Source organism: Netta rufina, assembly GCF_964035555.1.
Source record: "Netta rufina genome assembly, chromosome: 12".
Taxonomy (NCBI): domain Eukaryota; kingdom Metazoa; phylum Chordata; class Aves; order Anseriformes; family Anatidae; genus Netta; species Netta rufina.
Window position 1 is genome coordinate 5,433,297 of NC_140135.1, and position 71,393 is coordinate 5,504,689.

Consider the following 71,393-nt stretch of genomic DNA (forward strand, 5'->3'; position numbering starts at 1 on the left):
GCTTGCATTTTACTGGGAAGATGGGGAAAAGACATGCTTCAAGGGGGGGATTTCCCCAAAGCTTTCAGTTCCCTGCCTACAGAAGGTGCAGCAGGAGGTCCCTTGGCTGGGGACCATCCTGGTGGTAGCACCAGGCCAAGGCAGGGCCTGCAGCAAGAGACAGGCTCACACTGCAGGATGCCCTTAGGCTCTTCCCCGATGGGACACACTTGGCTATGGTGTCCCTTGAAGGACACGTTGATGTGACATTATCAATCTTAATCTCTGTCCCGTGCTGAGACAGGGCTCTGAGGCCACAGAGCCCTCCATAACACCACACAATGGCAGACCAACCATCTTCCCCTTCCCCCAGGGACATCTCTCCTCACAGAGGTCCCTCGATAGCCTTGTGCTTTTAGCAGAACACGCTTAAGTCTGCTGTTGCCTGTTGTGTCCAGGGTCTTGTGAGCCCATGTGGTGGGAGGTGAGCCCTGCACTCCTCACCTGTGGTGAGGATGTCAAGGGACCATGTTGGCCCTGGGGGACTTGCTCCATGCTGGAATTACCACGGAGCTGAAGGCACTGAAATGGTAGAGGAAAGGGAAGGAAATCAGCCTGTCATTTTTGGGTGGCTGGTCATACTCCCACCACTCTGTACAAGAATATCTCAGGTAGGTTAAAAAAAGGAAGGGTGGCAGGGAGAGCAGCCTGGTCCCCATGCCACTGTCAAACTGAAACAAGGCCTGGGCAGCAAAGTTAAATCACATCTCAGGGAAGGTGAAGATGGAGGGACTCAGACAGGTTTCTGCCACAGGAGGTCTTTGAGAAGTAGGTAGATGGACACCAGGGAGAGGGGCACAAGCCCTGAGCCTGTCTGGGGCCAGGGAGTGGTGTGGAGGTGCCTGTGGAGCACCTCATCCATCCTGGTGGGTCTGCAGTTCTGCCTCATCCCCTTCTTCAGGCTTGTAGCACCACAACCTGCAGAGCCACCCTAGTAACCTGGGTACATCCCCCCCAGCTTTGTTGCCCTTTTGCTTTTTTTTTTTTTTTTTTGACCCTCAAATATAATAAAGATTAAGCATACTAGATTAAGATGTGAACTTTAAGATGTGAACTAACAGCAGAAAATCAGGACATGCAGCTGGCACCACTGATGTCCACAGACTGCAGTGTGTATGCAACACTGGCGCCTTAAGGCCAGCACCTTAGAAGTTACCCATGGATTTGGGGTAGCTCACCTGTGGGATCTAAAAATAAATAACCCCCCACAAAAAATAAAACCAAGGGAAAAAAAAACTTACATGATTGCCAGGAGAAAAAAAAACCATTCTGCCTTCTTCTGCTAGAGAAGCAAGAGAAAAATCAGAGCCCATGTTATTTCCCAGCTAGCCACAAAAAAAAAAAAAAAAAAAAAAAACAAACAAAAAAAAAAAACAGAGCAGTTGTCACCATAACACTTCCAAAATTGGGTTTATAAGAAACCAATTCACAAGAACAAAACAAAAAGCACACCAAGTCCTACTTCAGCAGGGTCTCCTGCCCTTGTAGGAAGGTCTTTTATCCCTGAAGGCCCCACCTCAGCTCAGGTGCTTCAAATCCCATGAATTTTCACCCATTTTGGGTGTTTGTGTATGCCTGATGCCTCAGCTGGGAACACTTCCCCAGCAGAAAGTCACTTGCCATGGAAAAACTAACCATACAATTCCTGCATTAGGAATAAAGTGGGATTTGAGCCCAGTGAAGTTACCGTGATGCACGTAGAGGGACTGTTGCTTCCTCTAGAGGTGCTCTGGAGGAGCAGGAGAGGTGCCACTGCTGGCCTCCCAAAAGCCATCCTGGTATGAGCCTGGATCCCAGAACCACCACCAAAGCTGGTTTTACCCTGAGAAGCTCCAGCTCTGCATTCAGCTCTGTCCAGTTTCCCACAAATGGGGCCTTTGTGGTGCCTTTCCTCGCAGATCAGAGCAGTTTAGGACAAAGAAAGAAAATCCCCACCAAAAAGAAACCTTTAGCTCTGAAACGCATTTTTAGGGCTGTTTTGGGGTTGATGGCTCCTTGTTTTAATAGACTCCCTTTTGGGGACTTGCCTGGGGGATCCTGAAGCAGAAGCCCTCCGGTGTGAATTTGGGTTGGTGCCGCAGCGCGGATCCTGCTCCAGGTCAAACATGGGGCTTGCAGGAGGGGAAGCTGGCAGGCAGCGGGGTGGGATTATCGTTGACACAAGTGCCTTTTCTGGAGATCCCCACTGCATTTCCAAGGAGCTCCTGGGGGTTTGGAGCAGTGGGTGGTGGAAGTCCGGCGGTGAGTGTGCCCAACCCCTGCCAGGGGGAAGGGGCAGAGCATTTCTGGGCACTGGTGTGTGTTTGTGATGCTCGGCCTGCCCTCGCCCAGGCGAAAACCTGGACAAAACCCTGAGCTGTCCACCAGGATTCCTCCTTCCCTGCACCTGAGATTTTATCCCAGGGCAGTTCTTGCATCAGTTTTTACTCTGATCTTGGCCAACCTAAGGGATACCCGCTCTGGCAACCACACGTCTCTGGGGGCAAAAACAAGCATTGCACCTTGGGCAGGGGACAGACCCCAAAAGCACACAGCAGGGCTGCGGGAAGGGCAGAAAAAAGAATCCCTGCTTTGCTGCAAGACATGCTCCTGCTGGTGGGTTTGTCCCAGGATGTATACTGGGGAGCCTTTCTCCTCCTCCTCCCACCCCCAGATGCAGGACTGAAGCCATGGGTTTCCACCACCTTCAGCAGGAGCACGAGCACCTCTGGGAAAGGCTGGCAAAGGGCATTTCTGCCTCCCCAACCCTGCTGGAGAGGCTCAGGGCAGGGTGTCTCCAAGGGGAAGGCACAGTGGCATGTCAGGGACAAGGACAATGTCCTGGTGGCACCTCGTGCCTGGCATCGGGGGGGCTCATCAGCTGGCGGGGATGCCCTGATGCTCCAAAAGGCTCATTTTTTTTTTAATACCGGCAGACATACCACCAGCTTTTCCTTCAATTTACCACTTGATAGAAGCAGCTGACGGGAGACGGGCATCTCTCCCACGGGAGGGTCACACATTGCAGGCCATAACCTGATTTCCATTATTATATAGTTGACATTAAAGAAGAAAGAGTCGTTCACTGTCTAATGGGGTCTTTTAACCACGTGCACTTAGTCAATAGGTGAGTAGATGTTGCTGCTTGTATCTATCTACCGTACACAGTCGCTACGTGTGAACAAGTGTATTTCTCCCCGGTGTTGTGGGTGTCCTGCCTGTCGTGACACTAGGACGGAAAGGTAGGGACGACGCTGGTCGCGGGACGAGCTTTCTTCTGTACAGCGTAGAGAGGAAGCCTGCGGAGAGCCGAAGCACCGCTTGTAACTACATTTGTTAAAACGTCATATGACATAATCCCGAACTGTTGACACTTTATGCATGTGCTAATTAAAAAAAAAAAAAAAAAAAAAAAAAAAGAAAGTAAAATAAAGATTTTAAGAGGTTAAAGTATATTTCATTTCGGCTTCTTGTCAGCTCGCTGAGCCTGTGTGCTGCGGGAGGAGTCATCGGCCCCGTGATGCTCAGATTTTTATTAGAGGCCAGGGGCAGAGGAAGCAGCGCAGAGCTGTGATATCTCTGTAACCCTTATTTTAGAGAAACCAGCTCTCAAAGATCTATTAATTCCCAAGGGTATGTAATCCCTGACTGCCTGGGTAATTAGATGGCAGAGGACGGCCTTCTGCTGGAAAAGCCTCTGTCCCGGAGGCTTTGCTGAAGGCTCCAAAGGGATGCATGACCCGGGGTGCCCTTTGCCCAAAACCCACCCAATCTGCCCCAAATTGCCTGAGCCCAGGTCAGGGAAAGCGTAAACCTGTAGTAGCCTGAGTTCAGCTGAAATGAAGACACAGACACACGCAGTTTGGCACATACCTGGGCCAGGAGCCCAGGTCTTCAAATGTGTTTATTTTAACACCCTCTCCCCCCGTTTTTGGATAGCCTCTTGACAAATCACTTTAACAGTTTTATTTACAGTAAGAAAAATAAATTACTCTTACAGATGAATGTATAATATTATACACAATAGAGATACAGTGCAATAACAGCATTGATTTGCTTTCACTCGCTCATAAAGTGCGTCGTAGGGGCTTGACTTTACCATGACCGAACGGTAACTGCACATTTTCCTTTGAGATCAACTCTCCCAGTCAAGTTAAAACAGTTACATCAAAATAATTTGCTGTCCTGATTGCTCTGAAGCGTCCTCGTTGCTGGGAAAGCAGATGTGATGAGAGGGGAAGGAACAGCAAAGGAACAACCTTGGTTTAGACACAATTGACACCAAGCAGAGTTTACAAAGGTGATTACTTCTGTCCTCAGCCTCTCCAGTGCTTTATCCTACAGCGTTTTTTGGCTGGCCTTAAGATCCTTTTCCTTATGACAGTCGTTTGTAGCCCAAGCCGATGGGTTGGCAAGTGCAGCCGGAGGGACCTGGCTTTGCTAAGACATTGCTGGGCTTGGAGCAGGGGACAACCCCCATTCACAGCCTCCAAAATTCACATCCCCCAAATCCAGGGGCAGAGGAGTGGTGGGCCACCCGTTGTGACGTGGGCTGGCTCTGCTGAACATCTCCTTTATCTCTGCAATGCTCCGTGTTGCAGTTTTCCAGCGGGAGTGGGAAGGCTCAGGTCTGCGGGTGGCCAGGGCAGGGGCAGGGCAGCTCTCAGCGAGTTTGCAAAAAGCAATGGGACTTTTAACAGAAATGGTGCAGATGGCAGAGACGGAGCTGTTAGCAGCAGCACGGCCACCTCGCCCCGAGAAAAGGTCGCGCGTGAATGAGAGGAGTTGCAAGGGGGCACCATGTGCATCGAACAATTACTCCTGACAATCAAAGGTAGCTGCTGATTAGTTGTTGACAAGGAAGCAAGCACTTGATGCTGGTCAGTACACATCAATACAAATGATTATCAAGATCATTTTTAGAGACACCCCCCCCAGATGTGATGCTTCGACAAGAAAGAGGTACTTTGTCCCCCACCAAGAACAGTAATGGTTTCTGGGGCTGTTACACCAGGTTCAACTAAAACGCCTTTTTTTTGATATGAGCAAATTGTGGCTGTCGTATCAGGACCGAAATCCTTAGGGTACCACGTTTCCGTGGTTTTTCTGTGCTGACTGTGCCCCAAAACCATCACCGAAGGGTGCCCGCCTCGTTTCCCACCCCACATGCAGCTTTGCTGGCTTGGGAGGGTTGGTGCTGACGGCCAACAGAAGGGGGCCCCAACATCCAGCAAAGCAGCCCGGTGCCCTCACCGATGCCCAACATCTCCACTCAAACCTTTCTCCAGTGAAAGATGTTCTTTGGGGAAATAAATAAATAAATAAATAAAATAACAACACCGAAAGGAAGGTGCAGTGAAATGGTCAGAGATTTCCACACCCCAGTGCACACCACATTACCTCAGGCCCCTTCACCTTCCTCCTCACCTCACCCTATTTCTTTTTACCCTATTCTTACCTCCTCTCGCCTTACCCTGTTTCCACCAGTGAGCGTAGGATATACAAGAAAACACAACTGTGGGCATGCCAAGGTGTGCCCAGAGCTGATGAGCCTGTGCTGCATCTCACTCAGAAATACAAAATGGGAAACGAATGCTGCCTTCCAGAGCAGCGTGTAGAAAAACACTTCCAAAATGCTCACAATGCTTCAAAAATGGTTTAAACTAACTCTGCGTTGGATGCTCACACCGAGGAGCTGCAGGGACCTGGCTGCAGGTACAGAAACCAGAGGAGAGGAAACGAGCAGAGAACGGTGTGTACATATATCTAGGTTACTCTTTTATATATAACTCTGTATAAATATATATATATTAACTCTTATATGCATACTGATTCGACATTGCACCTCCTGCCCATTGCCCAAGGTGTTTAGAAAGGAAATGAGGGGGGGAAAAAAAAAAGAAAAAAAAAAAAGAAAAAAAAAGGAAAAATAAAAAGGAGAGTGGCCACTTCTGAAAAGTAGAAAACAAGTTCAAGCCCCGTCCATGCTTTGGACGCTCTCAGCTGCTTTTTCACGCACTTGGCTTTGTGGGGCTGGACCCGGACAGACACACGGTGCTGTCGGGTGGCTGTGACCCCCCCACAGCATGGGACAAATCCTGTCCTGCCCCAGCAGATCGGCTGGTGCCCACGGGCAGCTCCGTGCTCTCTGCCCAGCCCTCTATGGGACCTGAGCAAGCCCCAATCCCTTTTGGGATGCGAGCCCCCCATCCCTGTGCAAAGCAGAGTGGAAGCCAGCCCAGGGGGGAGCTGGGCCAAAAATCACTTATTTTTTATTATTTTTTTTTGGGGGGGGTGGGTTCCCTGGGTGCCCCCACCGCCATCAGCCCTGCAGCAGCCCAAAATAGAGGCAGTCCCCTAAAGTGCCTTCAGCCCCACAAGTCCTTTGCAGAATTGCATGGAGGCACCGTGCACCCCCCCCGGCCCCATCCACCCCCCTCCAACTCCCTGTGCTTCTCTGGGGCTGCCCCTTCCCAGCCAGAGCAGCCCCCCCGTTATTGCATAGCAGAGCAACACCTGATTTTGGGGTCCCCCCACCCCACACACAAATGGGGCTCGCCCCCCCCATGCTCCCAAAGCCGTCCCCCACTCGTGGCCCCGGGGGGCGGCAGGACCACCGAGCCCGCTGCCTCCTTACCCAAGACGAGACAAACGCCATCCATCGTACGGAGATCCTCTTTCCTTCTTTTTTTTTTTTTTCTTTTTTTTTTTTTTGGTGTTTTGTGTTTTTAAATAAAAAATAAAATGTGTACGAAAATAACATTTCTAAAGGAAACCATTATCGTTCTTTTCTTTCTCCACTCTCCACCTCCCTCCTCCTTTTTTTTTTTTAATTTTTTTTTCTCTATTTTTTTTTTCCTTCCCCTTTTTTCCTCTTTCCCTTCTGGCCACCTGCCCATGGAGCGAGATGCGCAGGCCGGGGCTGGGGGGACAAGGGCGGGGGGGCTCCTCCCGGTGGGAAACGCGGACGGCGGAGGGGGAAAGGAGGAGGAGGAGGAGGAAGAAGAGGCGAGCGAGGGAGCTCCTCACACGTCGCTGGACGTCCTTGGCCTGGAGGAGAAGGCGGAGGGGATGCAGCCGCAGCAGGCCAGCCAGAGCGACTTCTGGATGTCGGGGTTGCGGAAGGCGTAGATGATGGGGTTGATGAGGGAGTTGCAGGTGGCGGGCAGCGCCAGGGAGTAGGTGTAGACGGCGGGGTAGCTGGAGTCGGCCACCAGCGAGTAGATGGCCAGGGGGATCCAGCACAGGGCGAAGGTGCCGAGGATGAGCGAGAGCGTGGAGAGCCCTTTGCGGGTGGAGGTGGCCTGCGCCGTGGCGATGAACTGGTGCTGCACGGCGATCTGCTGGGCGTGCCGGAAGGCGATCTTGCAGATCTGCAGGTAGAGCTGCAGCATCAGGGCGAAGAGCAGCAGGAAGGCGACGGCCAGCACGGCCGCGTTGTCCTTGGTGACGGGGCGCAGCACGCTGCAGGCGCTGGGCTCCCGCAGGCAGTTCCAGCCCAGCAGCGGCAGCAGCCCCACGCCCAGGCACAGGGCCCACATCAGCAGCACCGTGGCGCAGGTGAAGCCCAGCGTGCGCTCGCTGTGGTAGGTGAGCGCGTTGTACAGCGACAGGTAGCGGTCCACCGTGATGGCCAGCAGGCTGCAGACCGAGGCGGAGAAGGCGGCCAGCAGCAGCCCCGCCGCCCCCAGCTCCGCCGCCTCGCTGGGGGGCCGCAGCAGGTAGCGCACGGCGAAGTTGCCCACCAGCCCCAGCCCGGCCAGCAGGTCGGCCAGCGCCAGGCTGCCGATCAGCACGAAGGTGGGAGCCCGCAGGCTGGGCGTGTAGAACAGCACCGCCAGCACCAGCGCGTTCTCCGCCGCCACCGCCGTGCCCGTGGCGCACAGAGCGATGTCCCAGGGGCTCACCGGGCCCCCCACGCCGCCCCCGGCCGGGGACCCCCCTCCTCCTGCTCCTCCTCCGCCGCCGTCGCCGTCGCCTCCTCCTCCGCCGCCTGCCGGGGTCGCCGTGCCCGGGCCCCCCCCCCGCAGCCGCCGCCGCCGCCGCCGAGGGCCAGGCGCTGGGCACCGAGGCGGTGCCGAGCCCCGGGAGCCGCTGCTGCTGCTGCTGCGGGGGCTGCCACGGCCCCCCCCAGGGCGCCGGGGCCGTGCAGCATCGCTGGGGAGAGAGGGACAGGCGGGCGGTCAGAGAGGGGGGCGCACGGACCGGCTCCGGTGGAGCCCCCCCGCAGCGGAGCCCGGCACCCGGCAGCCTCCCGCAGCCTCCCCGGGGGGGCACCGGGCTTCTTCTCGGCTCCCCCCCCGCCGTCCCCTGCTCCGCATCCCATGCCCATCCCCTCCTCTGCCCCCCCTTCCTGTCCCCATCCCCATCCCCATCCCCATCCCCATCCCCATCCCCATCCCCATCCCCGTCCCCATCCCCGTCCCCATCCCCATCCCCATCCCCATCCCCGTCCCCATCCCCGTCCCCGTCCCTGTCCCCGTCCCTGTCCCCGTCCCCGTCCCTGTCTCTATCCTTGTCTTCATCCCATCCCCATCCCCATCCCTGTCTCCATCCCCATCCCCATCGCTGTCTCCATCCCCGTCCCCGTCCCCGTCCCCATCCCCATGTCCCCCCCCCGAGCCCCTCTGCGGGGTGCCTGTGTGTGCGTGGGGGGGGGTTCAGAACCCCGCCGCTCCCTCCCCAGGGCACGGCCACCTTTTTGTCACCCGTTTTTAGCGCAAAGCCCCCCATCCCCCACCCTTTTCTTTCCTTTTTTTTTTTTTTTTTTTTGGCGAGTAAAAGCCGCTGCTATTAATAGGCCAGCCCTCGCATGGATGCGGCGCCGCTGATGAAAGGAGAAGGCAGCGGCTGGGGACAGCCTGCGTTAACTTTCTCCTTCCCTCCTGCCTTCTCCTCCCTCGCAAGATGCCGCCGCAGGGCGTCCCCCCCCCATGTTCCTGCAGCCCCCACCGCCGGCTCCTGCCCCGCTCGGTGCCCACCGTGCCCCTGTGGAGCCCCCCTGGCCCTGGGGGGCTCTGCCCGCCGCCAGCCCCCCGCCAGCATCGCCCTTTCCCTTCCCATCCCAGCCCGGGGCTGTCGCCTTACCTGGCTCTAAGGCTGGAGGATCAGCTCGTTTGCCCCCGTTTTTATTTTTCCCCCTCCCTCTCCTTCCAGCCCTCGGTGTTGAGCCTCATTCCTCGGCGAGCATCGCTAATAACGTTGGTAGGTAGCTGGCATCGCCTCGCACTTAATATTCCTGCCCCATTGGATCTGCTGATAAATCTCAACTCTGACGTCAAAGTCTTCACTTGCATTCATGATCCAAGCCTGTGAATCAGAGCGGCTGTGAGCGGAATAACAACGAGGCTGGCTCCCCACTCCGCCGCCACGCGCGCGCCCGCCGGCACGAGGGGCCGCGCACACCGCGCACGCACGCCCCTCCCGCGTGCCCCACGCGGCTCCCCAAGGTCGGGGCTCGGTGCAGAGGCCCGCAGGGGTCACAGCCCCCAGGGGAGGCCAGGCCGAGTGGGTTTTTTCCCCACCCGGTGCCCAGGGACGTGGGGATGCCAAGCGGGGAGCGAGGCGGCGTGCCGCAGCTGCTCCCCTTGGGAGCCAAGCAGCTTGGCGAGACGCAGAGCCCGAAGGCAGGGTTATCTCCCAAGGGCTCTGTTGTTCCCAAAGGGAGCTGCATCTTTGGGGTGGGGATGCTGGGCTCTCTCTGACCCCGCTTCTCCCCCTCTGGTGCTGGTTTCATAACCTGACGCTCTCACCCCTCTCTCTCGCGGGCTGGAGCTACGCGGCGCAGCGAGCGCGGTGCCACCACGGGTGCACAGCCGCCGGTGTGCAGGGACACTGTGACACTCTGCTGGGGAGCGGGGGCTTCGGCCACCTCCAGTCGCTGCTGTTAGGAGCAGACAGGCTCCCCGTCAGGCTGAGACCACAGAAGGGGAAACTGGGGAGGCTCCCGGGGGTCCCAAATGGCCTCTGCTCTGAGCAGCGGTCTCCTCGCCCATCCCATGCACACCCAAATGGGGCTCAGCTCACCCCAAACCCCACGGTGCTCAGCTGGGACCTCCCCATCCCTCCAGCCCCTCCAGCACAGCCCCACACAGGCGGCTGGGTGCCAGCCCCACAGCATCCCGCAGCAGCCCCAAACCACCCTAAATCCCCCTGGGGGGCACATCACACCCACAGCCCTACCTGGGGGCACATCCTGGCTTAGGGGTTGTGCTTTTTCCATTAAAATCAGTGGCTGGCATCGAGCAAGGGACAAACCCGTGAGCTAAACCACCCAATTTCTACCCTCCTCCATCTGTAGAGGATGATAACTGCGGGGCCAGTGCCCGGCATTTTCACCGGCACCCCCAGGGACATGACCCCAGCACCCCAAAAAGGGGACACGACCCCACCGCTGCATGCACAGGGACAGGAGCCCACTGCCAGCACATGGGGACGCGGCCCCCACAGCGTGTGTATGGGGACAGGCCATGTCAGCGTGGGGCATTTTTCTAGAAAAAAAGGGCTTTTGCTTAATTTCCCTCACCTCTATGTGATGTATCGGGTGCTGTGCCCGGCTGCCCCATCAGTGACTGCTTCGCCTCGGCCTTGATCCACTCAGCTATAGGAAACTCTGCGAGCCTGCAGGGGAGATAAATTATAAAAATATTAGGGTAAATATTCGTGATAATGGCCAATTAACACCAACCCGATGTGGCACAGTAGATGGGATGGGATGGGATGGGATGGGATGGGATGGGATGGGATGGGATGGGATGGGACGGGACGGGACGGGACGGGATGGGACGGGACAGCAGTGGGGGGTTGCCCCTTCCATCCACCTTTCTGCCACTTCCCTTCATTTTTTTGTTTTTATTTTTTATTTTTTCCCCTCCCCACAAAGGTCAGCTCTCTTGTCGGAGCCAAAGTCACGATCCTGGCCCCTGATCGCGGCGTAGCTGTGTTTGATGAGTCACTTGGTTCACAGGAACAGGCTGGGGTTGCTATAGAGACGGCGCGGCGGGGCGAGGATCCCTTCGTTACCCTAATCACTTCGTGTGACGGAGAAAACCCAGCCACGAGCGATTCCAGGCTGAGCTCCCCTCGCACGTAACTCTCTGGCACAGTTTCACACCCCAAGCCCTCTCCCTGCAGTGCCTCGTGGCACGGGTTTCGGGCAGGAGCATCCCTTCCCCATCCCTCGTGTTTCTGGCAGGAGCATCCCTTCCCCATCCCAAATCCTGCTGGGAGAAACGAGATGCAAGCACGGTGACAGCAGAGCCGAGCCTGCAGCGCTCAAGGTATTGCAGAGAGCTCATTTTGGGGAGCTTTCCATTATTTTGGGGGCTTATTTCTTGACGAGGATGCGTCCCCTTAACCCAGCCCAGCAAAATGCCTACGGGCTGCTCCATTGCAGCTGCTCCCAGAGCCCGACCCTCGCTCCCTTGGGATGGGATCGGGTCCCCGTCTGGCTCATGGGGGTCTGCCCCAGGTCCTTCTTGCAGGGTGCCCCCATCCCTGCACCCCAAGCCCCACGACCCCAGAGGGGACAGCCGGGCCCTCGTCCTCTGCCCTATGGGGAGTAAGAGATGCAACCAAACCATCGCTGAACCCCGGGGCTTAAACCCAGTCTCAAATCCCTGAGGCCGGGACCACCTGCGGCCAAGTGAAAGATGAAAAAAATCCCCATCAGGGCTTTCTCCATCCATTTATTTTATTATTATTTTCTTGCAATACACGGGAGGCAAACGGCTTCCTCAAACAGCCGAGCCCAGCGGCGTCTCCCAGAGGTGCAGCCGAGCGAACCGGGGGATATTTTTATCCACTCTTTTTTTTTTTTTTTTTTTTTTTTTTTTTTCAGAAAACAAAACCCAGCCCAGGAAAAAGCACCCCCCATGATCTGTGAGAAATAAACCCAGCCCAGTCCAGGGGAGCATCCTTGTGTGCTTGTGGGCACCGAGCCAGGGGATGGGAGCACCTGCTCACCACAAATCAACAGAAATTCAGCGGATTTCACCCCAAGGCTCAGGGACTGTTGGGACTGCCTGCCCGGTTAACTGGAAATAGGGCGGTGAATGTGCTGACCAGGGGCAGATGCCACGTGCTGGGAGGATGCAGGTGAGGCAGCCCTGCTGAGCTCACTGGCAAGCCTTTCATCCTTCAAACCTTTCCAGGTGGCTTTTTGGAGACCCCAGAGCTCTCTGCAGGTGCGCTGCCCCCAGCCTGCAGCCTCGGCCCTCGGGGAAGGAAGGAGAGGAGGGTCTGTGGGGCAGGAGAGCGGCTGCTCGGTGCTGCGAGGCTTCAGAAATCCCAGCCACTTGCACAAGCCGGGCTCCCTCCCCGCTCCGCCAGCCCAGCGTGTTATTTTTTTCAGGGCTGGGATATAATTAGCGCCTGTTCTTCAGGAGCTGCCGCTCACCGTCACGCCACGTTTTCTTTTCTTAGGAATATGACTAACTTGCAAGCGATTAAACACGCTCAGGGAAAGAGAGGAGGGGGAAGCGAATTATTATTTTATTTTTTCTCCCTTGGAAGAAAAATAATGATTAAAAAAAAAAACACCTTCAGGAGGCTTTTTGCAGTTGCAGAGAGCAGAATAAACTCGAGGAGCGATGTGTGGCCAGGCATGAGGTGGCTGTGGGTCCTCCCAGCAAGGATGCTCGTGGCCATGGAGGACACCTTCCTGCCTGCCTCTTCCCTTCCCCTTCGGGGCACGACCACCGCTGGCATGGAGGAAGCTCTCATTTGCAGCCCCCCTCGGCTGAGCCCTTTCAACACAGCGGGTTTCTTGAAGCTCATCTCCTCGCCAGCGCTGCTTCGAGGAAGGACACGTCCCCCGGGACCGCAGGCGGCATGGCTCTAATTACCGCCGAGCTGCGGCCTCCGGAGAGCCCGAAACTGGATCCCGCTGCTTCAGATGGGTTATTTCGGAGAGGTTTGGTGCTTTGTTGGAAGGTATTTTTAGTTTGGAAAGAAGGAGATAATGTGGTTTCCAGCCCGCATGGGAGTTCTGCCCTCCCCGAGTCACTGCTGGGTAACCTGCTGGCAGCGCCTGGCTCAGACAGCTGGGAAGGAGAGCCCAGAAACTTGTTCTCCCAAATTCCTTAATGGGCCTCTTCCCACCGGGGGGTGAATGGGAAATGCCAGGAAGAGCAGAGCTCAGCTTTCTGCTGGGTCTTGGGCTCAAAAAATTGAGACACCCCCAAAATTCACAATTAGTTTTGTGCTCGTTCTAGTTCCATCCTCCAGAACCCAGGCGAGTAAGGGTAAAATCCCCATTTGGATCTTTACTTAAATAGGGATAGGGCAACGAAAATATTTCTGCTTTGCACTAACCCATGCAGTGATCCTCACCCCACCCCTTGTCCCCAGCTTTTGGGGGACACCCAGGGACCCGGCACAGCCAGCGGGGGACTCGGCCAGGCGGCCCCTCTCCGAACTGAAGCAGTTGCAGAGAAGTTTGAAGGAATAAACTGGATTCTTTCCAAACTCATGCTCTTTTGCTTGCAGAAATATTGTGACTCAAAATCTGAAAATGAACAGTTTAACATAAAAAAAAAAAAAAGAAAAGGGGGGGTGGAAGCGTTGCCAAGAATAACACATCCCTCTCCACCACCGCGTCCTCGCGCGGTTTGCCGGGAGGTGCTGAGGGTTTGCTGGCGCGAGCGTGGAAGCAGAGGGACCTGGAGGAGCTCTGCAACGGGGCGGGTGTTTTGGCAATGGCGCATTTCAGCCGGAGGTTTTACCTCTGAGATCCCAACCCTCTGCTCCAAACTGCTGATGGGCACGATGTCCGCGCACAGCGGGGCTTCCCTGCCCTTCCCTGCCCTTCCCTGCCCTTCCCCGCCCTTCCCCACCCTTCTCTTCCCATTTTTCCATGTGGAAGGAGGAAATTCAGACAAAACAGAGCGTGAGGACACAGTCCCTGCTTTCCGCTGGCTTGTTGCCTTGTTGCAGTACATGCAGGCTGCTTTCGTGCTGAAGGAAACAAATGCACTAATAGAGTGCTAATTAGGACACTTAATTACAGGCGAAGTTACTCAGCTCCCACTGAAACCTGCCTGCTATCTGCTTTTGTGCCTATGGAGAGGAAATCCAGCCATTTGTTTCCATCGCTGGCCGAGGGCTGCTGGTGGGGAGCAGCCTGAGGCCTGCCCCGGCTGCAGGCTGGAGCCCCTCATCCTCATCCTCATCCTCATCCTCATCCTCATCCTCATCCTCATCCTCATCCTAATCCCTGATAAACCCAGGCCCTACAGCCCTGGCAGCCACCACAACACCCCGCCAGGGCCCCCCGAGTTTCTCAAACGGCAGCACAATCCTTGCCCCCACTTTGCTGGATCCGGGTGTCGCAGGCGATTCCCAGCGTCGTGGCACCGAAAGCATTTTGCCCTCGGTTAATTTGGGCCAGCATATCCAGAGTAATACCTTTGGGGACCCGATATTTTGGGGCCTTCACCATTTTTTATTAGCCTGGCCTTCAGGTCTGGCTCCTCCTCTCGGGGTTCCTGAGCTACCCCTGTCCCCGGCCCTCTGCTTCCCTCAGCACGGCAGCTTATGGGGGTCAACCAGGACACAGGGGGGCCCTGAAGCCCCAGAAGCTGTTGACATCCGAGGCAGGACCCTCCGTAGCCTCCCTGCTGGAGGGCAAGAGGTTTCAAAGCAGCTTCTCCATCCGACAGAGCCTCTGAAGGCAGCAGCGAGCTCCCCAAACCCTTCGCTTTCCTCCCCGTCCCCTCTGACCACAGGAGGCCGGGAGGCAGAAAGGGTGAAACCATCTTCCTTTGCAGAGCGTTGCTTCAGAAGGAAAACACGAGATGGCCCGCGTGTTATCCCACCCGATCCTGCCTCGTTTTTAACCTTTTGTACTCTGGATTATCACCTACGGGCCTCTAATCCCAGCTGGTGGCTGCTTTCAGGCCCGAGCACGGCAGGCTGCCTGAAGGTTAATTAGTGCAACGACAGCAGGGCTTCACATGCCACAAATTAATTGTGTTTCAGGGAATTGCTTCCTTTTGATGAATGCTGAGGACTACAATGGGAAGGTTTTATTTGTCTCAGGGGCCTGTGTTAGTCTATTTTCTTTCTTGCAGCAATCACATGCGATTTGTTTTAAATTTACCCTAAGCTGAGCTGGCACGGTGACTTTAAAAACTCCTGCTGGTCACTGAACACGCTGAGCACAAACACCAGCCCACAAACCAGGCAATGGGCACGGGGTGGGCTTCACCCCCACCCCAGCACGATGCTCTGGAGGAGGCCCTGAGGGTCAGTGCAGGTGCAAGCATCCCTTGGGGAGAAGCGAGACAGAAGCAGCCCCCGAATCCTAGCAGCCATCCTGCCTTGGTGCTGAGCTAAACCCACCTTGCCGGCAGATCTGCTGAGCGGGGTTGGTCAGCCTCAAGGCCAGCTCTGGGAAACGCTCCTTCTGAAGTCACTCGAAGTCAAGCTCACGTTCCCCAGAGTAAAAATCAGCTCTATTTATTTATTACTAACGTGTGGCCCAGCAGGACAAGGACCAGAGAGTATTTCGAGTCTAAAACGTGCTTTCACAGAGCAGCTGTCACTTTGGAACCTCATTTGCCTCTACTGCATTCTGACTTAGTCCCGTGAATTCCTGCACACGGGAGCAGCCCTGAATCGAGTTTTTCCTGTGCAGAAGTGGCTGACACAGAAACAGACCTGTCCCGCGATGAACCTGAAAGGCTCCAAGCCTGTAGGACTATTTTTGCTTTTCAAATGTCTCTGTTCCAGATCAGTCAGATAACATTTGCAACAAAGTCTTACGGAGTCCAACAGCAAGGGGTAAAGGAGGGAGAATGGAAAGAAATCAGAGGGAAAGGTGGTGGTGGAGCTCCTGCAGGGGCTGCAGAACAGACTAGGGAATAGCAGGGACGGGGTGGGTGTCAGGGGAAGAGGCTCTGGGGAGAGGCTCCTTCGTTTACCAGCACACTGCCTGTAATCTACAATGAATTATTCAGTTCTCTTTAGTTTAAGCTGCTCCCGCACAGATTATATGCTCGAAAACACAGCGGTCAGAATCACTCAGCCAGCCAACACAGAGAGAGAAGCTAAGGAGAGTGACTAAGCAATTACTTTTGCTTCTGCCTTGGATTGCAATTCAAGGAAAAACACTTGGGCCATGTGTGTTTGATCATACGTGACCTTTATTGGAGACAGGTGGGGTCATTTATTATACAGAAGTAATATCACACCATTCTCTTCCAACTTAATTCCTTTTAGTTTCCTTATAAATCTGTAGCAAAAGTGCACTTTTAACAGTTTTTAATCTATAGTATATATCTTTCAATATTCTCTCTCAATCAGGTATTTGTAAAAACGTATCACCAGATATACAAAATACATGTCTAGTGTACTACATTAATTTTTGTATTTACTGTTTAGATTATTTTTTAACTCAGTGCTCTTTTTATTTTTTGCAAGACTTTCTGATGACAGGCTTTTGCTAGCGCCACCAGGAGAGGACTCACGGCTTGTAATGGGAACAAGGGGAGAAGACTCGTAGCCAGGAACAGTTTTCACACAACAGGAACAAGATGACAAGGATGCTTGCTGTTATTCAATGTCTCTTAAAATGACAGTACTCTGTATAATAAAAAATAATTTAAAAATGTCCATACTTTTTATTGTCTGGAGAAGAGAAGATGTGCGAAGAGAATGGAACCTGTACTAAGCTGGAATCCGACGGCAATAACTGGTTTGCATTTTGAAGAGAGGTTAATTGCTAACATTATGCTTCTGGTCATGGTAAGGAGAAACAAATACGTACAGCCACCACAAGAAAACATTTGCGGATTGCTGTTTTCCTGAGGACAATATTTTGGTAAAAACTCTTCTATCCTGTACAAGCCATGGAATTGCATAAGTTAAATGTCCTCAGGAACAACAACCACTGATATACACCATGAACGGCCATACTGGAAACAGACACAAAGAGGACAGCTCTGGTGTTATCTAACAAGATGAAGGAAGGAAAATATTAATTTCCACTGGTAGTTTAGAGCCAGCTGCGACAAGCTTTGGCACAGTAACAGGACTTTTCAAAAAGAAAATTACATATGTTTCTCAGAGATTTCTTACAAACTCCCGTAGTCTTTTCTTTCTAGTTATCCTTGAGATTATAATATATACACACGTAACGGATAATTACTTAATTTCAGTCTTCAAAAGACTAACAATTTCCCCTGTTAAGCAAGGCCTATAGAGGTAAGACAATCAGAAGCATTTTTAGGGGGGGTTATGATTCCCAGATCGGTGCAAATGTTACCAACAGACGACGAGGAACACGTAGCAAGGCCATGTCTGAGCTGGTTGGCTGGTTTTCCTTCTTACATAATCATTATTGTGAAGAACAACTGGATTAGTTTGGTAAATAATGCTTCCCTTGGTTAAGCCTTCACAATTAGTGCTGTTTCTGTGTATTAGCATAGATTCAAAATGCTAGTTGCATCAGTTCACTACGTATTGAATGAAATGTTGAACAGATCCTGTTTCAGAAAGAGGGCACTTTCGGTTTATGCAATAGCTCCAAGAAATGCTGTAACTTTAAACTTTCTACAGCAACTGGTTGCCAGACATTCTTCAACACATAACTGCTTTTTTGCTCCCCTTAAATCTGCAGCAATGAGGCTTTGAGTCAAAACTTCTGCTTCAAAGCAAAAATGAACATTTGGCTGAGTGTGGATAGCCCTATACCTTCTGAAGAAGAGACAGAACAGTAAAAATAAAAATGCAGAAAGAAGCAGTGCCGTTAGTGTTATCTAAAACCAAGGTAATGCATAATGGGGAATTTACAATGCTGCAGTCAGAGGTTTTTTTGTAATTTTTTAAAAAAAATTACAGACTTGACATTTCCAGTATGTCTTAGCTTTGTACTGCTTCTCAAGTCTGAGTCACCAAAAATATCCAGCAACCAGCTGCTGTTCATATCCTAAAATATGCCTTCAGCTGACACTGAATATTGAAATCATTCTGCTAAAATACAGAAAAACGACGATAGAAACCAAGGTATAGCCTCAGGCCAACATTAAATGGTAAAAATTCTACAATGCTACTTTTAAAACTCTTCTTCAGTTCATGAACAAATAAGCAGCCAGGTTTCAAGTAGAGGTAACACAGATTTTGGAAGATAGCACGTAAAAAAAGCCCAGAAAGAAAACTGGAGCAAAAGCTCTTCTTGTTACGGCAGTCAGCACTAATCCTCCAAGAAATGGCAGAGAGAAACCTTTATTCGCCCTGCTGGATCTGTCCTGGTCCTACAGCAACAATGAGGAACTGCTTCTGCTGTCACAAATATGTTCCACTTGGACATATCTTGATCCCTTTTTTCTTTTTATACATACATATCTTTTGTCTTAGTCTCTTGACTGGTAGAAGAGGATATATCCAGACTCTGAGTTTTTAGAAATGTCTGATGTTAACCCATAGAACTCTTCAATGGCCTGGGCATCAATTTTCTGAAAATTAACAAGAGGCAGAAATTAGTCTCAGTCAAACACCACTTTAAGAACCCTTTTCACAAACAAAAGTGTTATTTTCCAGCTCTCAGCAGCGATGCTGGAGAGCCACACAGTATTAGTACAATGATACTTAAATATCATTGAAAACAACAAAACACACCAAAATATTTTCTCCACCTGTTAACTTATTCACTATTGCAAATAAGTGAATCAACAGAAAATAATTCCTCTCTGAAGCGGTGCACTCTTAAGCTGGACCGCAAAAAGAGGGAATTAAAATCATCCTTAAAATATTACATGACATTTTTATTTGCCTTTTCATTCAGATCGGAGTTACCTTTCCTGACCATAGGTCTGTAATGTAAATGAAAAAAAAAAAAATCAGTCGATGATTAGCAAAGAAAGATTTTGTATAGTTGGGAGCACATAAGGCCCTTCTTGAGCAGATTTAACATTTCAGGTTCCTGTGACTGTCTTACACACAGAAGTCCTGCAAGCGCCACTGGTTAACTATACCATGAAATCTGTGGATCACACCCAATTGTAATCCCCTGGTCTTATGAGAGCTTTTCTTCCTTCAGATTTGCTGGTACAAAGCCTGCTGGAATGTTATCACAAGATCTGTGCTCTAAGAGAAATAACTTATTTGCCATATTAATAGAATTAAATGGCTTGCTTATGCTTAGAGTCGTGAAATACTTTAAATGTCTGGAGGGCATTTTAAAGGGCTTTTAAAGATGCAAGTTCTACCACGCTGATTCAGCTCCTGAGAACAACTGGCTTCACATCACTGACTTGGATCCTGCAGTCAGTGGAGAACAAGTGCAGAGATTGAAGTGCTGAAATAAAACACTCCCAGTGGCCTGTGCTGCTCAGCACTCCACACTTGTTTTAGGATTTTAAAAAGATGGACTCCGGATTCAAAGATGAGAGGCTGTAGCCTGAACTTGTTGAGGAAGACCAAGGGGAGAGTGGTCTAAAGTAAAATAAAGAAAAAAAAGCTTTTTTTAAAAAAATTATTTTTATTTCCCAAGGACTAGAACTGAGGAAGCAAAGAAGCACATAGAATACGAGTCTCTGGGTCGAACATGTCTGCTTTAATCTCGAAAGGGAGTAGCAGAGATCAAGCTGCGCCTACATTTTCAGAGAAAGGGACCACGCAATGACTGCATCAAGGAGCCTCCTCGGCTACAGAATCCATTTGGCAGCGTGCTAAATTGTTGCTCACCGAACAGACTTCAGCATCACCAGCAAGCACAAAAGCATTGCTTTCTTGAAGTGGCGCTGCCAAACAACCCACAAGCTCAGGCCACCCTTTTCCCAGCCTATCTGAAGACATTTTTCTTGCATTTGGTGCTTTAGTTTCCAGAAGTTACATTGACCACAAGACTAGGCAGCGGAAAAGCCTCTCTTGAATAGTTTTGTTAAACGTTTACTGTTAAAATCTGGGGAAGGGGGAGAGAGATAAAACATATTTTGGCTCTTTCTCTCTCCCCCCCCCCATTTCTGGACTTCACAGAAGCTGAAAGCCTACGCTAACGGCATTTGCCTTTTCACACGGTTCACTAAAATAATGTCTACTTCAAATTGTTAGATACATGCTTTAATAGAAAGATAGCAAAAGAACATTTTCTAGTCCTTGTAATATATTTAGCTGACAACTCAAACATTTTATTTTAAGTGCCAACTACTTTGCCGTGCAATCAAGTCTATTTCCACTACTACTCATTCTGAATGCAACTCAAATGTTTTACATAGATTAATTCATCCTACAGATATTTTTAGTTTTATCATGGCAAAAACAGCTTCCTCTTTAGATTGCACTATCCACAGAAAACAAAGTAGAAATGAAAGCGGATTATATAGACTTTATTCTTCCCATCCTAGCTAGCCGTGTATGTTGTGGACAGCAAAGTTTTACCTGGTTGCAGCTTTATAGCAACAACTGGTTGATAGTTTCACAACTAATTTTAGGATTCTGTAGCTTCACTTGGCTTTTCTTTTTTTTTCCTGTCAACTGAGCTTAAATATCTTTTGATCATTTCTGGTTCCCCAAACCGCATCTTCCTTACTCACCATCCACAGCACTCAACTGAATCCTGCAAGTCTGTGAGCAGATATTTAAGAGAAGACATGCAATCATTCTTGCCCTGTTCTGAATTTGGAGAACTCCCCGAATGGACACTTCTCCCTCTGTTTCAGGTACACATCACTGTGATGCATCACTTAGCTCTCTAACGACAATGTGCCAAACCCGCCAGAGATCATTTACTCAGGTTTCTCAATTAATTTTCCTTGGCAAAGCATCCCATTTGGACTGAGTTACCTCCTGGATTTGATGCGGTTCCTTTTCACATATGCTGTAGTATGTTTGCTTATCATTTATCTCCAATTTAATTGGAAGTTGGCCTCCCAACCAAACCCAAACAGATAAACATGCCTTCACCGTTTATGACATTTAGTGGGTAATAAGAATAAGCTACTTCCTATTGATACTTCAGAGCTATTAATTCATATCAAGCACACAACAAATCTTTTAAACCGCATTAAAGGGCAAAAAAAAACTTTCTCCTGCATTCTCTTTTAGCTGCAATATTTGTATATGGGTACAAAGACCTTGGCCCCATCTTCTGACACCTGCTGACTAATACCCATTTGGCTATGTAGCTGGTTCTCACTCAAAATGTGAAGTCTCTAAAGCTTAAAAGAAAACTGCTTTCATATTCAGAGAGTCTCTGAAGAGTAGGAGGCTCCTGTAGCGAGCCCTAAAAACAGAAACTCCTCCAGAATTCATGTTTTGGAAGATTTGAGGGTTAGGGGCTTCTCTTCTTTTTTGCCACTCAGTTTTTGAGGCCAACCTCTGAAGTGCCATACAGAACAACGTACTTCCTGCAGTGGCACTGTAAGAACAATCACAAGCAGCTTGAAAACAGTACTTGGTTAAGCTCAGAGTAGATAGTTAAATCCCTTTAAGGCAGCAGATGGAGCTGACAAAAGTCGTTTCAGCTTTACTTCGTTTTTTGCAGTGAATAGCCTACAGCCCCAGAAAGGAACTAATTCTCAGGAGCTGATGACTAATTGGGGAGAGCAAGAACAGATGAGCAAAACTGCAGCTACTTCTTCCAGAAGCCTGTAGCAACAGCAAAGCAGTCTGCACTACCCTGTTCTTCTTGATCACTGAATCTCCAGAAATCCAGGTGACTTCTAGAAGGCTGAGGAAAGGGAAAGGGTGGTGCTTCGTACGTAGAGGGAGCTGAGAGTTAAGCTTCACCTTTATCATGCTTTTAGGAGGCAGGAGCAGGACAGTAAGAGCCCTTGAGACAAAACCAGCAATAATGCCCACGCTACACGCTTCAGAGCAGCCCAAGGAGCAACACTTGATTGGAAAGGGTCAAAGACCTCAGGTGGCTTGTATGTAAAACTCTTGTGCAAGTCTTTGTGCCCTCCGTGGGCAGGAAAAAACAAAGCCTCAGTTTCATAGAAAACAACACCTGCAAACAGACAGCCTTCGAGCAGGAAGAGGAATCTTAAAAGTTCCAGATCTGCAGCTGGGGCAGGGGGAGCGCTACAGCTCAGGGCCACACTCCTAATCCTATTCAGGACTCTGAAAACTCACAGAACCGTGATAACCACAAAAAGCAGAAGTTTCAGATGAAAGAGCTTTATTTTTACAGCTTTTAAAATGAACTCTGAAAAAAGGTGAGATTTAAAAAGCCATGATCTAAGTTAGAAAAGCAACTTCAAAAAAAAGACGTATCTATTCAGGAGAGAGGAACTACATTCTAGCTTGTGCCAGCTCCTTGGACTTACTATCCAGTAACAGACAACACACGTTTTAAAGTTCTGTTTGGCACAGCTATAAAAGTGCCAATGATATTTGTGGATTATATAAATTCTGATTTGACCTGAAAGTTAGGATGCAACATAGATGTGACTCATTCAAAACAAATTTAGAATAACATGATAGTTATTTTACATTACTTTTTAAAATGCCAAGTTTATCTCCTGGATGAAATTGACAGTGAATATTTGCATTTAAAAATATTAAATTGAGCATCACTTTCAAAACGAGCTGACACATAATTATGTACTTCTGCCATGACAGAAGAAGAAAACCCACAAAATACAATAATGTGGGAAAGAACTGCTCATAGCCAGAGAAGTTATTCAAATCACCAGGAAGTCACACCTGATACTCAAAGCTGCCTGAAGAATAAAAAAGGGAGAGCTCACACTACATCGTCATCTCAGCACAAACCAGGGGGGTTTTACTGTACCTGTTTAGACACCTAGCATCTAACCCTAACCTTGACTGTGAGATCTCAGAAGCAAAGAGTACACTCTTGTCTTTACAAAAAGCAGTTCTACAATTTGGTATTTGGTTGATACTATGTGAGATATATGGATAAACATACCTGTAAATCTAATATCCAAAATATGTTAAAAAAAAATAAGGAAAATTTGCTTGAAACGACTATTTAAACATTATCACCAGTAGCCCAAACACTTCTGTATATCCTCAGGACCTTAGTACAGTCTCCAAAGATTTTTTTTATTTATTGTATAGCCTTTCTGTACTTGAATTTGTTGGGGAAAAATGTCTACAGAAAAAAAAAGATAAATTCTTAAATGCAGCAATGAAATGCAACTATAAGAAATTAAGTTATCAACAAAAAGGAGCCCAGAAGGTGGTCTAAAATATGAGCACTTCAGATTTTTATCAAGACCACTGCAGTATTGAGCCTGAACAGCTGTACACCACCCTGTATCTTAGCTGCATCTTAGCTGTCAACACAGCCATTGCATTGGTTTGCCCTTCTCCATACATGCATCATCTTTGTAGAAGTGGTTAAGTGATAAAGTTTACTTCTGAAATATTCAGAATTCTTCTGTGCATGGGTTTTACAGAAATTGTTTCACAGGTGCAAGAGCTAATCCGAGACATAAAAAGAAACCTTTCACAAAGCTGGAGTGTGATGCTGCCTACACAGCAGTGTTTTCACTCTGTAAAAGCACACCTACCTCTACAATGTCATCATCAAACAGCAACCAAAAGCCATGGCTCTTCACAATGGTGATATAATGTCCACGATTTGGACCACTGCCAGGGGAAAAAGAGATTGAAGATTTATTACTCCTGTGCTTACAAAGGCAGGGCTGCTGCTCTCCCACATGATTCTAGCTATTACTGGCAGAATTAGATTTCCCAGCTTTTAACGTTGTCTAATACTACCTAATAACACTGTTGACATTCTTGGGCTTTACCAAATTGCTTGAATTAAAATTTCTATCTTTGCTACCTGCCAAATACAATATATTCAAAATACACTATTCCGTAAACATTTTAGGTAATCATTCATATATTTCAAAACTGAAATTAAAAGCCAGTCACTTCAATCACTGTTTTGTCACATAATCATCACTGAGTATTGCAAACACTGTTAAAAATTTGATTAAGCACTTATCTGAAATACTTTATTTGTACTTCCCCTGTATCCTGAATGCTTACCTTGAAGGGAAGGAACAAGAAAGTGACTTAAATCAAAGAGGGAAGGATCTACAGAGTAAAGGCAGGCACTGTCCTGAAAAGTTGCCAGCTTGGGATAGGAAACTGCGTGGGTGGGAAAATATAAACTATTAATCTAACCTCAAGTTCTCAGGGAACAATCCAGGGACACAGTGAAAAAAAAAAAAGAAAAGAAAAAAAAAAAAACATTTTTTTCCCCCATCTTTACTTTCTATTTATGATCTATTTAACCCAAGTAATATTTGGGGCTTTAGCCAAAAGAAATTCTCTAGTCCTTCTAGAATTACTGATATATTTAAACACTATACCTGTCACAGAATGAAACTTCTGCTTATAATGACTCAATTAAAAAATAAAATTAAGGCAAAATATTTAAGGCAAATTCTGAAAACGCAAATATTTAGAAAATGAAGTCCATCCTAAGTCTTTGGTAAGCTTCTAGTGAGAATTAGAACCAGAAGAGTCATCAGGCCCCTAAAAGCCCCATGTAAGGCAACAGGCTTGAGAAGAAAAAGCAAAGCCATTTAATCCATTTAAATGATGTTTTAACAATGTAAAGAAACGGCTATAGATAAATGCAGCTATAGGTATAGCAAATTAATGCCTACAGAAGATGACATAGGATGAGATCTTAAAAGTGGTAAAAGCAGGAATAGTACAATTGTACCACAACAAAAATCACCTAGAATTATATAGTGTTGATACTAAATCTGTACAGCATTGATGTGTTGAATATTGTCTTGCTCCTCACAAAGATATTTCCACCATTTGTGTGTGCTGCAGTACTCATTACTTTAAAACTCGCACTTCTAGAAGGCAATCATATTTATTTACTTCCATAACAGCTTTTTTCCTAAATGTGCTTATTTTTACTCCTTGCTTTTAAAAAGCGAATTAAAAAATACAATAGAAATTTTATAGTGTAAATTAAAAAAACAGCAGTACATAGTTGATGCCACGTGGTGGCACCAGCTTCTAAAAAAACAAACCTTCAATGGTTTAACCAGAAGCAACACAGCATCTATAAACTACCATTATTTTTTAAAGCATTTTCCAATATTTGTACTTATCCCACTTTGGCTTCCCTGGAAACCTGGTGGGTTTTTGTTTGTTGTGTTTGGAAGACTGCTCTTACTCTGCTAAACCTCAAAACAACTTTTCTGATTTGCCAGCATATTTGAGGGCTTGTAAACAAGCAAGCCTTAGACTGTGTAGTCTGAAAACAAAATTTAAAACAGTTAAAAAGTGAAAAAGATCCACAAATCATTTTTTTTTTTTTTAATATATTTGGAAAACTAGCTTGGCATGCTCCCATATTGCCAGCCACTATACTATTACAAAATGGCATATGGATGACAGACTCATTTTAAACTTCAAGGGGATGCATTTAAAGTCCAGAAAGCACAAAGGCGTACCTGCCACAGTGAACAACTACAGCCACAAGGTCATACATTCTGTCAGGATTTGTAGCATCTCCTGAAGTGTTAAAGAGCCGGAGCTCCAAGGGAAAGACTACACGGTAGGAAAGTTTGGTGTATCGATGCAGCTGGTCCATGTATTTGAACCTTTTTAAGTGCAGAGCTAGAATCATGGGCAACTTTTTCACTCTCATTCTGAAACAAAAATGGGTTAAACAAAGAAAGAGGTGTTAGCAGATCACCTAAGAACAAAGCTTTGTCCAAAAATAGTCTTAACATGAAGAAGTCTCTTAAAACACATCTAAAATTTTGAGGAAGGCTTTTTTTAAAGGCTGCCTTTCCCATATGTATTCTAGTGAGAATGGGCATCATTTCCTCTGAAAGATTAACTACACAACTGACATCTGAGTGTAGAACAACAATTTGAGTTGAAAACATCAATTTTTCATCATATCAATGGGAAGAAAGGGATGGAATAAATCTGTCCGGGTGTTGCAGCTGCTACCAAGTACAAGGTGAGAAGATTTTTGCACACAGTATTCATAATGAAAGCAGATGGGTGGCTTTGAGCTGATTAATGCTAACTGGGGAAAACATGAATGTCTGGAAACACCAGATATAAGCACTTCTGGGAGGAATACAAAATTAATCTCATTTCTCTCTGATAAGGCTGCCACAAAGTTACCTGGTCCCCCCACTTTTCCTTGCTCCTTTCCCCACCAAACACAGACCAAAACAGTCTTGCATTTTCTTTTTACTGACTTCACAAGGTGCATTCTCTAACAGCTGCCTGCTTTAGAAGAACTTCTAATAGCCGGAGCATTTTAACCTTACCTTTTCTGTGCTTCCTGTTTACTGCGGCACTGCTCACAATAGTATTTATATTCACTGCATAGAGTTTCAGTATTACTAAACCCTCTGTGGAAATGAAAGCGAGAAAAAAAAAAAGTCAGCTAGACAGGGATATTCAGTCAGACCACCAGCTAAAAGTTAACTGCTAATAATGATGAAATAAAAAGCACACACAAGACAAAACCTCTTATTCACATCACTTATATCTCCCAAACACATTTTAGGCCTATTTGTCCCACTCTTGAGCTGTAATATCAATGCTCAGCTAGCAAAATCTGGAAACGATGCCACCAGGTACTAACTGCATACTTTCCACATAGGAGTCAAACGAGATCGGTAGCACACAGCAACAAGGTAATCGTGTTTTGTTTCCAGACAGCCACTCCATGTGGCAGGCATTAAACATCAAACTGTGGCCATTAGCCACTGACTAGGGAAAGTGGATTATCTTTCAGTTCCTAGCAATTATATATCCGTTATCAGCTTCTAAAAAGCTAGCTGCTATACACAACTTGTAGTATCCTAGCAGCTGATAAGCCTCGGATTTGGCAGCCAGCTACGTGGACCAAATTTCTATCAGCAACAAGAACACCCGCCTCAAACAGCAGGACCAGGCAACTGAAGTGCACTGAAAATATTAAACATGAATATATTACGAATCCACACATAATATGTTTAGTTTCGTAAAACCTGACTATATTATGTAACAACTTAAAAACCCCATAAAAGAAAGTGAAACCCAATCTTCCACACCAGCAAGAAATCACCACACTCACTGATTACTAAAAAACACTAAGAAATGAGCAGCAACACCAGTGGAGATGAAATGAACAGCACTCTGAACAGAACATATTTTACCATAAGCTCAAAGCCTTCAACTGTTGCACATAAGAATAAACAAGGCTCTTCCCTCTAACCAAGGGCAGGTTATTTTTTCCATTCACAACTATTTTCATTTACCTTAGACAGTGTGTAATTGATGTATTTTGTTCCACATCAACCGACAGATCCAGAAAGTCCTCATCTTTGCTACTAACCTTGAAAAAAAAAATAAGAAAAAATATTTCATAACAGTTTATAATCTTGCAGATTTCTTTTAACTACTTCTGGAAGGGTGTAATGGTCTCAATGCAAACAGACTACTTTGATTTGAAAAAAAAATACATACACACACACACACACAGGTTCTTTCTTGAAGTAAATTAAAAGTGAAGAAATAATCTGATATACAGCTATAATCCAAAGGGGATTTTTTTTTTCTTTTTTCTTTTAAAAAAAAGCCTTGAGCTTTCAAGACACATTGGCTTACTTCACTGGCAAAACCAAGTTTTTAACCTCTCAGAGTTGGAGAAGCTTTGTATGTATTCTACTCTGCTCTGTAGACCACATACAGTTTTTTGCTGCATTTCTGAGTACAACAGCAACTACTGATAGGAAATGCAGAAACAGTCAGCTGGGTTTTCAATTAAATCCTGGGATGGCTTAGCAGTTAGGAAAACCATCCTTCCATTTGTGGAACAGTCACATTTAGCTTCTAAATTCTTGAGACAGAATCTTATTAATTCCATTTTTAGAGCTTCTATTCACCACATAGCCATAATTTTAGATTTAAAATGCCAAGAGCACTCATTTCAGTTGTAATTACTTCTCTCTTTCTCTCTCCCCATCTGGGTTTTCAGTTTTTAGAAATATTAAATCAGACATGGCACATTGCTAACTACTAATTCCTGGTCTGAAGGTAGTGTGGCTCTTCTAACTCTAGACTTTGACACTTCTTTTTACTCTCAAATAGAGTGGCTATGGACAGTCACCACAAAGCACAGACTTTTAGTTCAAGAACCATCAAATTCAGTTAATCCCAGAGTTAAATAAATAGTGAGGAACTCTCATGTAGAAACATAACAAACTATCAATCACTGACACAAGAAATAACACGAAGACAAAAAGGCAGCTCATATCAGCCAGGTGCAGACTGCCTTGATGGAAACAGGTAGGAATAATAGAAAAAATACTATGCTTTTTCTGAGAAACATACCTTAATGAGTATTGGTTTGAACATAGAGGTGATACAGTCATAAAATAGGCTATGCTCCATATTTTAATAGAGAGAGTGCAATTTCATCTACCCTAATAAATGAAAAAGTGTGCTTAGTATTAGGGAAATTGATCCAGAACCTGTGAAAAATCTAAGAGATTTTGTTTTGTTTTAAACGTACAGCCTCACAGTTAAGACATCTGGTTTCATTGGTTAGTGTTCCTTGGAAGATTTCATGGACCCACGTCAGATCAGTCTTTTCTCCTTCTTCACTCTCAATGCTGCCATTCTGGAGCTTGCCATTCTGCTTCTCCTGCTTTTTCTCTTCTTGCAGTAAGTCAGCAATAGTGTTAAGTAGGTAGTTCAGGAATTCATGTGCATCCTGCTGCATATAATTATCAAACAATTCTGGAAAGGAAGAGACAAAAAAAAAAGTGAAAAAATAAAGACACTTCATAATATCAAGCTACTATGCTTTCAGGAATCAGTAAGTACCCTACTACACGACCCCACAAATTATTTGGGGTTACACTGTAAAGAGTCTTTAAAGAATTGGGCTTTGTTGTCGTAGCAGAGGATGTTAGGTTACCCTCACCTATTCCTCTGGTTGCATGAAACAGATAGAAAGCTGAAAAGTAACATGAAATAAATTTAGTTTGAGCATTTCCTAGAACTGAAGAACAACAACTACTGTTGTTTTGCTTTCCTTTGGGGAAGAAAAGGAATAAAGAAACTCAGATGGATTGCCTTGGGCCATTAGCTCATTAAGTCCAGCATCAAGGGGCAAAAAATCCCCTACTAGTAAGCTTATCTTTTCAAGTTCAAGCAGGGAGGATAAATCAACACACAGAACTTCTCCTCACAAACCAGCCCTGGGAAATAACCACCAGTTCTCATCATAACAACTTTATTGTACCACAAATGTAAGAAAGCAGGATAAGGGTGGTTAAGGCTCCCTACAGACTTTAACTTTGACCGACTCCGTGAGGTCTGTTTAATCACGACAAATTCTAGCAGTGACCTGAAGCATGCTGACTTGCAACAGACTTCTACAGAACACGGTGCCAACATGGAGTAACTGGAGTACTGAGGCTTGTGTAAGCTCTCTGTATTTGTTTCTGTGCTTGCTCAGACCAAGGATACCCAGATAATCCTCTTATGACACAGCACAGTTAATTCTGATATAATCTCTGCCTATGCTACAGAGGTGGCAAAATTCATACCGCAAAGTGGAGTTCAAAAGTATTCCAGAAATCTGCTACAACCTGACAATTTGGACTCACTTAAAAAGGAAACTGCTCCCTTTTTTATATGCTTAGGTATTCGATGCTTAAATCTACATAAAGAATTTATTTATTCATTTACCATTTTCTTTCCTCAATCGGGAAATAAATTTCTTGGGTGGGATGACTCCCACCTTCTTCTTTTGCGTAGCAATACTGTTGAAGAGATCAGAGAGGCATGTCAGGAGGCTTTCCTTCTTTCGAGGCTGCACTTTGTATGCCAAAACTTTTTCCCGAAATGGACGACAAAAATAAAGTGCCTGTAAGACTGAGTTGCAGTAGCAGGTATTGCCGAACTGGTCAAAACAGAACAAAAGGAAAACAAATATTTTCGTGTTAGGTCTGTTAAAAAGTAATAAAAGAAAAGAGGTTACTCAAAGAATGTCACATACTGAAAATGGACAAGTTGCCTGTCAGGGGTCATTTACTGGGGAGCTACTGGTAGGCATGTTCTGAAAGACTCATCCATACATCATCACAACTGGAAGTAGCACTAAAATGAAGAAAACGGTCACAGTGATACTGGGCACCAAAAAAAAAAAAAAAAAAAAAAAAAGCAGGAATGCACTGATGGAAAAAAGCCAATTGAGGGCTCATCATAAAAATCAGACCTTCTGGAGACAGCATATTATTAAGCCTGGTAGGGAAGATCCTGGTGTTACCCATCAGGAGAGGTGCCAATGGTACAGCAGCACAGAGAGTAAACACCAAAAGGCAGAGACAGCATCCCCACATCTCGGCTGTGTTACAGCAACGAGAGCTCAACGCGTGAATTCATGCTTCTGATTTGCCTGTGTCACGTATGCAGATTACTTTTTGGAGATGGTTAGCAAGGTATGTCTGAAGTATTTCCTGTTTACAAGGAAATATGAAAAGTATATGATGCAGGCAAATTCAAGGAGCAGCTGTTTTACATCTGCCCTATCTGAAGGCAGCGTCAGTTTAGAGAAAGGAGGACAGCGATAATGGCTTCCATAGGCAGTGTTCTACATTGCTTAACAAGGAGAAACAAACTGAGATATTAGCATGTCATCTAGAAGAAATACAGCATTTTTTCGAGTTGTTTCTTTGCAATTTATTGTGCAATTATGTTCTACAGTGCTGTCATTTCACAAAAGGGAAACAATTTTTGGTTTGCCAGTCCCAAAATATTCTAGCAGTCAGATTCTGCAGCCCAAAAGCATTGAGAGCAAAATATTAAAATGAACAAAACGAGCACACAAAACCGACTGCAGAATACTGATGATTTTATTATGTACTACTCAGATTATGGCCACTACTGTTCACCAGAATTCAGTGTAATTAATGTAGCACAACGACTGCAAGTTTGCTGACTGAGTGAAACAGAAAATTAAGTTTTAATTCACACTGCTCAAAAGGCTACACCATTACACATACATTAACAATAATTTATACCATATGCAAACATGGAACAACAGTTAAAACTGTTATTGACACGAGGAAAACAAATATATAAGCTGAACAAACATAAATTAGAATGGAACCCAACTCATGCATATGAATGACTTTTAAATCAAACACACAAACAAACATCACACTAACTAAATCTGCATACAATACAAAACAGGCAGGGAAACTACCACAAGCCTGACTAGATACCTCATCTGGAAACAGTAATATATTTGTCCATAATAATTACAGAAAAAGAGAGAGAAGAAAGTAGAAGGTAATCACCTTAAGAAACTGGGAGGTCATGGTGCACCTTACCTCCAAAAAGTTTACAAACACGTAGCTAGTAAGATTTCAGGAGTGTCAAAGAACATGAAGTTAACTGGTTACATGTGTACTGCTTTGATGCTGCCCATATAGTAAAAGAAATATTAGAATCAAACTCCATGGAGGAGTTAAAGAGTCCAAATGCTACTCAAGTAGCCTTAGAAATTGCAGATAGTCAGAACAAGATGCTTTCCAGTAGCCAAAGCTATGTGGTGAAAAATTCACTTAATGGCATGCTTCAGGTTTAAAAAAATCTCCTCGTATAACATATTTCTACTAGTGTTTCAGCTTGCTTTGTTTGCTACAACTTTTACACAACAACATAACACTTCTCTTCCTACAACCAGAGGATGGAGCCTGCTGGAGTTCAAGAAGCATTTGGACAGCGCTCTTGGACACATGGTCTGGTTTCTGAGTGGTCCTGTGTGGAGCCAGGAGTTGGACTTGATGATCTTTGTGGCTCCCTTCCAACTCAGGGTATTCTACGACTATGATTCAATCACTCTTACCTGCTGGTGTTTTAGGTATTTTACAGCATGCCAAGTACATTACAGAAAGGCCATGTGATGCATTTTATTTAAGAAACTCTGACTTCTAAAATGCTAGAATAAAATTCTTCCAGCTTTAAGCAATTCAGTGCCTTGGGAAACTTCTATTATTGATCTACTCTTCTCTGTATTAGAGACAGCTCTCCAAAAATAAACAGTATTACATATCAGTGTTATAATTTTAACTTAAATCAGTCTGCCTTTAGAAGAACAATGTCGTCAGTTCCAACCACCACCATAGTTTTGCTAGAAATTCTGCCCCAAAAAAACAAGAGGGTTGTAGCCATCCCATACATCTTCAAAAGAAAGTCAAAAGAAAAGATAGCATGGCAGCTCTCTATATTCAGGCTGCTGAATATTTCTAGTCCTACAGTCCCATGCAAAGATCAGATACTCCATTTGTGCATATGAAGTCTACTGTGACCTAAAATACAAAGGAAAAATAACCACAAACATCTGGTATTTAAAGCATAAAGGAAATTCAAAGGCTCATTTTAAGACAAGAAACTTTTTAGAATGAAAACTGAGATGAAATTCTAGAACTAAAATAACATATGAGATGAAATTCTAGAACAAAAACAATGTTCCATCCCTCTCACACTTATTTCAGCATTACACAAAATCCCTTTCAGTAGCAGCTGTCAGAAGGAAGAGTTGGAGCCTTCCCCCATACACTTTGCAGCAGTGTTAGCAGTTGTCCGACTGCAGGCGAGCTGGTTCAGCTCCCTGATCCGCAGAGGAAACTACAAAACAATTTTTGGAAAGCCTTGATTGTCCATGGTTTCAACACCTGGTTCTATTTGCAGTGCAACTACATATTTACTAGCACCAAAGTCATAAAACTGCACTCCTTAAAGCGCTCCAATTAATTTCACATCATGAAAGAACTAGAAATAGCTTCGGAAAAAAATCTCTCCAAAACAACAAGCGTGAGAACGATCATCCCTAAGAAACCGACTGCAAGAAATGGAGCACAACAGCATTAGTCATATTTTGTCCTTCTGAACAGAGAATGGATGCGGGCATAATAGCTGTGGTTATTTTTAGAATGCTGTTTTCCCTCTTCATGCTGCTCATCACTCTGCTATTTATGTTACGATTGGAGATGCCTTCCATTTTCTCATTATGGTGCAAACCTCAGAAGCTCTGGAACGGCCATTAACACCATACTTAAGGAGTATAACTCAATGTGTTTAGATGTCTTGGTGTCTGAGAACATAAACTGCCAGAGGCCCACACAGAAGGCAACTAAATGAGTTTCTGATGAGCTGCAGCAAATAATGCTTTAGTAGCTATGCTAACCTTGCTCTGTGCGTCTAAAGATGATCATCTCTGTTTTCAATGAGATGTACCAGAGGTACCTAGATGAGCAGCAAACAGAAGTACGCTTGGGGTTCTAGTGAGCTTTGCCAGAACTATTTTCACACCATGGGTACGATGCCACAGAACCTCCTGCTATTAAGCAGCTTCCTACATTCATTGTAAAAGATGTCACAGGCCCAACAGCTGCCTTTCTCCTCCAGAAGCACTGGCAAGATCAACACCAGTTCTCTCCACAGTTAATTTAGGTAGAAAAGTCCTCCTGCTCAGCAGATCCTAATGAGGTCAGATGTACACAAGCTGATAGATAGAAGAGATAAAGCTTTTTAGAAGGACTCATCGTTACACAAGGCTGTCAAAAAATAAAAGAGCAGTGTTACTACATGTGAGAAGATTACTGGCCAAGTAAATATCATCCATCTGACTATGTACTTGCTTAGAAGAACTGCCACAAATCCCACATGAGCAGGATGCTTTAGAAAAGTAACATTTAAAAACCTCAGGAATCCCACACACCGCAGTATCAGCATAACATCAAACCTCTCTTCTCGAGATGGAGAGAATACAAACAACATACACACTGTAATGACCTTTCTAGCTCAGTACTAAGATTTTATAATTAGAAATGTACCAGGTAGAAAAAATACTCTCACTAATCAATATTTATAATACTTGTTTTTCTGTTTTTAAGACACAATTTATATCTTGGTTAACAACGAGGCACTGCAGGCTGTCGTGTCTGTGCAGAGTCCCCCTTTACATCAGAAGGGCTCAAAATAAAGTTCTAACAGAAGCTTGTTAAATTCCAAATTACGATGCAAATTAAAAAAAAATAGCACTTAAAGCATAGAGCATGCACTTACATTGACCAAGCCGAAGTAATGCTCATTCACAGGGAACTGTTCAGGACCAATCTCTTTCTCCAAAGCAGAGGCATTGGCGCCCTGCAAAGAAACAATATGTTAGAGAAAAAAACAGTAACAAAAAATCCAACAGAACTGATACTACCACCCCAGAAACAAAGAAGCTAGGAAGGAGGTACTTCCATTAAAACTAGCAGCTGGTGTATCCTATGTTCTTGAAAATGAAACCAACACGACGACTTTAATTTATTATTATAAAAGGCACCACACTTTCACTTCAGGATTCTACTTCATCAGCCAGAACTACAGCAGAGCACCATCTGATCTAACAGAAGTTTTTTTTGCATTTGATTTTATTTGAAAATTAACGGCAAGAAAGTTGTTCTCATTTAAGTTTTCCGATTAGTCACCCTGTAGAAATGCCAAATTAAACTTAGCCAAGCATGTACTGTAAAAATAAAGAAACTTGTAACACACGCACAGAATTTTTAAGCCTAGAGGACAGCAACCATACAGGCTACAAATTGCATGAAAGAAAAAATGTCTGTCTGATGTGGACTGCACCTTCATGGAAGAACAACAAGACAATTCCCTTATGGAATCTCCTGGGGGCTGCAGGAGGGAGGGAACTGCATAAATTTTAACTTCCAATGCATGACATACAACTTCACAGCTAACAGTAAATCATTGCTATGTGATCTAGACCTGCATCCGTCAGATGCTGTGTGATCATCAGGACTTTTGATGTTACCTTACGGCCACGTTTAAGGTGCCTGAGTAACTAAGACAGGTATTTTTCACCAAATTCTGTTCTAAACATATTTCAACATGCGTTGAATACTTTGTATACTCCAAAGAGCATACTTCTGAGTATTCATTAGAGCTTTCAATGCTGCTGCAGTTTTTGAAGGTAAGTGTGGCTGTTGATTATTTGTCTCTATCACACATACAGAATTTAAGTCTTCTTTACTGACACTTTCTATCAGAAATACTATTTTTTTTTTCTTCTCTCCCTCCTGATAAGTATTATGGACAGGTGGAGCATGATTAAGATAAGAATGGAAAGAAAAATTTTGTATTTTATGAGACATTCCTCAAACTCAGCTCATTTGGCAGTACTTTGTCACCTTTAATTTAAGGAAGCTGAAGCTTGCCATGTATTTCTGGATATATCCTTGAGTCTCCAGCAATATAATGAGGACAGAACTCGCTATTATAGAGAGGCCCCCAAAATATCACTCCATATCCATGGGGTTTTAATTATTGCACAGAACAAAAACGAAAGCACACCAACATCCAAGTTTCAAGTTTGTTGGTTCCAATTCAAAGTGGTTTATGCATTTCTTCCCATTCCCCCCCGCCTTTTTTTTTTTTTTTTTTACTCCACCAACACCTCACAGCTGAGCTTAGTGGGGACTTGGTGCCTCCCCTCACACCCCACTCCATCCTGTCCCCTGATGCTTCCTGATGGTTGCCCACCAGCCCTCAGCTGCTTCCCAACGCATCTGTAGAGCTGCCTAAGGACTCACCATCCTCCAGGGCAGCATCCAAGCACTTTGGATTCTTGACTTCTGTTTTGCACACCCAAATCACTCCACCTGAAGCTTTCTGCAACCAGGGAGCCTACTGCACAGGTGAGCCATATTAAGGCTTAAATTCAAACTCCTCAGAAAAGCACTCAACAATCACAAATTACAGCCCAGCAAAACACAATTCACCTATTCTCCCTGAAGCTAGCAATGGTTTTTAATTGCTATTTCAAAAATTTCCATTAGCATTCTGCTATTAATATAAGCCTCTGGCAAGTAGAGACTGTATTTAGACCATTAAAGACAATATAGGTTGAAAGAAGATGGAAAGAACAAGAAAAAAAAAACAAACTAAGAAAGACAGAAGAACCTAAGAAATAACTCAGTTTAAGATGAAGAAGGGCAATGCTGTAGTCAGATCTCCCACATCAGATTTACTGGAATTACATACATCAAAAAAGACAGAAAACAAGGAAGACTCAAATTCTGGTACTATAAAAACCACACCAAAACATGGGTGCTGATAGATTTACAAGGCAGGCTCCGTGCATGCAGTGATTACACAGGACGTTTCTGAGGCATCACTGCCAGTTCAGGCAGCTCCTCTCCTGCTTCCCCACACCCATTCCCTGCTCCCAACTACTTTTTCCTTTCTCCCTCCACTATGTGTCCACCCCGAAAAGAAATAGTAGATTAAAAAATACTAGACCTAAGATTTTTTTATCTATCTTTACCTCTACCCTTCCCCTCCTCCCCCCTCCAAATGTTTACTTCTACCTACTGCCCTAAATTGTGACTTTGGTAAGTTAGCTCTAGGAATAGATGAAAAATTAAGGTTTCTGTAGTAAATTGAATGCCTAATTTAAAGTTACTCAGTTGCAGAAACTAAATTAACCCAATGTTTAGTCACAGGGTTTCTGAAGGCTCTTGTCAGATGGCATAGAAAATTAGCACACCAAAATCATGTAAACCAAAACAAGGCTCAGGCTAATTGTGCGGGGAATCAAAATCACAAACTACTCAGACGGCGTTCTGAAGATGTCGATTCACAAATTAAATAATACATAACATACTGGAGAGGCTCTAGAAAACATACATGCCTATCATAGCACGATTAAATTACGCCACTGCAAGCTGCAGTGATTACAGCGATGCAGCACAGGAGTGAGCTCCAACAAAAAAATCACTAACAGACACCAATCAAGTTCTCTTGGCATATAAAAGCTCAGCAAGTACTGTAATAAAATGCAGTTAAATGCACGAGTTTAATGCATGAGATCAGAATTGAGTCCTCAATGCTAGGACAAGACCAACACATCCTATAAAAACCCCAAAAGAACAGCCCTGGGACTTCCAGGAGGCCAGTGAAACGCTCTCAAGGAACTGCTGCTCTGGTTTGGGCAGAGAGAAAACTTCTTGTAGGCAGTAGTTCGGAGAGAACACAGACAACACAAATTTGTAGTCAACACAATCACCCCAAAAGAAGCCATCCCCCTAGTCTAACTGCCGTGGTAATACTGATCTACTGCTGCAACCAGACTCAGCGATGCGAATTCAACACTTCCAACGTGGTGGGAGAGGTGACAACTGCAGTTCCAGCAACCTGAAATGAGGATTTGTAATTTTCTAGAAATTACCACGCCTTAAAATGATGTCTCAGAGGTTGGCTGCACTTTGCCAGAGCTCCCCTGTGCTGTTCACACCGCCGCTGGCACAAGTGGCTGAGCCTAGAGAAGGAGCGAGCTCAGCTTGGCACTAAGAGAGAGGGAAAGCTGCCTGGCCCCTCCAAGCTATCAGCACAATAAATGCTGCCAACAGCAGCCAAGAAAACCCCAGCAGCATACAGACAACAAAACGTTTTCTCCCATAGCTGCAGTCACTTCACTTTGTGGATACTGAATCTTAGAAGAGGGAACTTTCCAGGAATAATTGTGCTCACTGATTTCCATCAGAAAAGATGAGGAATACCCATTTAAAAAAAAAAAAAAAAGTCTCATATGCTGAGATTTAAAGAACCAAACAAAGCACAGGGAGTTGCTAATATTCGAGTTTTTCCCCAATTTTCATACCAGCTTGGTGAGGACAGCACACCAGCAGTAGATATGTGTGACATACGGGGAAGGCAGGATGGAGTACAACTCTTATTTACCCCAAGAGCACAAAAACCTCTCTAAGGCAGGTTTTGGGGAGTTTGGTAGAGCCAAAAGGGATGTGAAAAGCCTAGTTTCAAAAGCCCTTACCTGAGGTAGCTAGCTAGGCAAGGCATCACAAAGGAAGGGATCTTACAGCACAGCTCAAATCTTAACTGCATAATCCCTCAGAACCAGAAGAGAGATCTGTGAAGTCTTCCAACTCAGAAACTGGATCTTTTTTGTTCGGTAGAGCAACCTTAAAGTTTTATACCCAGCCCAACGCACCACGCAAATGAAAAAACACAGAAAAAAAAGACTTCTCTTCTACCCGCCATACACAGGTAGCTTTGGGGCAGAAACAGTTATGAGGCCCAGAGCTGAGGAGCTCCTCTGAGGTTACAGATGAGCAGCAGAACAGCTGGGAATGATTGAACACAGCTGCACAGCACAGAGCTGCACCGCGGTCAGCAGCTGACAAAATCCACATGTCCAGCATCCTCACGGGTCCTACTTCAACTTCCTACTTCTCTTCCTTTTGAGCACTGTTTTCTTTTTAAAGAGTTAAATTCACGTAAGTCCTGCTCCTCTGCAGAACTCAGCTGCAAACAAGTGGATTATTATAGAGCAAACAACATTACGAGTCAAGTTTCTTATCCCGAATTAACAACGTTCACAGGTTGAAGAATTCACACTTCCATTTACAAGTATCTGCTTCTCGCAGCCATGAAGATAACCGTACAGATGTGGGCATGGTTACAAAAGCAGGGCCGTACTATCGCGATAAGCTTGCAAGCAGACCTCCTGAGCACGAAGCAGCTGCTGCCATAGCTTCTGCAAGAAAAGGATCAGAATTAGCACAAGCCCGGGTCAGTATCCTTGCTGTTATTCAGAACTCTTGTCAAAAATAATCAGGTCAACGTCACGCTGCTGCTTGGGCAAACAGGGAGCAGAGAGGCACTGAAGCTGTGAAATGAAGTAGGAAAAAACACAGCAAGTGGATGAAGGGAAAGGGCTATGAGCAGGAAGATCCCACTGCCCCCTCTGCAACACCCTGTGGGTTTGGTGTGGGGAGGCAGAGTAGTTTATGGGATTTCTTGTTGCCAGCTGAGTTGCTCTCAAGGACTAAGCACCCGAGGAGGGCTCAGGCAGCTGTCCTGCACATTTTGGAGGGTGCCGGATTCACATCTGCTTTGAGGGAAGGGTGGAATGTCTTACATTAGCACAACTCACTGGCTATTAGGAACTGGGCCCGTTTCCTAATTGCGGAGATGGCAAACTTATGGAATAGGTTGGAAGAGAGAAGTACAGTAAGAAAAAAAGAAGAAACTATGGTGGAAGAAGAGAAAGTGAAGGCACAAAAAAAACCTTGTTGAGATACTCACTGAAGGCGGCTACTGTGCAAGCAGCATTTCTGACATGCTCTGCATTATGCAGCGTTCTTGAAATTACACAGGAAAAGCCATGTAACAGCAGACTGTCAACGGATTTGTAAGTAGCTTCATTACAAGCTCAACACAAAGGGACAAAAAAGATTTGTCTGCTGTCTTAGAAGGACACAGAAATTTACAGATACCTAAGCAGGCAATGCACTTGCCAAACAACTACAGGTAGTGGTTTTTTAAACGCTAGCACAGATGACGCAGCTTACAGCACAATACAAGAAAGTAAACAGAACCATGAAGCTCTTCTCAGATTTTCAGAAAAATGCAATCAAGAACTTACAGTTTGTTACTTCTTTTACCATAATGAACTTGACAAAACCTATGAGAAATCCAAGTAGATTGTTGCTGAGCTTCTTTAGGGGTGCTCCATCCTTTTAGATGCTTCATTTACAGTTTATTTGGAGTTAGCAGATTTTCAGAAGGGTAACTCCTAAAGCCATCAGTGCACACCTTACTGCTCTCAGAGTTCCTGAAAAAAATCCTGTCTGTATGTTGCATGGTGTTTAAACTGCAGTTTCCTACGCCTGCACGGATCCTTCAACTGCTTTGCTAGCTAAAATATACCGAAGACCAATCTCATCACCAGATTACTTTCAACAAGCTGGAGAGAATCAGTTAATTTAAAGCTCTCCATGCACAACTCCATACAGTCCATGGAAATCTGAAGTCACAGCCTCTCTAAGATAAATTACTTGCTACATATGTATATTTAAGCTCAGTGCAAAACATTGGTTTCGACGTTGTATGCTTTTTATGCAAACCTTTTATCCTTTTCCCATTGCAATTAATATCATTCAGTGCAAACGACATAATTTGCAGCTTAGTTTATGCCCAGAATGCCATTACAGCTGCACGTTCAGAAGCTGCAGAGCACGGCTGGTGTAGCAGCCTGTCGAAACAAACGTGCCTTTAGATGTGCCAGCTTGGGCTCAGCACCACACGAACGCAGCCTCTGGATTGGAACCAGCTGATTCCCACTGAGCACACAGCGTGCACCTGCCTGCAGAGGACATTTCCCTTCAGGAAAGGCAAAAAAAGAGGAAGGGAGCCATGAGAGACTTGAGTATCCAGAACAGATCCGGTGCACGAGTCTTGCTGAAGCCACTAATTACTCATTTGACCCTTTCTTTTTAAGAAATTAGCGCAGAAAAAGACGTGGCATTTGAAAAAAAGGCCAGGAAGTGGCTTTCAAGTTGGGCAGAAAGGCTCCAAGGGGCACCACCGCACAGCCCTCAAGACGACAAAAGCTCATTAAATGAGCTGCATGACTAACGAGTGATTTTTAATGAGCGAACAAACAAAAAGCAATAGGATGAACGAACAAGGCCAGGCCAGCACTACTCTGAACGTTTCAGGGAATAAACCCTCGTGCAGCAATGCATTTCGTGCTCTGCCTGCATCTCCTTTGCCACATTCGCTGTCAGAATGGTTCCAGTCTCAGGACTATTAAAATCACCGTATGGGAGAGCAGAGGAGGGAGCAAACCTGGGGCTGTATTTCTGAAACACTCGATAAAACGTAGAGCCATGATTTTCTAAACGCAGAATTCGATGCTACTTCCCCTTCTTCTGAAACTCCATGGTTGTGTGCAGTGCTGAAGCCAGACGACGAGAGCTGTCAGCTCAGCTACCTCACGCTATGACTTCAGTTTCGAAATGATCCCTTTCCCGCAGCCAGGAGGGCTCACGTCCTCAGCGCAGCAAATTGCGGTAAATTGAACTTTGGATTCCAGCACTTCGCACGCTTATGCAGGCAAACAAGCTGATAATCTTGAAAGGAGCAGGTACGAGGCTGCTGCAGACTTCCTAAACTACACGCCTGTAAATGTTACAGAATTTTCTGAGTCTGCACAAAGTGCACGCGGGGAAGGCTGGCTCTGGAAGGAGTAAAAAGGGAGTAAAGCTTACAGAGCACAGCAGCGTTATGGAGACCGATGGGAAATTACAAAACGCCGTGTTTCAAAACAGATTTACTACCACCAAGTGTTTCAAGCCTTAAGTACGGTTTTAATTAAAGTATTTTTAGGTAAATTAAACCAGAGTGCTTGGTAAATTGTTTCACGTAGATGTTTATGTAATTAGGAGCTGGTCCTGCAAGGTCCACGGGATCTGTGCCTCACTTACTGCGGTACAGCAAGCCATACGTGCTTGCGAAATTCCACAATTTCAGGCTCTTCACAATTAGGCAGCAAAGCCAGGCTCCAGTTAAAAGAGCACACGGGAAGGATGCCGATTAGGGTGAGGAAGTCAGGACTCCAAGCAGTAGTTTCTGTGCCTTTGTAACGCGGTCCTGTAAGCAATTCATTTCTCCCTTCTTAGCCACTGACTCCAAGCTTACCTAAGTGCTCACAGGCAGCTCCCTGAGGTTCCTCCTGACCTTGGGTTTCTCCCCATTGAGTAGGTGACAATTTAGGAGCAGATGCCTTGCCATTACAGCTCTCAGGTATCCGAGGGCCTCCTGGCCCTCTGTAGGAACACGCACAGCCCCACAGGTGCACTCAAAGCCTAGTGCTCACCAGCACCACTCTTTTGTGAGATTCCAGTGAGATTTTAGCACGATCTTCATACATCAAACAGTATTGGAAGAAGCAAGGATGTGGGTGCTGACAGAAGGCTAAACTTCACCTTACAGATTTCTGAGCTGGTCGTCACTTCAGGCACTGCGCACATACAGGTTAAACAGGCACAGATGCATCACAGCTGGAGGAAACAAGGAGACCAGCGGAAGGGCACAGACCTCGGGATAACAGCACAAAATACAGACACGAGGCCCACCAGTGGGTCTGAAGGTGTGCATAACCTCTCCTGCAGCGCTGTGATTAAGTGGACAATGCACTAGGAAAGGAGCTGAGAAGATAAAGTACCAGAAACAAAACACGATGACCTGCAGTGCAGCCCCTTACTTTGGCAACAAGTCCAGGAAGCTTCTGACATCTGTAGGAGCAAATGCCGAAAGTCGTGCACCTTCTAATGTGCAAGCCAGTAAGTGATGTGCGTACACACACAGGCATTCACTGTCTTCAAAGCATCTCTTCTGAATCCTGATTAAAGAACAAAACCGGCAAGATTCTACAGAGCATCTCTTCAACAACCTTCACTCTATTTTAATACCTTTTCCCCAGTATTCATACCTCATTTTTAAATATATAATATATATATTTATTATATATATTATATAATTATATAATATATAATATATATTATATATAATATATAATATTATTTGTTATTATATATTATTATATATATTATATATTATTCATATATAATATATATAATATAATAAATCTATTATATATTTATAATATTAAATATAATAGCTCCTGCAGTACCCATCCTCTGGTGTATTTAATACCTGGTTTCAGTGAACCACGCACTGCCCCCAGGTTTCTCAGTGCTCCATGGCACAACAATTGTGATCTCTCACTTTCCCAGAGATAGTGAAGGCATTAAACCTTAAAGTTTATAAACAACCTGAGATCACAACAGACACCAGGACAGCAGAAAGACTTACTTGTGCGGTAGCTCAGGATTCCTGCACAAAATCCTAAAAAGCCTTCAGAAGAAGAAGGCAGCACACTGCCCACCTGTTGGGCTGTTCGACACAGGCACTCTGCCTGCCAGGCACGGGCTCCCATCTCCGTGCTGCTCCAAGTCCAGGATCTGCAGAACACATCAATAACCACCCCCCGCACACCCAGCCTTAAACTAGAGCACAAGCAGAAGAACCAAAGTGACCTACAAACTACTTTGCAAAGGGTTACACACGCTTTTTCCTTCCCTACGATAAAGCAGGGCATTCTCAAGCTGTGCATTAAGCACAACGATGAGCATTTCTTTCCTTTAACTTAACAAATCAAGAAGCAGAGCACTGCTGGAAACAGAAGTCTGCTGAGCTAGCTCAGCTTCTGTCCTCCCTTCTTTCCACTTCCTCAGTGACCCCTTCCCAGCCATAAATGCCATTTCTCTGTTAAAGCTAAAAGAAACTTCTAAAAATATAGGTGAAGCAGCAGGTAGGCACACGGTGTATATCAATGACACGAAAGCCCTGCTTGAACTGAATAATGTGAATTATTCAGGTGGCAAATGGCAATGTATTGCTTACAAATGAACCAGTCATCCCTTCTCCAGTGCTGAAGTTAATAATTATATCCTCGCTGCACTGATTCAGAGTAGAGCAGAGCTACCACCAATTTGTATACTGGATTTGAGTTCTTCATAAGGCACGTCTTGCTGGTTTAGCAAACAATTAAACACGAATCTAGGGGAAATGTCCCTAACGAGCCTACCAAGAAACACCAATATTTCTGTTAATAGCTTACTGAAGACTTTTCACAAAGTCTGCAGAGGAAAAGCTCAGATCTCTGTGCTTCTTACGTTGCTCGATACTAGCGTTCTGATTTGCTTATACAGAGAAATGGAAAAAAAAAAAAAAAAAAGGTTATTGTCAATGCCACAAAGACCCTGACTGGTGAGCTCAGTTCCACAGCTGGCTGTCACAGCCCTGCAGCACAGCAGGCGCATTCTGGATCAGATGACACAGTCAGACCCATGGAAATTCAGCCCTCCTTCCTCTCTGAGTCAAGAGAGGATTCCCATATGTCCATGACTGCACATATGCCACAGAACTAGAAACATACCGGTTTAAATATACTTTTGAAACAGGAGCTATGCATTTTTCATGAAGCAGAAGGTAAGGGGATAAAAAAAAAGTCTAAACAGTTTCTGTTTATAGTCTTTCTGTTTCATTCTGCCACTTACTTTTGCTGTGACTTACAAAAGAAAATGAAAAACCCTGGAGTACATGACAAAGACAGAGGCCAGGTAATAAAAATTAAGACAAAAGGGCAGAGCAGAGAACCAGAGCTCTAGTTGGTAGCTCTTGGCTATGGATGTGCCCTGCCATATGGTGTCAGCATCCTTACCAAGCGATGAATCACTCCTGAATTACCACGTATTTTCCTGAGAGCTCCAATCTTCGCAACGCCGTAGTTGCCACACGAATGTTACGCAACTGCTGAAAGAGGGACGGTGCTCACACACCGGGCACGCTACGATCAGAAGGCACAGGAGAGGTGATCCGCGCTACAAAAACCTGGGAGTTATTTTAGGGAGGGGGGATCGAACTCAAGTTACAAACATACTGCTGCCTGCTAATGGGGTTGGGCACAGAATTCCATTTTTAAAGAGAGGTTGCAGAATACTGGAGCATCTCAAATGGTAAGTCAGGGACATCAGCCCTTACAGTACTGACTGAGAGGTCTGAGAACAACATAAACCTCCGTTTCAGCTTTCCAGCCCAAAGTTCAGATGATGATGTCCCTGCCTATGGCAGGGGGTTAGGACTACATGATCTTTGAGGCCCCTTCCAACCTAAACCGTTCTACGATGAGAACTGTTGGTGAAAACTGCACGTTTTACTAGCAGCATGTCAAGTACTGCACAGACAGCACAGGTTAGCATAGTTCTCCAGAAAGTAGTTTCCTAAAGAGACTGTGTTAAAGTAACCGAGTGGTTTTTTGAACGAAGGCTTACATTTTTCGTGTTCACGTTGTGACAAGGCAAATGGTATTTTTACTCACTGGACATCGAAGCAGATGCAAATAAAGCAATTCACTTTTAAAACACAGCACCCAGAACCTTACATTTCACATGTTAGCTGAAGAAAAGATAAGAGTGGCATTGCCAGGAAGTTTACCCAAGCCACAAATGCACATAGAACACTTATGCTGAAAAAAATCTGTAACATCTGACAAAACACTGATATCACAAAGTTGCAATATTGGGGTTATAGTCCCAAAGCTGCAACAGGATGAAAACATAATTGCTAGAAATCTTCTCTTGAAGATAAATATTACTTCAGAATGGACATTAACAGGCTACAAGTATCTGCTTCGCTTTCATCTAGTGTCCCAACCAAAATTAAGGTAAGCACGGGTGCAAATATGAGTCCCAGACTGAATATGTATAGTCAAAGTCTCTAAAAACAAATCACAAACACCCAAGTGACTATAGTCAGGTTTGGCTGCATAGTCATAGGAAAATGCACTGCCTTACGTTCACCCTCATAATCTGAGGCTCAGTCAGCTGATCTCAGGAATGCATCCAAAATATTGTATGGGACTGAGTCAATCGCCTGCCTCTGGGGTACGGAGCTCCGCAATGAAGGCGTGATTCAGCTGCCTCTCGTGACCTTAATTTCACCTGTGTTTCTGATGGGCAAGTAGAAGTCCAAGTTGCTTTGGAAAAAGAAAGAAACCTAGTGAAATAAGCGAAGTATGAAGTTCTGGGTGATCTTCTGAAATATTTAAATTGATTTTTTTTTTTTTAACCAGATACTCATTGCCTTAAATTAAATTAAACAAAACAAAACCCTCTTGTTACAAGTATTACTATGAGTCTCCAGACACCGAGCTTTGTAAAACAACACTACAGGTCAGTTCAGATGGATCTGAAGTTAATCAAAACTGGTGGCAGCACCCACATGGAAAGGCAACCCCAAGCCCTTATGCTCTTTGTGCAGGTCAGAAGTCAGTCTTTGCAGCCTTTCTGAGGACACAGCCCCTGCCTGCTTTGCTACTGTTTCAAATAAGATCCAAAACTGAAGTTTGAGGGGGTGGAGCGATGGAGATGGGGGCTGAGAAACACAGAGCCACTAAACCCCACGTCCTCAGCCTGATCTGGTGTCGGATTTTGGCGATCCAGACCCCTACTCCAACCAGTACTGAGACCCCTACGCCGGCCTGTAGTGCTCAAACGCCCCACGCCAGGAATAAATACAAGGTGTTTGGACAGCACATCCCCAGTGAGACCCGACACTGCCCCATGAGCCCCCTGTGCTCAGAGCCGGACAAGCCCCTCTACTTACAGATCACCCCCGTTAACAGCCCCGCGCAGCCCGTCGCTGGGGGTTTCCAGCAGCCCAGCTCCACACTTCCACCCGAAACGCTTACAAACCTTTCAAAACGCTGCAATTCCCACAAAAATAAATAAACAAACGAGCAGGAACGGGGGAGCACCCCGGCCCCCCCTGAGGGCACCCCGGCCCCAGCACCTGCGGCCTCCCCCCCCACACACCCCAACACCGGGGGCTCCCCTTTCCCTCCTCCTTGCCCAGCCCGGGGCCTCGCCACCCCGCAGGCTCGGGAGCGGCGGCCGGGAGCTCGGTGCCCCCGCGGGGCTGACCCACCATGGTACAGATGGAGGCGAGTCTCCGGACCGTCATCAGCGCCTCCATCCGCCCGCCGCCGCCATGTTGCGCCGCCGCCCGACTGACAGCGGCAGCCGGGCCGCGGGTGGCGCGGCCGCCAAATGGGGCCGCCCGTGCGGCGCCCAAGCAGAGCCGGCTGCGCGCCGCCGAGCCCGGCCGCGGGTTCCGCTAAACCACATCGCTGAGTTCAACAGCTAAACGGCTTCTAAAGACCCCCAGGGATGGGGACTCCACCGCTTCCCTGGGCAGCCCCTCCCAATGCCTCACAACCCTCTCAGTAAAGAAGTTCTTCCTAATATCCAACCTAAAACACCCCTGGCGCAACTTCAGCCCATTACCCCTCATCCTGTCACCAGGCATGTGGAAGAATAGACCAACCTCTCTACAGCCTCCTTTAATGTAGTTATAAAAACCGATAAGGTCACCCCTGAGCCTCCTCTTCTCCAGGCTGAACAAGCCCAGCTCCCTCAGCCGCTCCTCGTAGGACTTGTTCTCCAGGCCCCTCACCAGCTTCGTCGCCCTTCTCTGCACCCGCTCAAGCACCTCGATGTCCTTCTTGTAGCGAGGGGCCCAAAACTGAACACAGTACTCGAGGTGCGGCCTCACCAGAGCCGAGTACAGGGGGACGATCACCTCCCTAGCCCTGCTGGTCACACTGTTCCTGATACAAGCCAGGATGCCGTTGGCCTTCTTGGCCACCTGAGCACACTGCCGGCTCATATTCAGCCAACTATCCACCATCACTCCCAGGTCCTTCTCTGCCAGGCAGCTCTCCAACCACTCCTCTCCCAGCCTGTAGCTCTGCTTGGGGTTATTGCGCCCCAAGTGCAGGACCTGGCACTTGGCCTTGTTGAACTTCATACAGTTGACCTCAGCTTGGGAAAGGGCTCCAAAAGGAAGCCCAGCCGTCATCTGGCTGCCAAGGCCACTGCTGAGGCATGTCTCTAAGTGCCACATCCCTAAGTGCCACGTCCACGTCTCTGAAACATCTCTGGGGATGGGGGACTCCGCCACCTCCCTGGGCAGCCCCTTCTAACAGCCCTCTCTGTGAGGAAATTCTTCCTCACACCCAACCTAAACCTCGCCTGGTGCAACCTGAGGACATTTCCTCACGTTCTTGTCACCTTAGGGGAGACCTTATTGGTCTCTACAGCTACCTGAAAGGAAGGTGTGGGGAGCTGGGGGTCAGCCTCTTCTCACAGGTAACTAGCGATAGGACTGGAGGGAATGGCCTCAAGTTGCTCCAGGGGAGGTTCAGGTTGGAAATGAGGAGACATTTCTTCTCAAAAAGAGCAGTTAGGCATTGGGACAGGTTGCCCAGGGAGGTGGTGGAGTCACCGTCCCTGGGGATGTTCAAGGAAAGGTTGGACGTGGTGCCTGGGGACATGGTTTAGTGGGTGACACTGGTGGTAGGGGATGATTGGACCAGATGATCTCGGAGGGCTTTTCCAACCCTAATGGTTCTGTGATTCTATGAAAAGAGACCGGCACCCTGCTGCCGCCGCCTCCTGTCAGGCAGTTGTAGAGAGCAGTAAGGTGTCCCCTCAGCCTCCTCTGCTCCAGGCTAAACACCTCCAGTTCTCTCAGCAGCTCCTCATATGTTTTGTTTTCTAGTCCCTTCAGCAGCTGCGTTGCTCTTTGCTGAGCACGTTCCAGCAACTCTGTGTCCTTCTTGTGATGAGGGACCCAAAACTGAATGCAGAAGAATCACAGAATCATATCAAAAGGTCAGAATCATGATATTAAAAGGCCAAGCTGGAGTTACATCCCCAAAATGGTGCAATGGCTGGAGCTAGGGGACATCACCAAGCTCCCAGTGAGGAAGGCAATAGATACTGGGGCAACTGACAAGTCCTGAAGGATCATCTGGAACTCACCTTCTCCCAAGAATGTCTTCAGCAGTTGTCAGCACCCACAGGCAGGTTTATACGGAGCCATCCAGTACGATGGGGGAGATGGCCATTGTTTCTGCACCAAGTAATTGTTTGCTGCTCTTCACTATGCATGCCCGTCTCAGCAAAATCACAAAAAGGAGCCTTTCAGAGCACAGCGCTGTGTTAACAGTGTCTGTTGTACACCCAGCAGGAAAGGAGTGAAAAATGCTGCCCAGTCACTATGTACCACTTCACACACTGCACACCAAAAGCAAATACCTATCAGAGGAAAAAATCCCTTGTGGAGACAGATGGGTGGAAGTGTTTGTTGTCCCAACAATGACAATGTACAGAATTCTCTGTGTTGAAGCTGGAAGAAACCTGACTAATATTTCGGGTGGCCTATAAACTAAGTGCTGTTGAAAAGAGCTGGTGAAGATCATAGGAAGCCCTAAGCTTACGTTGTGCATGAAACACACCATGGGCAGGACCGATTCCACATGCTGCCCCTTGCTTCAGCCTTGACCTTGTGGGAATATCTGTGGGGAAGAGCTGGTTCAGTTTCCAAAGCACAAACTATTTTATGAGGCCAAGATGTTTCCATTCTATTTGAGTTGCTCGCCTGCAGCGATGTTCTCTTATACACGCTGTACTTCCCACGTCATCTACTATAGGATCCCAGGGGAGAGTATTCCGCAACCTAAAAAAATATCCTTAAAAATACACTAAAAGTGAAAAAAAGACACGTGCAACTTACAGGGTTTCCATGAACAGCAATGCAACAGAATTAGGGACAGGAAGTACAGAAATAGTGGAATCTGTACAGCGTTTAACCAGATTTAACTGTAGATTTAAATGATCTCCTCCCTTACATCCCAAAATAGAACCAAATATGATTTATCACAGATGTCGTAATAGCATCTGAGGACATTTCCTTCCCCTCTAGCCTCAAGATCGGAACAGTTTATTGCTGGGTACAAATATGGTGCTAAAATGACAGTCTTGTCCTGAAACGACAACTTCTGAGGCTACTGCTGAGCCACAATTGCCTAATTTTTAATGTCTTTTACCTGTGATCAGGACCTACACAAGGTGCGATCCTGAACACACAGAGGAAGGCTTGCTCCTCATGCACATCACATTCATCATTGTTTTGTCTTACCTGCCACAAAGGTACTGCCTAGGAGGTACTGGGTTACTGGGAACAAAAGGTGGCAAAAATGCTACTTCTGTCTTCTGTTTTGTGCTGAAGCTCTGCAGTGTGAGAGCTGGCCTTTGGGCCTCACATTTGCAACAAAGGCAGTCAGACAAAGCCGCAAAGATCAGTTTGTGCTTGTTTAGAACACATTCAGGAGCAGGGGGTGTTTACGGGAGCAACCAGCTATGAGTTTCATCCCAACACCTGCAAAAGCAAGTGGCATTTCCTCAGCACCATGCTTCAGACATCTGCTCAGAAATGTGCCACGCTTCTCTAGCAGTGTTGCCATAATGTCAAAATACTGTGCAAAAGCATCAGAGAGACTCTGGGGGTAAATGTAACCATTGCAAATAGACTTTTAGACAGATCACTCTTTTTTTGTTGTTGTTGTTGTTCTTTTTTTTTTTTTTTTCTGCTAGGAAGAAGGGGAAAGAGTGAGAACATTCGCCTTCCTCCCAATATGCAGGGATCTTAGCAAGATGCTCTAGCTCTGCTCATCTGTTTCTCCTTTTGTAAAATGTATGAAGAGTAATTATATCCAGTTTTGAAAGCAATTTGACATCCTCGTATGAAAAGCACTATGGTAATGGCAAATATTTTTGTTTTTATTATGGTTCATCACTGAAGATATGCACAAGTGCCAACAACAATAAAAATAGAAAATCTTATAAAAATCATAGCCAAAAGTAACATAGACTAATAAATAAATCTTAAAATAAAATGGTGTGGAAATAACGTAATCTGTGTGCAACATGCAAAGACAGATATCTTTGCATGGAGTAACCTAACGAGTGGTTACTAAAATCTCCAGAATCATCCAAATGTTTTCAAAATTGCTCTGAGTTTTGCAAACATTCTTCCTTTAATTTAAGCTATTGTTTTTCCAGAAGAATTTGAATTAAAAACATGTGCTTTTTTAGCTAAATATAAGTCCATTGTACACAAACAATGAAAATCTCTTTTAAAAAGAATTCTTATTCTACATGCCAAGGGTTATACAATCTTAAATAGTGTGGATCCTTCTGTGTGGTGTCACTCGGTGAAAAGACTATTCTGACAATCTAGAAAATCAAATAAAGATCAGATACAAAACCCTCTGGCTTTTACTACATATCTTACTCAAATTCTTTCCAAATTAGAGCCCCAAATTTATCATTTTTGGCTAATAAGAAAAGGAGTTTGGGAATCTATTTAAAACTTTCTGGAGTGTATGTTGCCTTTTTCACTGCTATCAGAAACTATTTGCTCTGGACAGAGATTTCTGTGCGCCGTGGATGCAAGCATTGGTTAGAAGCACAAGAAGCCTGGGCTAGTGCATCAGAAAGTTAGATGGAACCATATTAGCCAAAGAACTAGAAATCAATTGGTCTGCTTCCAAGATTCAGTCTAAAACTGCTTTCACATTTGTTTTAAGCAACCAGAAGCCATCACAGCTGCCAAAAGAAGCAGTCCAACATTTCCTCCAGCACTGGTCTTTCATTCCTGCCCCGACACATCTCCTCTCGGGTGTCAGCACCAGCGTCCGTGTAAGCACATGGCAAGCAGCTTTTCCAGCCTCCTCCCAGCAGCTGCTCCAAGCCGTGACCATTTGCGATGCCCGGCTCCGTGCCCTCTCAGCCCCCAGCATGGTTTTGAGATGCAGAGAACCGTGCACTGCGCTGGAGGTGGGGATGCTCTGAGCTTTCATGCCAGCAGCAAAAAGCCACCCCACGTCTCGTTCTCCATTCCCCTCCAACATTTTGATGATTTTCTTTTTTTTTTCCTTCTGTTGCACATTGAGCTGATGATCTCAGAGAACAGCCGTTGATGACTCCAAGGTCTCCTTCCTAATTTATGGGTGCCAAGTCCAAGTTCAGCACCACTTAAGCATAGTTTATGTTATTTTTCTCTAGATGCATTGCTTTACATTTATCTAGACTAAAGCTCCTCTGCCAGCTTTCTCTGTGCTCGCTTTTGTGAGATCCTTCTGGAGTTCCTCAGCACTGACACAATCCAAAAGGACATTTACTTCTGTTCCTGTCAGCGGTGTTGCCTCTCTTTTTCAAGCAAGACAGCAGACCTGTATTCTTCTAGGAATGTCTTTGCTCATATAGAACATTCCCCATGATATTGCTTAATTTATCTGGCCCTTTTCCCTGGGCTGAAATCGTTCTGGCCACCTAGAAGCTGGTAGATATATTACCACTTGTTTTCATAGGAAGACTTACAATGAATAATTTTGTATTACTCACTCACATATGCTTTTAATAGCAAATGGTAATAAGGGTTCCAACATCCTACACTTAGGGAGGGGGACATTTACATACTGCTGCTAGCTAATCCTAAAATTTATAATGTGTCCAGCTCAACAGCACATTTCAAAGTGTCCTGTTAATCGACCACAAGATTTTGAACATTTTCATGTTCCTCCTTTCATTTGCCCAGTTCTTACAAAACTTCTGCAAGATTAAAGCACCCTGGTAATGAAATTTCCTGGAAAAGATTTTTCAGTGTTTGGGTGTCTGCAAAAATCTGGAAGCCAATTTACACACTGGAAGATTTAAGACCGTTCCCATAGGAGCCGTGTCCCAAAAGACACAGGATCTGGTGTCTCCCTCCCAGTTCCACGAGCTGGATAGCCCTCCAGGCCTTTTGTTCTCCCTCTTCATCAGCTGACTGTCATGATGGTCAAAGTAATAACCCTTCACACTTACACAACAACTCAGCACAAATACAGCTTCAGAAGGAGTTTTTAGAGGGGAAACCGAGCCCTGGAAAAGCGATACGTTCATAAATCTTCTGCATCCTGTGCTTGTTTTACTGGACTGCTGTGCACCAAAGCTGGATTTTTCCGAAGCTCTGCACCCAACTCACGCTCAGCATGCGTAGGTCCTGTGTGACGCTGGCATGGAAATTGAGATCATTGGAAAACCTGGCCCCCAGTGCTTTGAGAAGGGGTGGTAATCGAGAGACCTGGCCTGATTCCCCTTCCTCCTGTGATACCCCAGCCTCCAGAACCTGCTTGTGTGTGCTGTGATTGAAAGCAGCTGCACAAAAGTGTCTGGGCAGAAAAAGCTCTTCTGGTGGCTGCAGCCTCTCTGTAAGGAGCCATGCCTACCTTCTGCCTGGTAGGAGTGTGCAGAAGACAGGAGAAATCCGCGTACTCGGGTCTCCGAGATCTGGGGGTGGATTAGCTTTCAGTTAATATCTCTGTTTCCCACGCAGCGTGGCAGAGCACACGTCTCAGAAGAATGCTGTCTGCACCAGGCTTCCTTCTTCCCACCGCTGTGCAAAGCCAGCCCTACCCTTTGCAGATCTCTTTTGACCATTTTTTTTCAGAGATGAATGCTCAGACTGTACTTTCTGTAGTTTCATTTACATCTGTTTTATATTATTTGCAGTTTTCCTTTATCTGGGCCATTCCCTCCCCACTGCTCGTCCTTTTTTTCTTCCCTCCCCATTATCCCTGATAACTGAGAGTTGCTCGTAGCCCGTGTACGGTTACATGCTGTCATCCCTACAGACCTTGCAGCTGCCAGCTGTCTTAAAACTACACCGGGTTTGCCTATAGAAGTCATTCTTTCTTCATTCCCTCTGTCTGGCTCTGAAGGATACTGGCTTCCTTAGCCTTCCCAAGCCTGTTGTCAGCCCTAAATTCACTTTTCCATGTTCAGAGAAACGGCAGTGCCCCAAGCCTGTGCTGACCCACATTCCAGCGGGCAATTACAACTAATAACATGCACAACCCAGCATATCAAATGTATCCTGGAGGATACAGATGCGAGCTTGTACTTTGGAATAAAAAACCTACCCCTGTCTGAAAAATGTGTGTGTGTGGGGAAAGTGTTTGTTTTCCTGACGAGGAGTGTCCCAGCAGCTCTGGCACCCTGAAGGGGCCCAACTGCAGGACACAATAGGGCAGGGAAAACAACAGAGCCTGGAGCTGGAGCCCATTGAAAATGCCGAGAAACTAGACAGGCAGAACGGGATGATTCAAAGTGGAATTAGCGCAGGGCAGCGGGGTGACCGTCTCTTGCCGCTGGGACGACTGCAGCACCGAAGAATCTCGTTTTAGGCAGGAGCCAAGGGGCAGCACAGAAACCAGGCGGCGGGGAGATAAAGCGGGGAGCGAGGGAGCGTGGTTGATGGAGGCACACGCTCCGTGCCCGGCTGGAGGAATGTCCTGGGTTCCCTCGTGATTGGCTGGGGAATGGAGGAGTCAGTTTTCACGGGGGTTGATCAAAAAGTTTCCTTTTGCTTTCCAAAGTTGCTGTCTGAGCGGAGGCATCGGGAAGAGGAGGCCGGTGGCTGTAGCGTTCCTCGGGCAAGCTGCTTCAATGCAATGAGAAGGCTTCTCTGCCCGGGGACACACAGCCCAGAGCAGGCGCCGAGAAGCTGCTTTCCTCCCTCTCTCTCCCAACTCCTGCTGGGGTTGATCAGCTCTCCCTTCTGGCATGCGTCTCATCCCTCAGGATACGATGTCACAGTATTCTACTAACTTTCTCTTGCTTCCCATACCAGAGTACCCGGTGCTAGACTGCGTGCCCAACAAAATCATCAAGCTCGTGGTGCTGGGTGGCAGCAGCGTGGGCAAGACAGGTAAGCCCACAGGTGTCCTTCGTGCTCTTTGCTTGCTGCTGGCTGCCTGCGACGGCGGCTCCGATAGACCCAAGGCTGTGCCAGCCCCTTTAACCATTGCAGCTGAAGCATTTGGAGTTACTTCGTGCTTATGTTTGTTTGCTCGGTGCCTGGTTTGCCGGGAGGATTTGCTGCAGCTCTGTGTGGCCAGCCAGTGCGTGGGCACTTCTGTGCTCACAAATGAATCTCTGGGGTCTTGTGCGGAGGGTTTAACATCTAAATTTCCACTCAGAAAAAAATGGGGGTAGCGATTTTTATTCTCCTGCTGTAAATGATGTATGGTCTGTGGACAAATAACAGCGCAGGAGATGTGTCTCCCTGTATTACTCTCCAAAGGAGAGCAGAAGAAAGGAGGGTGAGGGAGCATTACTGCTTTGGAGTAGATGGCTCATGGTTTCAGAAATAATTACGGGAAGATCTGGTTTAGTGCATCTGGGGTTCCACAGCACTCAGCAAATTGTTTCCTTGCTTTGGATTTGAAGCAGCTATGTTTCTGTATTATTTTTAGGTAACTTGCTGAAGGTAGCTGCCCATGTAAAGGTAGCAAAGAGGTGACTCAGTACAGACTGTGAGAAAAATGATTGTTTTAAATGAAACCTATGATACAGTTGTTTGCAGAACAAAACTTTTTGTTTAGATATTAACTGAGTGGTTTTGAAAATTATTGGGAATCTGCTGAGATGAAAGCACTACAGGAATATAAATTCCTGTGGCAAAAAATGAGATATAAGTGTTATAAAGAGATCAAAAAAAGGAAAATGTTCTAATCCAATAGCGTATAAAAGCATCACAGGTTAAGATGAATAAGGAGGTCATGCCACAGCATGACCCGTGTGTGCATAGCACATGCAGTTTGTTTGCTGGGTGTGATTAGATATCACTAATGGGTTTCATTAGAGGGGGACTGAGGATTTTTAAGGCTGGGAAGAGCCATTTGATCCATCGGCCACACTTCTGATATGGCACAGAGGTCTTAAAGTTGGTATTGGGATTAGTTTCAGTATAGTAAGGGGTTGGCTTGTTACTCTTCTAAATTATTTTAAACCAAAGGTCAGATCATTATATCTGCAGTCACAAGCAGCCCTCCACACCCTATACCGGATAGCCTCACTGAACTGGAGGGGAATTTACAGTACAAGTTGCTAAACACTGCATTAGGTATCACAGCCTGGCCCCAATCTTTTTCTGTGTGTGTGTGTGAGTGCAAAGAGAAGGATCTGCAGAATAGCATGCAAGCAATAGCAAGATTAGCTTGGTTTCATATTATGCTAACTCTTCCAGTCAGATATTACACGTGTTCTGCAGAGACTGACTTTGGTTCACATTAAAGACCCATATTTTTTTCATTGTTTTACAGCTCTGGTTGTGCGCTTTCTCACTAAGAGATTTATTGGAGACTACGAAGCCAATACTGGTGAGTCTGCTCTCTACTGCAGTGTTGCAGATAGCTTAAAAAGGAATCTACTCAATTTTGTGACGGGCGCATATTACAGGAAAGCCAAGCAGTGTTAGATGTCCATAAGGTGCATATTTTCAGTTAATAGCCTCAAGCTATGAAAGCAATAAATCAAAGCCTCATTATTTATGATCCTTTTAGCTGCCTTTTTTTTTTTTTTTCTTCCCAACATGAAGGAAAAGGATCAGAGTAAAATGCTTGCTTGGGGACATACCTATACTAAAATGTAGACTCTAGGAGCAACTGGCATATTGACTAAACCGCAGAAACCCAATGCTGCTCTCTCTGCAACCCCAGGGAAGCCAGAGGAATTCCAAAGTGTGTAAAAGGCAGTTCAGAACTTTTTTTCCCCTTTGTATCCCCTTCTTTCAGTGTCTTTTATGACAAGGGAGATTTCAAATTGAAGTCTTCTTTCCATAAGATAAGCAAAGTGGCCACGCAAACTCCTACTGTGTTTCTTGTTTAATCCTGACACCTCAGGGGATGTGCTGTTTAATTCTCAGCCTCTGTTCCAAGTGCTAACTGTATCAGCCAGCATTGTAGAAGGGATCACTGTGCGCATACCCACTAGCACATCCCACACGTAGGCCGCCTCAGATTTGGGGTGAAAAAGAAGGGGATTCAGAGCAGTGACTGCTCCACTTTGGAGACACATGCTGGATTTAGAATGGGGAGCTAGGAATGGAGATGGCAGTACAAGACACCTTTGATCTCTGCCTGTCTGATGAAATACAGTCTGAAAGCTCCTCCTTACAGCTCCCTCTCACTGACCCTAAGTAACCTTGATGGTTGCCTGCACTATTTCTCTTTCTTTTCCTTCATCTTTTCTATGGGAGACCGTAGATCAAGTCAGACTTCTGAGCTTTGGAATGGATTGGTGCCGAGAGCCACATGCTTTTCTCATTAAGCTACCAGCCCAACAGCCATGCTGTAGAAGAAACAAATATGCCAGAAATAAGAAACAGGTGGTATTGTATTTGTGATCACTCAAGCATGCTTTTCCTCCGCTTGGGTATAAATAAGAGCACAGCGTCTGGAAGTACCTGGTCTTTTTTCTGCAGTGCATTACAGAGTAGAAATAATATGTTGTCTGGTTCAGGGGCGCAGTACCTTCCCATAAACTAGTACCAGCTTTTTTTAAGCAGCTTAAAATCTGATGTGTTTTAATAAATAAATAATTCCCAGGAGGGCTATTTTACCTCACGGAGTCAGTATTAAAATATAATACGATAATGTTGGATCCAGATGCAGCAAACTTTGCCATATTAAATTTCCTTATATTATAAATGTTGCTATGAGCTCAGAATCTTTTCCACTGGAATAAAAGCACTTGTTTCCCTGAATCTAATCTTACAGAGATAATTTTCAGAAGTGACAGCATTGTTGTCACTAACTGACCTCCCTGTTGGTCTGAATTCCTTGCTCTCCAGTAGATGGGATTTCTCTAGGTTTGAGCCGAAGTACATCATTTAAAGTGTAGCGATGACAATTATATTTGGACAACTCTGAAAGGTCAAACACAACAGCTGTAGATATAGCATTTCTTGTACATCCATGTGACTTGCATTAAGTTCCAAAGAAAAACGATGATGACATCAGTCTCTGAAGCTGTCCTTATCACAACCACAGATAGTTCATAAGATCAAAACTTAAGTTTTCTTTGTCACTTCATCTGCATTCCAGTACCAAAACGAAGTTCAAGCCCAGAACAGTCATGCTCCTATGAGAGCTGGGTCAGCCCTAGACACTTTGCCAGGGCTTGACCTTGAGTATCAGTCATTCAGACTAACCAGAACTCTGATTTAATCTCTGGGGATTTCAACCAAACTCTTGACTGCTAAAGTCGTACAAATTCCAAAAAGCATCTGGGTATTCTGTATATGCTCACCTGCTTTGTGTTCAAAAATTAGAATACTTCCCTTAAAAAAAAATAAAAAATAAAAAAAACACTTTCAGAAAAATGCAGTAGGAATCAGCTCACCTATTTTAGAGTAAACACCTGGATAGCTTGGCTTGAGATTAAAAATATGTGCCCTCCACATTTTAAAAAGTTAACAAAATGGACTGGAAATCTGACTAGGATTGATGCACCCACTGTAACTGAGTATTTGACTCACTACAAGTGCCACCCCTCCCATATACCATCCTAGGGATACAGTGGGAACATCCAAACACACAGCAAAAACAAAACCACTTTACTTAAGTAACCAGCCACTCAGCCTCCCTGGTACCTTTCACTTTTCTACAAGCAGCTACATATCATAAGCTTCAAAACTAGATTTTGACACTTCCATTTTGCCTTTATGTGCTTTTCCTTTGTTGTTACAGTCCCTGCCCCTAATGATCTTGCTTTTTCCACCAGGTGCTTTGTATTCAAGAAAGTTCACCATAGATGGGGAACAGATCTCCCTACAGGTGCAGGATACTCCCTTTGTTTCACTGGAGGTAACACATCTGCTCAGTGCATTGCTCACTACTTTACAGCACAGTTACTGTCTGTTGTTTGTTGCCAGCACTGTCATCTGTTAGTATTCCAGCAGAAATACACCTGGGCTCAAACTCAAAGGAAGACATTACGGGGGTACCTTACACCCACCAAAACGAGCCCTTGAAGAGATTAAATCAGGCTCTTTTTAGGAGTAAGTCAGAACTAAACCAAATCTATTTCAAATACATACCTACATCCCAACCCTAAACAGCAGGACAATCAGGCTGGCTTGCTCTTGCCAACTCCCTGACTTGTTTTATTTCCTGTCAAATAGTTTTTGTCTCTGTGCAGCAGAAAACTCACCTGCCCAGAGGCTCAGCTGGCTCACCTTACGTATTTCGATGCACCCAGAATCTCTCTTCTCCAGAAAAGGTGTTTCTTTTCAAAGGGACAGGCCTCACAGAAACTGTCATTTCCAGCTAGGGTGCTTTTCAGTGCTTTCCCTACTTTTTCATGTTTTAATTTTATTCATTCCTTATTTCTCAGTTGTTGGCATTTACATATACCCCTCTTTCTATTCTTATTTTAGATATTCAAGGTTTAATGTTTGAACAGGAACCTGTTTCTATAAATATTCTTACAAACAGATTCCAAAATAAAGATAACTTTTTTTTTGAAGATCTGCTTTATGTGTAAAACAACATGATGAAAGTGGTGTCTGAGCAGCAGGAATTGTAATGAAGTTTGTTTTTATAGGAATGTTGGAAATCTCAGGAGAGCAATAATTCCTATAGAATAGCTGAGATTTCATGGTAAAATTAGGAATCCTCTTGTCGCCATCAAATCTAAACTTCTAGGTTTGGCTTTAACCTCAGTCTGTGCTCAGACTTGGCCAAATATATGTCTGGATGGGAACACCACCATCTCTCATCCACTTTCAAGCTAGCCCTGGACAGCTTTATATATCCTGTTTAGTCTGCGTGGACCCACACGAGCACGGGCTCATTTCTGTGCTCATGAAGAGCTGTTCCAGCCTGAGATTAGAGAACAGGGTAAGCAAAGCTCCCCCAGCCTCAGCTTGCATGTCCATTTTCTCTGACAACCAGAAGCAGATTGAAGTGGAAAGCCTTGACAAAGCTCCAAAGTCTCTGCTCCAGAGGTGCACAGAGCAGAAGAACCCTCGTTTATTCGGCACACTAAAAAGCAAACAAAAGCCATTATGGAAGTCCTCCAAATATTCAAGTGGGACTTAATTGTACAAAGACCCTACGCCAGCTTGCTTAGAGAAGACACAGCAAAGAGAAGCTATTGGTGGTGATTAGGCACAACAGGGAATGCCTGACAGGCTTAGCAAAGGGAATCCCTTCTCTCTTCGGTCCCCTGGAGAAAGGAGGGAGTGAATGAATTTAACTCCCCTCTCACACCAGATACATGTTTATTTTCTGATTTCTCTTTTTTAACTAAGACTCTGCCCTAAAGTTCAGAGACTGTAACCAGAGCTCTGCAAAATGTATTATGCCAGCAGCTGAGGTTTCCTAGTCAGGAACTCTTCTAATTTAGTTAGGGAGGAGTTTCATTTTCTTTGTCCCAATCAAAGGTCTGTTCTGTTTCAACAGTTCCCACAGACATGCTTATCTTAGCTTGGATCTCTGCTGGCATCAAATAATGTATCTGAAATCGTTTGAAAGGATTGTTCCTGAACAGAACTCAAGACTGAGTGAGAATAGGTCAGATTTTCTGTTAAAATCCTTAAGAAAGAGAGTTGTTTGTGGTGGGCAGGCTGAGCAGAGTGTTTCAGGAGGAAATCATGTGGAATCACTCAGGATTCTTGCCACACTGGAAATGTTAATGTTTAAGAGAGAAACAGAAGCAAAGAGATAACTGGTTTTGTTAGATGATTCATTGCTGCTTGGACTATACATGGCAAATGACTGTGTGTTTCAAAATTCATTCTGGAGCAGAGATTTCCATTTAAAAAGTAGCCCATTAGCCTTTGATTTTCCTGAATAAAGCATTCCATTGGGGATTATCCATCCATCTCACTACTGGGTGGGCCTAGCTGGAGTAACTGAGAATTCCTGCTCATTAGGGCTCCCTTGAACGTACACCTTCTCCCAAAACATTTTCCAACGCTTGCCAGAGCAATTAGTTCTTTTTCCCCATAAAGGAGTTTGCTGGTGAAAAGAGGCTAATTATCTACAGATTGGATACAACTCAGACACCAACAGTGCAAATTGCCCTTCTTCCCACAGCCTGCCCTGGCCTGGCTGAGTTCACTCTCATTTATGTGGCAAGCAAAGCTGCTAGTGAGGCTCCCTCTTCCTTCTCTATGCAACCCTGATTTCTTTTTTTTTCTTTTTCTTTTTTTTTTTTTTTCCCTCGGTTGGGGAGCAGGGTTGAGGAGAGTGATCAGGACATCTGTTAAACAATTTCACTGCTAATAAAGGACATTTAAGATTTAGGTTTATACTACTGTGAGCTGGCAAGAGCAAAGAATTACTAGGTATGATGGGCCAGTGCCTGTATTGCCCATACTGAAATAAGTACAGGGCAAATAGGTATATCAAAAGGGCAGTTAGAAGAACTGCTGCTGAAAGTTTTAAGCCTTATTTAGACTCTGAGCCTTCAGATACCCTGCTTCCTCCTTCCCACAAAAGGGTCTTGTCTGTGGTCCTTCTTTTAAACTGTCTGACGCACCATAAAGAACTAATCAGTTTTGCTCATTCTTTTCCACCTCTGCTTCCTGAAGTTAGGCTTTGTAATTCATATTTAGATGTCTAAGTAAACGTGATCTGTTTTGGGAGATTGCTGAGCACATGCAAATCCTGTTAAAATGCATGAGAAAGGCAGATAAGTGTTATGTAGATAGATAGATATTGGAGCATAAGTTCTGATATTTTAAATTTCCATAACTAATATTGAACAGTGGCTAAATTTTTAACATATTTTTTGTTCTTTCCTATGACAAACTAGATTTCTGTCAGGAAACCTCTAAGTGCTTTTCCAGGTGTTTTATGCCTTTGGAATGAGTCATTACATGGCATCACAGACACATGACAAAACAATTTGTGAATGATGTTGAAGTATGTGAAATGTTGCCTGTTTCAGTTTAGGAAGATACTATCTGACCTCTTGTGCTGGATCTGTCCTTCACAGCCAATTAACTGAACTGTTTACTGGGCACATTCTGTCGGCCAGTAACTGTTAGATAAAATGTTCACGGACATTAGTGGGCTTTGGAGAGGATTTAAAATGCCTGTTCTAAGTCTTACTAAAGTTCATGAAGATTTCTTGAATAGAATTTAGCAACAACAATATCAAAAAAGCTGGACTCTATTTATGATGCTGAACTCCCACTAAAACACCCAGGAGCCTCTAATTCCTTACAACTTCAGCAAGGGCTGAATGTGTGTAGTGTCTTGTTGGGTATGGCAGACATTGCACGTTCCGAGAAAGCCTGGATTATTGACAGGAATGTCAGTTCTTATCAAACCGAGAATCCTGGTAATAACTGCAGCACTGATCTCCCTATCTAGCTGGGAAACATGCCAGCAGGGATAACAAAGGGTAGAGGATTAGCTGAAAATAGCATCATCTTGAAAAGTGAGCAGATCTCTTTTCAAGCTCCACAGTATTGTGGTATTGTATTCTGCTTTATATTCCCCATGCTGGTGACTGCTATAGCTGTGTGAGTAGGAGCTGTGATGGACAGAACAAGCGTGTGACCAGCAAAGCAGTAATATAAACCCACGGCAGCTCCATAAATGAGCAATGAGATTTCACCTCATTTCAGTGCCAGTAATTGGCTATTTGCAACAAATTGCTCTTTCAAAGTAACTTTGCTTCTGATTATTTGGAAAACTATATGGCAGTAAAACCTGTCAGGCTTCACTTAACAGAATTAGTGAGAACCCCCAACCATGGAGACATCCAATGCAAAATTGGAAAAAGACATAAAAAAACACCTTGGGGAACAACCATTCACTTGCAATAGTATGACTAGCTTGCTGAGATTTTCTAACGCTCCTACTATGCCAATCCCAATTTTATCCACAACAAAAGGGCAGGTTGCTGTCATAAGGATTTACTACCAGAGAATCCAAAATGAACTTTTCAATTTCAGTGTTAGGTTGTTCTCTTATTTTTAACCGATTGGCTTTGATCGCCCTCCGCTTCTGTGCTGCTTGTCTGTCATATGCTACTGACACAGACAGGAACTTTCTCCTGTCCTCAGTGCATCCTCCAGCAAACAGCGAGGTTTCTGCCTGTCTGCTGAGCAACAGCCGTACTAGTACACAGCTTTGAGTAGCTATCGGTGCTGTATGACTGCTTGCTCCGTCTGCTCCCTGTTCTCAGTTTTCTAATCTCACACCTCTTGGTTTTGACGGCAGGATGACACTGACAGCATATGTTGCCAAGAGCAGATAAACCGTTCAATCTACTGGGCAGATGGCTTCGTTTTTGTTTACTCCATCACAGAATATGAGAGCTACCGAGTCATCCGGCCCCTATACCAGCACATCCGCAAGATTCACCCAAACGCTAACATTCCCCTGCTTCTGATGGCAAACAAAGGAGACCTCCTGCGAGCCAGGCAGGTGTCCTCCAAAGAAGGACTCCAGCTGGCAAGCGAACTGGGAGGTACTTACTACGAAGTCTCAGCTCGGGAGAACTGTGAGGGAGTGCATGAAGCCTTCCAGCAGCTCTGCCAGGAGGTCAGCAGGATGATCGGGAGCTGCAACGGAGAGAAACGAAGAGGCCTCCACCTTGTCCGACCCAAGTCTCCAAACATGCAGGACTTAAAGAGACGTTTGAAACAGGCTCTGACTTCCAAAGGGAAATCTGCCACTACGCTTTGATGTAGCTGACAGAAATTGGTTTCTACATCACTGAAAAAGAAGGCAAGAAAATAAGCTGGTATTAAGGGGCATCAGCAATCAGACTATGTGGAAGGTTCTTTCATATTGTCTACACATCTTCCTTAAAAGTCCCACATCCATTCAGCAAAGGAACTTACAGAATGTGCTTTTTGGGGCAAGAATTTAGAAACTGTGATTTAAAGAATAGACTGTCGCAAAATATTTCTGTTTCAAAATGGACAGTCATACAGTTTAGGCTTAAAATGTAGATTTTATTAATAAAATAATTAAATTCTACTATTAAGAGAAGTGGCTTCTCTTGGGAGTGGTTGTGTTCCTAAGCATAGGCAATAAGCTACAGAAGGACACCAGGAGAGTGACAGGAGCTATAATGAGCAAGCAAAACTTAACAGATTTGCTTAGTCATGAGACTGGAAAATAAAGGCAAAAAGTAAATGACAAATATAAATAGTGATAAATAATAACTTTTTTTAAAGGTAATAATTCAGAAACTGCAGTTTAGAAAGTGTTCTTAGGAACTTGGAGAGTGCGTTGCAAGCTTATACAGTGTCTCATTAAAGGGAGATTACAAAAATGTAATTTTTTCAGATTATTTTTCTTTAAACACTTGTTATTTATGAAAGTGATTATATGAGCAAAATACTTACTTTTAGCAGCATTTTGTAGTCAGTTTTTTGATGGTCTACTTGTCATTTTTGTGTAGGCTTGCTACATGGCAATGAGGGACAAATAGAGCAGTGCAGCTGTAAAACCTGCTCCAAAAAAAAAAAAAAAAAACAAAAAAAAACCAACTGTATTAATCAAGACCAAGGACAGAACCTAAAACTGTTTAACTTTTTTTTTTTTTTTTTTTTTTTTTTTTCCCCCAAACTAGTTAGATTTTAAGCTCAAAGATACTGCTTTAAAGAAATAAGGTCATCACACAAAGTATATCTGATTCAATTTTTTTATTTTTTTTTTTAAAGAATAAATGCTTTTATGATGCCTGAAATTCCTGGCTTCAGGAATTTATCATTTTGTTATTTGCCTAAAGCCAGACTTTACTCAATACCTTGCAATGCATCCAAATCACCAGTCTGTCAATAAATATTTCACTGGCAGCATCTCACTGCATTGGGCGCAAAGGGATTTGATTTGGGTGCATCATGTGCAAAGGGATTTGAAGCTGTATCCTGTGAGCTGGCCAATTTTATGGCAGCAATGACAACAACATGAAGCATCCATCATTCTGTTCCTAGTGGGAGCAGAGAGAAACTGGGCTGGACCATGCAAAAGTCAGGATGCAACGATCTTTTCTTTAAACACACCACCCGAGCAATTCACGGGACCATGAAATGAAGTAAAGCTCAGTGATTTACACCAAGGAACACAGAAGGGAAAATCCTGGTTTGATGGATGTGGAAAAATACTCCCAGCTGGAGTTTCAGCCAGCAATACCGAGCTAAATCAACCTTTTACTTGTGACCAGCAAACATGTAAATCGAGTCTGATGAGTATTTATGGAGCTCAGGTCTTGAAAATTTATTTTACATTTTACTTGTCCCTGTACTAGACAACACTAGTCATGATTTTCCTTATCACTTGGATTTGCTTTATCTACAGCTCACCTTCAGTTTTATTTATTGTTTTCCACAGCTGGACGTCTGAGCGTATCTTGTGGTTGGATTAATTTAAAATTCTTTTGTTAATACAAAGCAACTGCACCTTTTTTAAAACTGTTTTCAAGTGGTAGTAGGGAGCAAAAAGGAAAGTTGGATCATCCAAACGGGGACTCAAACACTATCAGGGGATTTCTACTTTAGCTTATGGTTTATTAACACTTTGGTGTTTGAGCAGTGTCATGATTCATTGCTGGCATTTGGGTATGGCATTAATTAGCACTAAATTTCTGTATTTTAAATTACTAATAGCGTAGCTCAAATATCAAACCTTGAAAGTGAAAATGAGCAAACCGTCTGCAAGAGACACGCAAACTAAGAATTATTTACATCAGAATAATGATCACCAATTTTGAAGAACAACTAAATATTTTGCCATCCCAGTACTGTGTAATAAGGGCTGAAAACAACATGCTGACGTTTGTTTTCATAAAAGATAAGAGAATTAGGTGCTCTATCCTATTAAAACTGTTTGCAACTTACTCTTTCAGTTCTAATCCTTTCTTATTTGGGAAAAAAACTTTCTTCCTAAAGAAATTTGTTTTGAACAAATTCCAAAACTGTCAATGTTCTATTTTCAATAGCAATTAATAAAAAAAAGGCAAGGCCTTTCCCGAGTAGTATATAAAATGGCTCATTTACATCTCACATCTTTAAATGTTCTTTGTTTATATTAGACTAAAAATATTTTTTTTTCTTAATACCCTGCTTTGGAAGTATACACAAGTATTCCTACATTTGTCCTCCCACATAAATAAGTCTTCCCACATTCCTGAGGCACTGGCGGGGGAAAAAAAATCTACATTTTAGCTAAGACCAAAAAATATTGAAACATTTAAGTCTTCTCCTAAATACTAACATGTGGCAAGCATTTATTCTGCCACAGAAACTTGAGTATAGTATTTCCTTTGTTCATTGAACAGCAATACAAATCCTGTAATAGCTTTGATACTGGTTTTGAGCCAGGACGTACCATCTACAGAGGACAATAGAGCTCAGCATTTTTATTAGCAGCACAGCCCTTAAGCACCAGTGCACACCACTGTGCCACTGATGGCTAAGCAAGGCTGAGGAAGGAGAACTGCCTGAAAAGCAGGGGGCAGAGAACAATATTGAATTAAGCACCTAAAAATAATCATGTGAATTATCAAAGATTAGTCATATAGAACCTGGTCCTGAATTAGCATCTTCAAGCTGCCACAGAAAACATGCATTCTAATGAAGGTTTAAAATGAAGCCTCAAGAGAGAAGGTACCTGACGTAAAGTCATGCAAGAGAACAAAAAATAGATTTGAAGATAGATGGGGGGGGGCAGTTTGTTTTATTTTTTTGTTAGCATAGCAAATTCTCAGTTATCCTGGTTAAATCCAAATTAATTCTGTTGGAAGCCATGAGCTATAGAATTCACTTTCCTTCCCCACCCCCCTCTTCATTTTTTTTTTTTTCCTGAGCAGTTTAAGTCTTGTGCAGCATCTGGTTTTCAAGATGGTTTACAGCTGGGTTTACTTGGGCACAAAGCAGTTGAGTGATTTGCCCCAAGGTTACACAGCTGAGCAAGTACTTCAGAGGAGCTCAAAAACTGTGTCCTTTGTAATTAATTCCTGACTCCTTACAACAACTACCAGACCATACCACCTCCCTCAAGGTATGCACAAAGCACAGTGAGTTGTGTTACACAAGAATGCAATTAAAAGTTGGAAAAAGTTACTTGAATTGCAACCTATGTTAGAAACTGACTGAGCAAAATATTTCTGATGTGCTGGCACTGTGAGCAATTATAGTAGTGATGAGACTAGCTCGTGAGTTATTGAAAATATTTGTAAATGATAATTTTCTGCAGTATTTCTGTCAGCTGTATTTTTCACACATTTTTAGCAGTTCCCCCTGGGAATACAGCGTGACCTGGGAGACAAGAAAACTGAGCCCCATTTTTAACTTTTCCTGTTACCTACTTGGTGATTTTGGCCAGATCTCTTAACCTTAGTTACAGTGTTTATAAGGGTAAAGATATTTACACGTCTTTGCAATGCACTCTACCATTCCCAGGAAAGGATTACCAATGATAAATATATGAAACTGCTCACATTTGCACTAGAGATGGCTTCAATCTTAACATCTGAATTCAGATCCCTCAGACTCAGGTTGTTGGGATCCCACGTTTACACTTGAAGTAGAGGAGGAAAATGGAAAATTCAGATCTCCATCTCAAGGGACAATTCAGACAGAAATGTTTCTATCCAGGCTTCTCACAGGATTTATGTCAGATATTTAACCGAGGAGGGGTGAGTACCTGAGACATGGAAAGAAACTTTGTACCAGAAAATAGTTGTCTAATTGTTTCAAAAAGCAAACTGGAAGACAGCCAGCTTATTGTTACTGCTGATTTCCCTATGCTCTTTCCCTGTGCAAGCTAGAAGACTGGGTCAAAATCACACTGACTCTGCTGGAGTTGCAGCAGTGATGCATGACCCTGAAGTGGCAGAACATAATGACATATTTGCTGGTTTTGAGTTGTTCTTGTGTTTTCAAAGAGTTCTTATGAGCTGTCCTTGTCTCTCCTGGGACTACCACAGGAAAGCAGGGGAATTAAGTTAAAAAGACCTCTGGATATATTCTAAAAACCTCAAAAGGAGGGACAATGCGGACAATGGTCCTAGAAAATGCTATCCAATCTATCACCTTTGGAGACAAAGCACGATTCTTCCTTGGATACTTTTCCCTCCAGCTCCCACTGGCTCTCCCTTTCCTTGTTCCTCTCCATTCATGCCTTTGTGCTGGTTTAGTTTAGCAAGGAATACTTGTTCTTCCTTAGATTCTGAGGAATGTTTTTTGGTGTTTAGTTTGAGATATACTTCCAACTATTTTAACTCCAAACATGGTTTATATCAAAAGAAGAGTGTCTACTTAGCCTTTTGACCTTATTTACCTAAATCATTTTAAATTACATCTAAATCAAGTCAGTAGACCTCTGTATTTAGACAAACCTTTGAATTCATGCCATTTGCCCCCAAATGCTCTCACTGGTTTAGCCCAGTATCTTCTTCCCCTGTTTTGTACTTACCAAGTTAAGCTCACTTCTGTTGCTTAGTCATTGCTTATTTAAACCTGTTCAGTTCTGGTAAAGTTTTACTGCTCTTCTCTGAAATCTCTTTAGTTTAATCAGCCAAATTCTCTTCTCTAAGCAGCTGTGCAAGCTGCAGATGAGCTCAGAACAGCTGGTGACTTTCTGCTCTGTTAGATTTTTGCCTGTTATTGAAGATTTTTGAATAAACAGGAGCATGGAGAGAGAAGCATCAAACCTAGTTCTAGTCTCCTTTCACCTGTCAACTTCCTTTGTTGACAATAATTTTATCAGTCACAAAGCGGACAAAGTTTATCCTAAGTGATTGCATTTCAGTTTGGTTCCTAGAGATGGAAAAACACCAAATATGAAGTGGATAGACGAGTTGATAGCTCTGTAAACCCTAGGATCCAATTCATTCAGGAGCTGTCATACCAATCCTCTTTTCTTTAGGAGATACATTTTTTACATTTTCCATTTTATCCAAATGGGTTTCAAGAAACAGCCTCTGGATCTCGTCACACAGACACTTACTGTCTCCTCTGTAGCAGGTCAAGGGGAAGCTGCACATTTTCTAAATGTGATAGGTGAAAGTATGCATGTCTTGTGCTGTTATTACAGATGATTGTGGAGACTGTTCCTAAGGATAATGTTTTTCTTCTTTCTGGGCAAAAATGCAGAACACTAGCAAACAGTAACTGGCCATTCTGAAAAGAGTTTAGCTGTGTTTGCTGAATCTGGAGGCAAACTGTACTTCCTTTGCTGGTTAGAAAACTCACCAGATAAATGGGGGATGGGATTTTTCTGATGCATCCTTTGAATTCTCACAGAGAGAGTTGAATTATGTCACTTCTTGATTGTGATCCAGGTTTCCAGATGCTTGCAGGAGCCACCACTCTTCACACTGTGTTCTGCATTGTATTTCATTTCAAAACTCTCAATATTTTCCTGATGATGAAAAAGAGAAACAACTTCAGAGTACCATGCTGATGTACTATAGCCCATTATCTTACCTCTCTATTTTTGATAAAGACATGAGTGTCTTCACTTGATGAAGACCTGAAGTGTCTGAGCTGCTTTTGCAGTCACTGGGGACTAGAATTCATAATCTATAAGCGTAGGTATTTATCATTTCAAATGAACAAGACTTTTCATTATTTAACTAGAAGAACACGTTATACTGTCACACACCTCAGCAGTTCTGTGACTGTCAGTAAAGAGCAGTGGGATGTGGAAATGAGCGACATAAAATCTCTAAATTACACTCCCGTGATTTTCTATAAGAGAGAATGACTTTCCCTTAAGCACTGGGGAAGGTAATAGGCTGGTTGCAGCGCTGAATATAAAGAAAGCAGTGATGGCAATTCTGGCTAACAAGTCTGTGCTCCTGTCCCTTAGTCTGGGAGCTGGGACAGAGGTCAACATTTGTGAGAAGAACCTCCTAAGTGCACAAAGAAGGCTTACCCTTATAAAAAGGGGAAACCGCTGGTTCTCTGAGAAGGAACCAAAACGTTCCTGTGAGCTACATATCTGCGGGAGCTCTGCTGAAATGGAAAACCAGAATCCAGGCCTTGGAGAGCCGTTTGCATTTCTCATCCGCAATTTTTCAGAGCAGTGGTGAAAACCCCACGTCTTCATCACATTGCAGCCCACGCGGTCCCATTATGCCTGTGTCAAAGTCACTTCTCCTAAAGGACTATGGTAGTACTGCTGGTCTCAGTGTAGACACCAGTACAGCTCCAGCAATGAGCAGAGGGTTTGATCTACCGTTTTTATCCACCCTTTTATCTGCCAAGACCACCTATGAAGTCCAGCGTCCAAGAGCTAGGACCAAATACCAAATAGATGTGACTAGTGTTCATCAGTCTGTGCTGGGATCAGTAACTGGCGCTCAGGAGAGCTGTAATCTGCCAAAGGAGCAGTTTTTAAAACCCAGGATACATATTTGTGTCAGAACTGTGAAATGATACATTTTATATGCAAGTGTTATTCTGCTAGCATTATTTATTAGGCTGCTTTGAAGAAAGCAAGAAGTTTTGTTTCTAAATCCTGAGTGTTAATCATTAAGACTCCTCATTTTATCTATTTTTGTGCTTTTAATTTTAGCCGTTTGCACTTATGAACCTTGCACTGGGGAATGAGCCGAAGGAAATGGAGCCAAAGGTTCATCTCTTTGTACATTTGGCAACGCACATCCACACCCGACACTCCGAGTATGCCTCAACACTGGAAGAACCAAGGATCATGAATAGGATTGAGAGGATAGATACAGTTTGTAAAGACCAGGCACCCCTTAATCCTAGTCCCGTGGCTGCTGGTAAGAGCCACTGGCCAGACGGGCACATCCATCTGTCCGTACTGCACCAGCGGTCACCACCTTTGTGCCCATGGTTTGCGATGAGCATTAAATCTGAGGCTTCCCGGGATGAGGGGAGCAGGCTGTTGAAGGGTTAAACGTTTCCTGCTTTTAATCTAGAATCACGTAATGTGGAATGAATGTTTCAGCCCAAAATGTTTCCTCACTCCGACAGTTTCATGGTGTGAGGTCAAAGTGTGGGGGAGACTGAAAGAAAAGAGGGGGTGCACGGGGTGGCGAGCCAGCAGAGCCAGGGAAGCACACGAGCACCCGGAGAAACGACGAGGACGGTTTCTCAAGCAGCTTCAGCCCAGCTGGAAGGGGCTGTGGTGGAGCCATCAGCAGCGCCTGTGTGACTTTAAGGGCTTCCTGCTCCGGCTGCCTCTGCTTCTCCCATGTGTGCGTGCTTCTGCTCTGGGCACGGTTCCCACGCTACATTGCAAAATACGCCTTGAGTTTCTCACAGTACCGCTGCCCAGACACAAACTGCAGCTCCGGTCCTTCCTGCACCCCGCAAATCCAGGAGGTGGGACTCCTCTGGGGGCACTGCCTGCTATATTTATGTTTCCTGCCTCTGCGGATCTTTTCCTATGCTACCAGATCTGTTTTGTACACTAAGGGGCTCTTCCTAGGGCGGCAAACTTCAATTTATGAACTCGTCAAATTTCAGATGAACCAGAGTCTGCAGACCTGCCTGCTCTCACATCGCTTCTTACGCTCAGCCTCGGCTGATTTCACCTGCAGGCCTCCTACACGAGCAAGGTGATCACTCGTTCACGACTACCACTTCCTATGTCAAAACCTACTCCTACAGACCAATGCATCAGGTTTGTCTGTTTTCCCTGGTTTCCAGCTCCCCTGTTGCAGGCAAAACAGTTTTCATTTGGGGAATTTGTACTTAATTTCTTGCCAATTAACGTGAACAGCTAGGCACTGATTAAGGGACTGAGAAAAAATAAAACAAACAATTACACAAACACTTAAGCAAACACCTTTCAGCCTTCTCCCCCTGAAGCCAAACGCAGCAGCCTCAACCTCTGCCTTTCACCCTGGGTCACTCTCAGCCCATCCCAAATCCTCGCTGCTCTTAAACACAGCCGAGCAGGGCCACCTGTGGATGGTTTGGCACACAATGGGGCATTGCGAGGCTTCCAGAGCTGCTGGTGACAGGCTTGTGGCACGTCATGGCCATGTTCCACACGGGGCACCTTGACAGGCCCTAGCTGCTAAACCTCGGCTCGCATGGCTGCAGTGAGCCCTGTAGTTTCTGCCCAATCTGCTCCTCCTGCACACCGAAAAGAACTGCCCCCCACCCAAAGGATGGCAGTGACACAAAGAGGTTCGGGAGATCAGCCTGCTGCTGAGAAGAGAAAATTCTCCGTCTTCCCACCAAATGATAACAAATGTCTGAAGGGAATCATCTGACAAATCCTCTTGCTCAACACCACTCGCCCCGAAGCTGCATGAAAAAAAACAAACTCCTTTCATGGCAGG

General features: G+C 44.9%; 3 protein-coding genes across 4 annotated transcripts; 1 reads left to right on the forward strand and 2 right to left on the reverse strand.

The window, feature by feature from the left end:
- Positions 1-7,043: 7,043 nt before the first annotated feature.
- On the reverse strand, positions 7,044-8,173 carry LOC311213748 (G-protein coupled receptor 12-like; the record flags this gene model as incomplete). Its single annotated transcript, XM_084293961.1, is given in 3 exon segments — positions 7,044-8,039; positions 8,041-8,148; positions 8,150-8,173. Coding segments are annotated over 3 exon segments (1,128 nt in total).
- An 8,003-nt stretch (positions 8,174-16,176) lies between these two features.
- On the reverse strand, positions 16,177-46,433 carry LOC311213757 (ubiquitin carboxyl-terminal hydrolase 12-like). Of its 2 annotated transcripts, none has more exons than XM_084293971.1 (9): positions 46,351-46,433; positions 34,060-34,140; positions 29,674-29,747; positions 28,490-28,716; positions 27,234-27,310; positions 26,256-26,339; positions 25,419-25,616; positions 23,499-23,577; positions 16,177-18,473 (listed from the first exon to the last, which is right to left on the reverse strand). In XM_084293971.1, exons 2-9 carry the CDS (start codon positions 34,083-34,085, stop codon positions 18,372-18,374), a joined length of 867 nt encoding a protein of 288 aa, XP_084150097.1. In that variant the 5' UTR covers positions 34,086-34,140; positions 46,351-46,433; the 3' UTR covers positions 16,177-18,371. The 2 variants fall into 2 exon arrangements, with proteins under 2 accessions (XP_084150097.1, XP_084150096.1); XM_084293970.1 differs by having other exon boundaries at positions 29,674-29,887; positions 46,351-46,427.
- A 7,232-nt stretch (positions 46,434-53,665) lies between these two features.
- LOC311213739 (ras-like protein family member 11A-like) lies at positions 53,666-63,002 on the forward strand. Its single transcript, XM_084293945.1, has 4 exons — positions 53,666-54,021; positions 55,418-55,474; positions 57,879-57,961; positions 62,336-63,002. The coding sequence occupies exons 1-4, from the start codon at positions 53,877-53,879 to the stop codon at positions 62,801-62,803; spliced, it is 753 nt and encodes a 250-aa protein (XP_084150071.1). The 5' UTR covers positions 53,666-53,876; the 3' UTR covers positions 62,804-63,002.
- The last annotated feature ends 8,391 nt before the right edge of the window (positions 63,003-71,393 follow it).

Coding starts and splice junctions, on each gene's coding strand:
- LOC311213757 (XM_084293970.1), bottom strand. CDS start 46,398: ATGGAGGCGCTGATGACGGTCCGGAGACTCGCCTCCATCTGTACCATG. Junction 28,717..29,673: donor CCGATTGAGGAAAGAAAATG/GTAAATGAATAA, acceptor CTTCCTTTCCAG/AATTGTTTGATAATTATATG. Junction 27,311..28,489: donor GATGTCTTAACTGTGAGGCT/GTACGTTTAAAA, acceptor TTTTTTTTCAAG/GTTAGTAGCAAAGATGAGGA.
- LOC311213739 (XM_084293945.1), top strand. CDS start 53,877: ATGCGTCTCATCCCTCAGGATACGATGTCACAGTATTCTACTAACTTT. Junction 55,475..57,878: donor AGACTACGAAGCCAATACTG/GTGAGTCTGCTC, acceptor TTTTTCCACCAG/GTGCTTTGTATTCAAGAAAG. Junction 57,962..62,335: donor CTCCCTTTGTTTCACTGGAG/GTAACACATCTG, acceptor TTTTGACGGCAG/GATGACACTGACAGCATATG.